General features: G+C 43.2%; 2 protein-coding genes across 6 annotated transcripts; both read left to right on the forward strand.

Annotated features, from left to right (window-relative positions):
• Window positions 1-16817: 16817 nt before the first annotated feature.
• Window positions 16818-26301, forward strand: LOC115193495 (peroxisomal membrane protein PEX13). The gene is made up of 4 exons (XM_029752180.1): window positions 16818-17012; window positions 17505-18268; window positions 18564-18686; window positions 24484-26301. Exons 1-4 carry the CDS (start codon window positions 16936-16938, stop codon window positions 24888-24890), a joined length of 1371 nt encoding a protein of 456 aa, XP_029608040.1. The 5' UTR covers window positions 16818-16935; the 3' UTR covers window positions 24891-26301.
• A 176-nt stretch (window positions 26302-26477) lies between these two features.
• On the forward strand, window positions 26478-50884 carry LOC115193493 (uncharacterized protein KIAA1841). Of its 5 annotated transcripts, none has more exons than XM_029752178.1 (21): window positions 26478-26625; window positions 27438-27589; window positions 28241-28430; window positions 32957-33047; window positions 33257-33498; window positions 33746-33804; window positions 35420-35580; window positions 36409-36495; window positions 36720-36830; window positions 39201-39324; window positions 39844-39996; window positions 40807-40961; window positions 41054-41162; window positions 42227-42259; window positions 42518-42617; window positions 45333-45421; window positions 45503-45531; window positions 45612-45685; window positions 45795-45883; window positions 49810-49901; window positions 50038-50884. In XM_029752178.1, exons 2-21 carry the CDS (start codon window positions 27440-27442, stop codon window positions 50072-50074), a joined length of 2175 nt encoding a protein of 724 aa, XP_029608038.1. In that variant the 5' UTR covers window positions 26478-26625; window positions 27438-27439; the 3' UTR covers window positions 50075-50884. The 5 variants fall into 5 exon arrangements, with proteins under 5 accessions (XP_029608038.1, XP_029608035.1, XP_029608036.1 ...); XM_029752175.1 differs by lacking the exon at window positions 26478-26625 and adding an exon at window positions 26634-27086; XM_029752176.1 differs by lacking the exon at window positions 26478-26625 and adding an exon at window positions 26634-27076.
• The last annotated feature ends 914 nt before the right edge of the window (window positions 50885-51798 follow it).

Here is a 51798-nt window from a genome sequence, read left to right on the forward strand (position 1 = left end):
TACCAGAAACGTTTCCCCCCATTGTTTATCGGTCTGACCTGATATGACTTAACGGTACATTAGTTATAACATCATAACAATGCATTGTATTAGAAAACATGAAAAAACGAAAATACATTTTTTAATCTATTAAAACATAATGAAAATTCTGTTTGATTAACACATCCAGACAATCAGAATAATAATTAGTCAGAGTCCTGGTCCTTGCTGTGACGTTCCATTGAAAGGCATTATGTGATTTGCAACGCAGTCAAACATTTCACTTCCTCTTCTTACGGGCAGGCATACAGGTTCATGTCAACAACACGCCTTGAGTCACACACATACGCGTGCTCACACACACACAAACAAACACACATAGCTCTCTCACACACACACACACACACACACACACACACACACACACACACACACACACACACACACACACACACACACACACACACACACACACACACACACCACACTCTCTCTAACTCACACACATTCAGGGAGTGAGATGGAAAGTACCCATAGAAGCCTCAAGCCGCTCAGATGTGCTGCCCGGCAAATAACATGACGCAACATCACAGGAACACAATCATTTCTCTGGGCAGGAACTGTATAGGAACTGAGTCCCATACAACCTTTAAAAAGAAGAAATATCTCTTGGATGCAGGAACGTGGGAACATTTCCTTTAAATTTCAATGACGTGTTAGCGCAGATCCTCAGCACTCCATATTGAATCTAGGCCTTCACTGTCATTGAGCAATGGTCACACAGGGACAGAGATGGTCACACAGGGACAGAGATGGTCACACAGGGACAGAGATGGTCACACAGAGACAGAGATGGTCACACAGGGACAGAGATGGTCACACAGAGACAGAGATGGTCACACAGGGACAGAGATGGTCACACAGGGACAGAGATGGTCACACAGAGACAGAGATGGTCACACAGAGACAGAGATGGTCACACAGGGACAGAGATGGTCACACAGAGACAGAGATGGTCACACAGGGACAGAGATGGTCACACAGAGACAGAGATGGTCACACAGGGACAGAGATGGTCACACAGAGACAGAGATGGTCACACGGGGACAGAGATGGTCACACAGGGACAGAGATGGTCACACAGGGACAGAGATGGTCACACAGGGACAGAGATGGTCACACGGGGACAGAGATGGTCACACAGAGACAGAGATGGTCACACAGAGACAGAGATGGTCACACAGGGACAGAGATGGTCACACAGAGACAGAGATGGTCACACGGGGACAGAGATGGTCACACAGGGACAGAGATGGTCACACAGGGACAGAGATGGTCACACAGGGACAGAGATGGTCACACAGGGACAGAGATGGTCACACGGGGACAGAGATGGTCACACAGAGACAGAGATGGTCACACAGAGACAGAGATGGTCACACAGGGACAGAGATGGTCACACAGAGACAGAGATGGTCACACAGTCACTGTCACTAGCCGGCCTCCACCCAGTACCCGGCCCTGAACTTAGTCACTGTCACTAGCCGGCCTCCACCCAGTACCCTACCCTGAACTTAGAAACTGTCATTAGCTGGCTACCACCCGGTACTCTACCCTGCACCTTAAGCCGGGTGTACACCACACGACTTTGGCCACGATTTAGCTGTCCCAGACAAGTTTTTGAGATCGGAGACAAAATCCCCCATGTCGGTGCCTACTCGGGGCGCATGGCTGTCACTGATGATGTGAGACGGTCAAAGACACAAACTGAGGGCTTCTGATCTCGTCTTTGAGCAGTCTAGGACGTCCCCAATATTTTCAAACGTTTGATTTTATCGGCACAAAATCTGGAATGCTCTTGAGGTGTGAGATGTGTAACGACACGTTTTGAGAACAGTAATCAGCAACAGCCAATGAGAGCTCGTCAGAGAAGAAGCCAATGAGATGATGATGTTGTTTCACATCAACCAGAATATAGAGCAGGACTAATGACTGCTACTGGTATGAATATATAGACTAGAGCAGGACTAATGACTACTACTGGTATGAATATATAGACTAGAACAGGACTACTGGTATGAATATATAGACTAGAACAGGACTAATGACTACTACTGGTATGAATATATAGACTAGAGCAGGACTAATGACTACTACTGGTATGAATACATAGACTAGAGCAGGACTAATGACTACTACTGGTATGAATATATAGACTAGAGCAGGACTAATGACTACTACTGGTATGAATATATAGACTAGAACAGGACTACTGGTATGAATATATAGACTAGAACAGGACTACTGGTATGAATATATATACTAGAGCAGGACTAATGACTACTACTGGTATGAATATATAGACTAGAACAGGACTAATGACTACTACTGGTATGAATATATAGACTAGAACAGGACTAATGACTACTACTGGTATGAATATATAGACTAGAACAGGACTACTGGTATGAATATATAGACTAGAACAAGACTAATGACTACTACTGGTATGAATATATAGACTAGAGCAGGACTAATGACTACTACTGGTATGAATATATAGACTACAACAGGACTAATGACTACTAGTATGAATATATAGACTAGAACAGGACTAATGACTACTACTGGTATGAATATATAGACTAGAGCAGGACTAATGACTACTACTGGTATGAATATATAGACTAGACCAGGACTAATGACTACTACTGGTATGAATATATAGACTAGAACAGGACTAATGACTACTACTGGTATGAATATATAGACTAGAGCAGGACTAATGACTACTACTGGTATGAATACATAGACTAGAGCAGGACTAATGACTACTACTGGTATGAATATATAGACTAGAGCAGGACTAATGACTACTACTGGTATGAATATATAGACTAGAACAGGACTACTGGTATGAATATATAGACTAGAACAGGACTACTGGTATGAATATATATACTAGAGCAGGACTAATGACTACTACTGGTATGAATATATAGACTAGAACAGGACTAATGACTACTACTGGTATGAATATATAGACTAGAACAGGACTAATGACTACTACTGGTATGAATATATAGACTAGAACAGGACTACTGGTATGAATATATAGACTAGAACAAGACTAATGACTACTACTGGTATGAATATATAGACTAGAGCAGGACTAATGACTACTACTGGTATGAATATATAGACTAGAACAGGACTAATGACTACTAGTATGAATATATAGACTAGAACAGGACTAATGACTACTACTGGTATGAATATATAGACTAGAGCAGGACTAATGACTACTACTGGTATGAATATATAGACTAGACCAGGACTAATGACTACTACTGGTATGAATATATAGACTAGAACAGGACTAATGACTACTACTGGTATGAATATATAGACTAGAACAGGACTAATGACTACTACTGGTATGAATATATAGACTAGAACAGGACTAATGACTACTACTGGTATGAATATATAGACTAGAACAGGACTAATGACTACTACTGGTATGAATATATAGACTAGAGCAGGACTATTGACTACTACTGGTATGAATATATAGACTAGCACAGGACAAATGACTACTACTGGTATGAATATATAGACTAGAGCAGGACTACTGGTATGAATATATAGACTAGAGCAGGACTACTGGTATGAATATATAGACTAGAGCAGGACTAATGACTACTACTGGTATGAATATATAGACTAGAACAGGACTACTGGTATGAATATATAGACTAGAACAGGACTAATGACTACTACTGGTATGAATATATAGACTAGAACAGGACTAATGACTACTACTGGTATTAATACATTGACTAGCACAGGACTAATGACTACTACTGGTATGAATATATAGACTAGAGCAGGACTATTGACTACTACTGGTATGAATATATAGACTAGCACAGGACAAATGACTACTACTGGTATGAATATATAGACTAGAGCAGGACTAATGACTACTACTGGTATGAATATATAGACTAGAGCAGGACTAATGACTACTACTGGTATGAATATATAGACTAGAGCAGGACTACTGGTATGAATATATAGACTAGAGCAGGACTAATGACTACTACTGGTATGAATATATAGACTAGAACAGGACTAATGACTACTACTGGTATGAATATATAGACTAGAACAGGACTAATGACTACTACTGGTATGAATATATAGACTAGAGCAAGACTAATGACTACTACTAGTATGAATATATACACTAGAGCAGGACTAATGAATACTACTGGTATGAATATATAGACTAGAACAGGACTAATGACTACTACTGGTATGAATATATAGACTAGAGCAGGACTAATGACTACTACTGGTATGAATATATAGACTAGAGCAGGACTACTGGTTTGAATATATAGACTAGAACAGGACTAATGACTACTACTGGTATGAATATATAAACTAGAACAGGACTAATGACTACTACTGGTATGAATATATAGACTAGAGCAGGACTAATGACTACTACTGGTATGAATATATAGACTAGAACAGGACTACTGGTATGAATATATAGACTAGAACAGGACTACTGGTATGAATATATAGACTAGAACAGGACTACTAGTATGAATATATAGACTACAACAGGACTAATGACTACTACTGGTATGAATATATAGACTAGAACAGGACTAATGACTACTACTGGTATGAATATATAGACTAGCGCAGGACTAATGACTACTACTGATATGAATATACAGACTAGAGCAGGACTACTAGTATGAATATATAGACTAGAGCAGGACTAATGACTACTACTAGTAGGAATATATAGACTAGAACAGGACTAATGACTACTAATGGTATGAATATATAGACTAGAACAGGACTAATGTCTACTACTGGTATGAATATATAGACTAGAGCAGGACTAATGACTACTAATGGTATGAATATATAGACTAGAACAGGACTAATGTCTACTACTGGTATGAATATATAGACTAGAACAGGACTAATGACTACTACTGGTATGAATATATAGACTAGAACAGGACTAATGACTACTACTGGTATGAATATATAGACTAGAACAGGACTAATGACTAATACTGGTATGAATATATAGACTACAACAGGACTAATGACTACTACTGGTATGAATATATAGACTAGAGCAGGACTAATGACTACTACTGGTATGAATATGTAGACTAGAACAGGACTAATGACTACTACTGGTATGAATATATAGACTAGAGCAGGAGTAATGACTACTACTGGTATGAATATATAGACTAGAACAGGACTAATGACTACTACTGGTATGAATATATAGACTAGAACAGGACTAATGACTACTACTAGTATGAATATATAGACTAGAGCAGGACTAATGACTACTACTGGTATGAATATATAGACTAGAGCAGGACTAATGACTACTACTGGTATGAATATATAGACTAGAACAGGACTAATGACTACTACTGGTATGAATATATAGACTAGAACAGGACTAATGACTACTGCTGGTATGAATATATAGACTAGAGCAGGACTACTGGTATGAATATATAGACTAGAACAGGACTACTAGTATGAATATATAGACTACAACAGGACTAATGACTACTACTGGTATGAATATATAGACTAGAACAGGACTAATGACTACTACTGGTATGAATATATAGACTAGAACAGGACTAATGACTACTGCTGGTATGAATATATAGACTAGAGCAGGACTACTGGTATGAATATATAGACTAGAGCAGGACTAATGACTACTACTGGTATGAATATATAGACTAGAACAGGACTAATGACTACTACTGGTATGAATATATAGACTAGAACAGGACTAATGACTACTACTGGTATGAATATATAGACTAGAGCAGGACTAATGACTACTACTGGTATGAATATGTAGACTAGAGCAGGACTAATGACTACTACTGGTATGAATATATAGACTAGAACAGGACTAATGACTACTACTGGTATGAATATATAGACTAGAGCAGGACTAATGACTACTACTGGTATGAATATATAGACTAGAACAGGACTAATGACTACTACTGGTATGAATATATAGACTAGAACAGGACTAATGACTACTACTGGTATGAATATATAGACTAGAACAGGACTAATGACTACTACTGGTATGAATATATAGACTAGAACAGGACTAATAACTACTACTGGTGTGAATATATAGACTAGAGCAGGACTACTGGTATGTGTTTGTACTTGCCTTTAACCAAAGCTAAAGTGTCAAACCCTTACAGCTCTGAATTTTACAAGCAATGTTTTTTAATTCAAAATTAATTGATATTTCAACTGTTGTCACATGCGTCGTAAAGGACAGACCAAGGCACAGCGGGTAAAGTGCCCATCTTCTTATTTTATTAAAGAAATCACTTAATCAAAATAAACAAACGACAAAAACAGTCCAGTAAGGTGCACAGACTATACTAGAAACAACCACCCACAAACACAAGTGAAAACAAACACAACTAAATATGGCCTCCAATTAGAGACAACAACAACCAGCTGCCTCTAATTGGAGGTCATTGCCAAAACTCACATAGAAATAGAAAAGCTAGATTAAACATAGAAATAGGAAAACTAGAACCTAAACCCACAATACCCAAACACACAAAACAAACACCCCCCTGCCACGCCCTGAACAACTATAATGACAAATAAGCCTTTTTACTGGTCAGGACGTGACATGTGTATGGCAAGCGTGAATGTCTGCAGTGAGCCACAGCTCGTAGGCACGTTACAATCTAATCACAACATTGTTTTTCGCGAGATAGCGTTGTATCAAGAATCATCACATTCAAGTGAAAAATCTTGTAGTATTTGCCCACCATCTGTGTCACATCGGTTAGTGTGCGCACCACTACGTTGGCAACAACACAACAAACTACAGGAAAGACGGTAGTTTAAAGTGAGACGCTCAGTAATGTTAGATTTTTTAAGTTATGTAGTGTCCACCCGGTTTTAGAGACTGCTGCCCTGTGTACATAGCTATTGAACACTGGTCACTTTAATAATGTTTACATACTGTTTTACCCACTTAATATGTATATACTGTATTCTAGTCAAGGCTCATCCAAAACAACTCCTGCTGTACACATTTTCGATTCATATACTGTCTATACACACCATCATCATACATATATATTTAAATTCTGGACTCTGACGTTGCTCTTTCTGATATTTCTTAATTCCTTTCTTTTTATTTTGGGGATTTTTGTGTATTGTTTTGTATTGTTAGGTATTATTGCACTGTTGGAGCTAGAAACACAAGCATTTAGTTAGGTATTATTGCACTGTTGGAGCTAGAAACACAAGCATTTAGTTTGGTATTATTGCACTGTTAGAGCTAGAAACACAAGCATTTAGTTAGGTATTTAGTTAGGTATTATTGCACTGTTGGAGCTAGAAACACAAGCATTTAGTTTGGTATTATTGCACTGTTGGAGCTAGAAACATGCATTTAGTTAGGTATTATTGCACTGTTGGAGCTAGAAACACAAGCATTTAGTTAGGTATTTAGTTGACCAAATATATTGATATGGTAGACCATTCCATTGTTGTGGGCCGGCTAAGGAGTATTGGTGTCTCTGAGGGGTCTTTGGCCTGGTTTGCTAACTACCTCTCTCAAGAGTGCAGTTTATAAAGTTAGAACATCTGCTGTCTCAGCCACTGCCTGTCACCAGGGGAGTATCCCAAGGCTTGATCCTAGGCCCCACACTCTTCTCAATTTACATCAATAACATAGCTCAAGCAGTAGGAAGTTCTCTCATCCATTTATATGCAGATGATACAGTCTCAGCTGGCCCCACCCCGAATTTTATGTTAAACGCTCTACAACAAAGCTTTCTTAGTGTCCAACAAGCTTTCTCTACCCTTAACCTTGTTCTGAACACCTCCAAAACAAAGGTCATGTGGTTTGGTTCCCCCACAGGTGTGATTACTACCTCTGAGGGTTAAGAGCTTGAAGTAGTCACCTCATACAAGTACTTGGGAGTATGGCTAGAAGGTGCACTGTCCATCTCTCAGCACACATCAAAGCTGCAGGCTAAAGTTAAATCTAGACTTGGTTTCCTCTATTGTAATTGCTCCTCTTTCATCACAGCTGTCAAACTAACCCTGATTCAGATGACCATCCTACCCATGCTAGATTACGGAGACGTAATTTATACACAGGTGGGTGCTCTCGAGCGGCTAGATGTTCTTTACTATTCGGCCATCAGATTTCCCACCAATGCTCCTTATAGGACACATCACTGCACTCTATACTCCTCTGTAAACTGGTCATCTCTGTATACCTGTCGCAAGACCCACTGGTTGATGCTTATTTATAAACCCTCTTAGGCCTCACCCGCCCTATCTGAGATATCTACTGCAGCCCTCATCCTCCACATGCAACACCCGTTCTCCCAGTCACATTCTGTTAAAGGTCCCCAAAGCACACACATCCCTGGGTCGCTCCTCTTTTCAGTTCACTGCAGCTAGCGACTGGAACGAGCTGCAACAAACACTCAAACTGGACAGTTTTATCTCAATCTCTTCATTCAAAGACTCAATCATGGACTCTTACTGACAGTTGTGGCTGCTTCGGGTGATGTATTGTTGTCTCTACCTTCTTGCCTTTTGTGCTGTTGTCTGTTCCCAATAATGTTTGTACCATGTTTTGTGGTGCTACCATGTTGTGCTGCCGCAATGTTGCGTTGCTACCATGTTGTTGTCATGTTGTGTTGCTACCTTGCTATGTTGTTGTCTTAGGTCTCTCTTTATGTAGTGTTGTGGTGTCTCTCTTGTCGTGATGTGTATTTTGTCCTATATTTTTTATTTAATTTTTTATCCCAGCCCCCGTCCCCGCAGGAGGCCTTTTGCCTTCTGGTAGGCCGTCATTGTAAATAAGAATTTGTTCTTTTAATTGACTTGCCTAGTTAAATAAAGGTTAAATAAAAAGATAAGCATTTAGCTAGGTATTACTGCCCTGTTGAAGCTAGGAACACAAACATTCTGCTGCACTTGCAATAACATCTGCTAGTATGTGTACGTGACCAATAAAATGTTATTTGATTTTGACATTACACGGCACCTGCTAAAACCACACATGACACATCAACATACGTCTCACTAGGCTGTAGAAGAGCCGTACTTCTTTCTTTGAGGTTACAGCGTCAGTCTCACAATAGTCAAGCAGACATACACCATATACACACTGCATGGCTCACTTCTGCTTTTACTTTTACAGGAGCACTGTTAAAGGGGAACGACTGTACACACGACCATGGCTCTTCTGCACAACTACTAAAACACTTCTCTGGACAGTATTGTCTTGATTTTGCTTACAGAAAACTAAGTAAAATCGCAGTCTGACATTCAGAATACCATAAATAATACAATGATCTGTTTTTTTTTTTTTTAAATAAACCTTGTTTTATAGAAACGTGATGATGGAGATCATTTGACATGAACAATACATCTGCTAAATGTTGATCAAATGTTTTGAATTGGGTAATCGTAGTATTGATTCTGTCAGTAAAATACACCAGTGGTTATTTTTTTTAAGTTGTGTATTTTCTCTCCCAGTTGAAAATAAATTACCCCACCTTTGATACTTTAGTATAATTTCCATCAGCCTCAGGGCGACCTCTACTGGTTGAAATGGAATAATGCAATGGAGCCACATCTTTGATGGATCTGACGTCCTCAACAACAAAAAAGGAAAAAAGATAAATCACTTCTGTGCAATTTTCACGTTGTACATTTTCAGAACTCTAAGGGCAAACATCTAAACAGATGATCACAATGGCTCACATTTCAAAACAAATTCACAATATCACTTCTTCACTGCACCAAAACACTCTTTCAATTTGAATACATATTCAGTATCTGCTATTCAAAATGCAATATCTTTATTTTTTATATGATTTTCTTGTCATTTGTTAACAATACATATAACTATCACTTAATCAAACTGCTCAAAATGGATAAGCTACTGAACCAGGATTATGTAGGGGTGAAAGATGTGTTCAACTCGAATGAATGCACAATCAAAGTATCTGAACATAAGACAGGGGGTATTACTAGTGTTCTCAGTTTAGAGTTTTGTACTTACAGTTTTGAAAATATACTACTTTACATCTGAACAACGCCCCGAAGCGATTTAAAAAAAACTGTTATTGACACCAAAATGCTACAGCCAAAGTTAATGTCAGAGAAGTGAAGCTTGCTCAGCTGGATTACAAATACAATATCCGTGCTTTATTAAAGAATCGCTCTATGGCTTTGAGTAGGGAGATGGATCAACTGAAGTTGAGGATCCCTGGTGTCTGATACACATCGTTTGGTGAGAAGCAGACCCGGTGGCGAGCACGAGACTGAGGAGACCATGTCTATCCTTTTGAATTTTGATTGAGTGTTTGCCTGATAAAGTCATGCTAGGAGATGCTAGTTATCCCATGAGACCGTTTGTTCCGAACCCCATACTGTGTTTCAGGTGCCAATGGTTATGGCCACTCATGTTGCAGCAGTATGTAAGAGGGAGATTCCTAGATGTGAGAAGTGTGCAAGAAGGCATGGGACAAAGGAGTGTGTAATTTCTGAGGAGAAAGTAGTTTGTTGAAATTGTGGGGGGAGACCATTTTGCTGGGGATCAGAAATGTCCTGTGCGAGTGAGACAGGTATTGGCTGCCTATGCCATTAGACAGTGTTACGAACCGGCTCAGAATTCGCAACAAAAGGGAGACAAAGTGGAGACAAGGAACATCAAAATATATATTTATTAAATAAAGTAAACTAAGAACAATGGTGTGTGTAATCAGTAATCAGTAGTGTAAGTGAGTGTTTTGCATGCCTGAATGTAATAATGCAGGGTGTTGAAAGGTGCCAAAGCAAATACCCAAAAAGCCACAAAACTACCACAACAGAAATCAACCAAGGTGTCTACATAGAGAGAGTCTCTCCAATCAATGTGGAAGAGGTCTATTTATCATGGGACACACCCGAGCCCAGGTGTTTACCATGTAGCTGACGACCCTCCCAACTCCGCCCACCTGCATCCTAACAAGGAAACAAGAATAAAGAGAGAGAATACGGCAGACAGAGTGGGAGGGTCGTCACCCCCCCCCCCCCCCCCCCCCATAAAACCGGGGACCAACAAGGACCCCGGAACAACGTACCAGCCTCTGCGTCCCAAATTGACAAGGGGTTACGTGTTCACACTTCCACTTGCCCCAGCCAACCTCCTCCTCCCCAGATCTCAGCAACCTTTGCACACAGCAAGCAACGTTTAAGAGGAAAGAAGAACACAAGACCAGGAGGGAACAGACAGGAAAGATAGAACATGACAAAACCAAACAATGGTCAGTCACATGAACACTCAGGAACAGGGCGCACAAGAGACCGTCAACTACAAGCTCCAACGAAAAGAACATCTCCCAACGGTTCATAGTCACTTCCCGACGGTTCATAGTCACTTCCCGACGGTTCATAGTCACTTCCCAACGGTTCATAGTCACTTCCCAACGGTTCATAGTCACTTCCCAACGGTTCATAGTCACTTCCCAACGGTTCATAGTCACTTCTCAACGATTCATAGTCACTTCTCAACGGTTCATAGTCACTTCTCAACGGTTCATAGTCACTTCCCAACGGTTCATAGTCACTTCCCAACGGTTCATAGTCACTTCTCAACGATTCATAGTCACTTCCCAACGGTTCATAGTCCCTTCTCAACGGTTCATAGTCACTTCCCAACGGTTCATAGTCACTTCTCAACGATTCATAGTCACTTCCCAACGGTTCATAGTCACTTCCCAACGGTTCATAGTCACTTCCCAACGGTTCATAGTCACTTCTCAACGATTCATAGTCACTTCTCAACGGTTCATAGTCACTTCTCAACGGTTCATAGTCACTTCTCAACGATTCATAGTCACTTCCCAACGGTTCATAGTCACTTCCCAACGGTTCATAGTCACTTCTCAACGGTTCATAGTCACTTCCCAACGGTTCATAGTCACTTCCCAACGGTTCATAGTCACTTCCCAACGGTTCATAGTCACTTCCCAACGGTTCATAGTCACTTCCCAACGGTTCATAGTCACTTCCCAACGGTTCATAGTCACTTCCCAACGGTTCATAGTCACTTCCCAACGGTTCATAGTCACTTCCCAACGGTTCATAGTCACTTCCCAACGGTTCATAGTCACTTCCCAACGGTTCATAGTCACTTCCCAACGGTTCATAGTCACTTCTCAACGGTTCATAGTCACTTCCCAACGGTTCATAGTCACTTCCCAACGGTTCATAGTCACTTCCCAACGGTTCATAGTCATTTCCCAACGGTTCATAGTCACTTCCCAACGGTTCATAGTCACTTCTCAACGATTCATAGTCACTTCCCAACGGTTCATAGTCACTTCCCAACGGTTCATAGTCATTTCCCAACGGTTCATAGTCACTTCCCAACGGTTCATAGTCACTTCTCAACGGTTCATAGTCACTTCCCAACGGTTCATAGTCACTTCCCAACGGTTCATAGTCACTTCCCAACGGTTCATAGTCACTTCTCAACGATTCATAGTCACTTCTCAACGGTTCATAGTCACTTCTCAACGGTTCATAGTCATTTCCCAACGGTTCATAGTCACTTCCCAACGGTTCATAGTCACTTCTCAACGGTTCATAGTCACTTCCCAACGGTTCATAGTCACTTCCCAACGGTTCATAGTCACTTCTCAACGGTTCATAGTCACTTCCCAACGGTTCATAGTCACTTCCCAACGGTTCATAGTCACTTCCCAACGGTTCATAGTCACTTCCCAACAGTTCATAGTCACTTCTCAACGATTCATAGTCACTTCTCAACGGTTCATAGTCACTTCTCAACGGTTCATAGTCACTTCCCAACGGTTCATAGTCACTTCCCAACGGTTCATAGTCAGAAGTAAATACTAAAAAATTCTCGCTCAACCCCTCTGCTGAGCACACCAGACCACAAGAAGAGAAATGACAATCACACTGGGCACCACAGAAAAGAGATGAGATATGGAGCTTCCCCAAAACCTACAGTAACTCAACCCTAATCTTTATGCAGATTTGCGGTGGGTAATTATGCACTGTAGCCCGCTGGCAAGGAAGTAACCCCCCAGCACGCTGGCAGATTCCACCAAGCCACGGATGTGCCCCCGAGACAACTGCTCAGTCCACAGACACCACACAAAAATAACAAACATTAACCATGCCCAACATACTCCAAAATGAAACACGTCGCTAAGCCTATCAGGGGAAAAAGGCTATAGCTCCGGGTAGTAAGGTTCACTACCCTATCCAAATCTCGAGGTACACAGCTGATTGTACTCACCTCCTCAGACCAATGTCCCAACAGCGAGTAGAACAAGCGTTTCCAGGCTGGGCAGGGGCCTGGAAACTAACCAATGAACTCTCTCCAACGCAGCACACAAACCAAACAAACAAAAGGCAACCAGTACTGAGCACCAAACTCAAACAAACTAACAAAATATACAAACAAAGCACCTACAGAATTTAACATTAACTCCACGTTTTCTCCCAAACACAATCCGTTCAAAATCCCGGACGAGCCCCCACTTGTTACGAACCGGCTCAGAGTTCACAACAAAAGGGAGACAACGTGGAGACAAGGAATATCAAAATATATATTTATTAAATAAAGTAAGCTAAGAACAATGAACAATGGTGTGTGTAATCAGTAGTGTAAGTGAGTGTTTTGCATGCCTGAATGTAATAATGCAGGGTGTTGAAAGGTGCCAAAGCAAATAACCAAAAAGCCACAAAACTACCACAACAGAAATCAACCAAGGTGTCTGCATGGAGAGAGTCTCTCCAATCAATGTGGAAGAGGTCTATTTACATTTTAGTCATTTAGCAGACACTCTTATCCAGAGCGACTTACAGTAGTGAATGCATACATTTCATATTTTATTTATTTCTTTCTTTCTTTTTCTTTTTTTTCTTTTTTTTTCATACGGGTCCCCCGGGTGTGTCCCTATTTATCTTGGGACACAACCGGGCCCAGGTGTTTACCATGTAGCTGACGACCCTCCCAACTCCGCCCACCGGCATCCTAATAAGGAAACAAGAATAAAGAGAGAGAATACGGCAGACAGAGTGGGAGGGTCGTCACAACAGGTTGAGGTTTCCAGGGTTCGAGCAGCGCAGAACGTGACATGGGTGATGGGCCAAGGGTGAGGGGTCATAAGAGGATATCAGTAAGTAGGCCAGGACTGAGTGACCCGGACAGTTGGTGTTTTAGCAAGGTTGGTTTCTTGGCGTTCATTTCTATGATAATTAACTGTAGCCTACTGCACAGATGTCACAGAAGATAAAAGTAGCTGCAGCAGAAAGGTTATTGGGAGGGAAAGGCTCCAGGCATAAGCGACATAAGTTGTCGCATAGGGCACCCCCCCCCCAAAAAAAATATATACACTGAGTGTACAAAACATTAAAAACACCACTCCCCCCTTTTGCCCTCAGAACAGCCTCAATTCATTGGTGTTGAAAGCATTCCACAAGGCTGCTGGCCCATGGTGACTCCAATGCTTCCCACAGTTGTGTCAAGTTGGCTGGATGTCCTTTGGGTGGTGGATCATTCTTGATACACACAGGAAACTGTTGAGCGTGAAAAACCCCGGCAGCGTTGCAGTTCTTGACACAAACCGGTGTGCCTGCTACCTACGAACACAAAGGCACTTAAATCTTTCGTCTTGCCAATTCACCCTCGATATGGCACACATACACAATCCATGTCTCAATTGTCTCAATACTTAAAAATCCTTATTTAATCTGTTTGTGCATCAGCAGTTTTTATCTTGTTTTGTCAGTCACTGATAATCATTGAACATTTTTAGTTAGTCTAGCTAGTTATGGACCGTGCACACAGAGCACGTGCCCAGGGGCCCTGATATTCAGGGGCCCCCACTAAAATTGCAGGAAATTAGCTTTAAAACTGCAAAATACTTTCTCTGCCCTATTGCAAAATAAGTAAAACTGGATAATTGTTTTATAAAATTGCTGTAATAATTAGCTTTAAAACTAAAAATCTTCTCTCTGCAGTCAAGGGGGGGGGGCACTAAAATGTTTTGCCCGCTTGGAGGGGGGAGGGTCCCCCAACAAAATAATGGTCTGATGCCAACTATGAAACAAGGGTTTACAACTATTATACCTAAACCTGGTAAAGATGATATATAAAGACAATCTGTGCCCTGTGTCTTTAATGTAGATGACTTAATGTAGATGACAAGGGGTGTTTACCTATGTGATTATTAACAGACTGAAAGAGGGCATGACATTATTAATAAGTGATACTCAATCTGACCTATTATATTACAGACATATGATTGATGATGATAGTTTTATTTTTTATTTAATTTATTTTTATAAAGCTTTTGATATGATTGAACACCCATGTATGTTACAAACACTGGAATATGTAGGTTTAGGTGAAAACGGTGTAAAGGTGATTGGAATGTTATATGATGGTAATAATAGTTCAGTATCTCTTCAACATGGAACATCTAAATGATTTGACGTGAAGAGAGGAATTCGCCAAGGATGTCCCAGCTCACCATTACTGTTCATTCTTACGGCTGAGTTATTAGCTATCCTTATAAATGTTAATCTGAAGAACAAATCTTACTGCAGAGCGTTTCCCTTCACCTTTGAAAATGAAATATGTTACAAGACTTCACTAGAAGTTCTATCGTCAGAATAAGAACTAGATCATTTTCCTTAATCACCTAAAGCTAAAGAACTTGATCTCAAAACAATGAATGACATTTACCCATGTAATGATTTCATAAGACAGAGATTCAACTTTGACTTTAACCATTGTTTTGTTAATCAGATATTGAAACGGCAAAATTATTTTTTCCCCATGTCAACCTACTAAAGCCTTTTGGGATGCATTTCAGTACTAAATCACATAATGATCTATTCATACGCACTTTAACATTTATCAGTTTGGTTTTCTAATGGAGGACAGGAAAGGTGAATGTACAGTATGTATAACTTGATCATAATTGGGGTTTTTAACTACCCCATTTTATTGTTTTCTTAAACAAGGTAAAGTGAAATAAACAATCTTTGGAATTGGTTCAATCTAAGCAAGCCATTAATCTTTATCTCTGTAATTTGATTCCTGTTTATTGAAATAAATGTTATTTCTACATGTGAATTCTGTCTGTTTGATTTTTAAAATGTCTAGGAAAACAATACACTTCTCTGGACAGTATTAGTATTGTCTCGATGTTTTGGCATTGTTAACAGCAAAGTAAAATAGCAGTCTACAATTCAGAATATCATAAATAATACAATGATCTATGTTTCAAAAAATAGACCTCGTTTTATATTAAAAAAAAATGTAACGATTGAGATCATTTGACATGGACAATAAATTTGGTAAATGTTGTATTAGTATTGGTTCTGTCAGTCAAATACACCAATGGTGTTGCGTATTTTCGCTCCCAGTTCTCTCAGTTGAAAAAACTGTCCCACCTCACCTTTGGTACTTGAGTGTTATTTCCATCCGCCTCAGGACGACTTGGGACGGAATAATGCAATGGAGCCAAAGCCCTCTAGGCTCTACTAATCAACGCCGAAAAGATACAACAAAGTTGCTGACTTCAGAGACGTTAAACTTGCCCAGCAAGAATGTAAATACAATATAAAATGCGTTATAAAAGAAATCCTCTCTGGCTTTATCCTTTTAAACCAATTATGTATTGTTTACAACGTTTTCTGTATCGCCTTCTTGATTATTTTGGTCTGGCACACAGGAGCCAGCCATGGAGCTAGATAGCTAGCGAATTTGCTGGTTACTACGGGGAAGTGAAGGGAAAACGGTTAAAAACGGTGTAACTTCAGACAATTTGTACGATGGCATCGCAGCCTCCTCCTAAACCGTGGGAAAGGCGGATTCCAGGAGCAGCCATGAGTGCACCAGTTAACTATCGGTTAGCAAGTTATTGCTTACTTGACGAGTTGTTGTCTATGAACTAACTATGTATGAGTTAGCTAGCTAGCGTTAGCTTCTAATTTAGGGCTAGGCCGAGGCCCTAGCTAGGTCGGAGCTTGTTGTTTTGCGTTTGCCTAACGGCCAGAACTAGCTAGATTTCTATATTTGGTAATAGTTTAGTATTGGACTGTTATTGGATAATAACTCAACCACAAGTGCCCACTGGGTTCCAATGTAGTTATAACGTTAGTAGCTAGCTAACGTCGTTACCTGTGACTGGCATGTCCTTTGTTGTGTTACTAGCTAACGTTAGCTAATAGAGACGTAACCCATTGCAACACTCCTAGATTGCTCATACTTCTCTTTAACTACGAAACCAAAGGAAACTAGTTTAGAGGCGTTTTATTTTTAACATTTTGACAACACGAACACGTGATTGAACTGAATGTTCACACTGTTTTATAAGTTCGCCCTCTTTCCCATCCACCAGGTCGACTGACTTTGCCCCACCAGGTCCCTCCACCTCCGGCCTCTCTGGTCCCGCCGGTCCTCCCGTCTTGACTCGCATGGTGCCCCCCGTCCCCCCTCGCCCTGTCCAGTCCATCCAGTCCTACCGTCCCTCCTACGGCTCCTTCCCTGGCTCTTCATACAACCCCTATGGTAGCTCCAGCCTCTACAGCGGAGCATACAGCCCCTACAGCCCCTACAGTGGTGGCTATGGCATGGGAGGGGGGCTCGGTGGGAGCCTGGGCTACAGCCGCTTCGGCCAAACCGGTGGTGAAGACGTGGCGCCCAGTCGGTTTGTCCAACAGGCAGAGGAGAGCAGTCGCGGCGCCTTCCAGTCCATCGAGAGCATCGTCCAGGCCTTCACCTCGGTCAGCATGATGATGGACGCCACCTTTTCGGCCGTCTACAACAGCTTCCGAGCCGTGCTGGATGTAGCCAATCACCTGACACGGTTACGGATGCACTTTACCAAGGTTCTGTCGGCCTTCGCCCTGGTGCGCACCCTGCGCTACCTGTACCGCCGCATACAGAGGATGCTGGGGCTGAGGCGGGACGGTGAGGTGGAGGACCTGTGGGCAGACAGTGAAGGAGCTGTTCTTGCGACCAGAGGGGCTGGAGCTGCAATGGAAGACCCCAGAGCCGGAGCGGTGAAGTCGTGGCCCATCTTCCTTTTTCTGGCCGTGGTCCTAGGAGGGCCCTATCTCATCTGGAAGCTGCTGAGCTCCGCCCAGGGGCCCGAGGAGAGCGGTGAGGCCCCTTAATGTCTGTGTGTGGGCTCTCCTGAATATCCTTTGTCTCTCTGACTGCCTGTCTGTTAACCACAGTTTCGTGACCTCAAACAGATGGGTCAGGGTTAATCTGAACATACACTGCTAATCTGTCTCTGTGTATGCTCATAAGAAATAGAAGTGTGCTACATACATTTTTTGTTTGTTACGTTAGTCAGCACCTTACCAAAAGGATGTCTTTTACATTTTTACTTCATTAATATTCCCTACGGGGACTATATAATTACATTTTGATTGATTACATCCCTATGCAGTCACCAACTGGGCTAGTGGGGAGGATGACCATGTGGTTGCCAGGGCGGAGTATGACTTCACAGCTGCGTCGGAGGAGGAGCTCTCACTGAATGCTGGAGACATGCTCAACCTGGCTCCTAAAGGTAAGAAACTAGGAGGAGAGGGGGGAATCCAACCCACAACCAGCACCATGCTCTAACCCAGTGTTTCTCAACTCCAGGCCTCCAGTACCCCCAACAGTTCACCCTTTTTACATTTTTTGTAGCCCCGGACACCTCATTCAACTTGTTAGCTAGTCATCAAGCCTTCGATGAGTTGAGAAACGGTCGGTGGTTGTATTAGATCAACATTTTATTATAAAGGTAAGGGTTTAAGAATATTCATTTTTGCAGGTATCAACTGTCAGCGACTCGATGTAGTCGGAAATACAGTGGTAATGGCACTTGTCTTGTTTGTGCCTGTGAGATTGAGGGCTGTAGTCCAAACATGGACATTTTACCCCCCTCAGACCTCGCGCTTGCCACTTCCCACGGGGAATCCCTTGTCGAAACCAGATGCAGTTTGATTGCCATCTTAAGTGGAGGTCCAATTCACAAACGTTACCCCCCCCCTTCGGCCATCGATTTAGCTCGAGGGAGAGAGTGAACTACTTTGATCGCTTGTGGGGTTGATATGACCCACAATTCAATGCAAACTGTAGTCACGTGTCAAACTCTGGGGGCCTCGAAGTGTTATTTAGTCAACATAGCTGAGGTACACTTGGATGTGACGATGTAAAATGTAATTCAAAGGCTGAGGGTTTAGGGCCGAGGGCTGTCTGTCTACTTTGTGTTTGGACTCCGATCATAGTCTGACTAGTATCCCTAGCAGTTGAAACTCCAACATAGAATAACCACCTAGCTTGTAAACAAAACCATGTCAATAGCCAAGAAAACACAAGGACCAAGTCTCACTTCGGTCGACTTTCGTTTCAAGTAAATTAAACAAACTTTTATGTCTGTGCGCAACACTTCTAAAAATGAACCTGTCATTCAGCTCTTCATGTGCGCGCAACACCCAGACAGGAAGTGTTGCAGCGCGAGGCAGAAATGCATTTGGTTCAGGTCAGTGAGATGCAACCATATTCTCTAGAATACCATAGGTGACCCCGTTTCAGAAACTAGATGTATGTCAAGGGTCACTACTTCACAGGAGATCATAAACGTAAAAAAAAAAAATAATAATCTAAATGTTTTTTTTGGGCAGAAATGCAGTCTCGAACATGTGAACTCTCATGTGCCTTTTAATAACGAACTTGTATGCCAACTGTAAATACGAATACAATTGTTAAATTAGACAAGGGAAACGACACAGGACGTGTTATTTAATGAAAGGGGTTGCAGTCTGCCGTGAAGTGTTCATCCATGTAGACGGATAAGCATCTAGCTACACTTTCAGATATTATACCTTTCTAATTTTGTCAAAGTTGTTTTCATTGCAAGTTAAAGCTTACTGTTAGCTAGCTAGCTGACGTTAGATGGCTGGTTCGCCAGCTAACATTACGTTTATCATCTGTGTGTAGTAATGTTGCAACCAGTCAGGATATTCTCGATGGTGCAGCTGTAGAACTTTTTGAGGACCCATGACAAATCTTTTCAGTCTCCTGAGGGGGAATAGGTGTTGTCGTGCCCTCTTCACAACTGTCTTGGTGTGTTTGGACCATGTTAGTTTGTTGGTGGTGTGGACACTAAAGTGCTTGACCCGCTCCATTACAGCCCCGTCGATGTGAATGGGGGCGTGTTCGGCCCTCTTTTCCCGTTGTCCATGATCAGCTCCTGAGGGAGACTGGCACTACACTACCAGGACTTTGACCTCCTCCCTATAGGCTCTCACATCATTGTCGGTGATCACACTACCACTGTTGTCGTCAGCAACCCTGATGGTGTTGGAGTCGTTCTTGGCCATGCAGTCGTGGGTGAACAGGGAGTGCAGGAGGGGGCTAAGCACGCGCACCTGAGGGGTCCCGGTGTTGAGGAGCAGCGTGGCAGATGTGGTGTTGCCTACTTTTACCACCTCAGGGCGGCCCGTCAGGAAGTCCAAGATCCAGTTGCAGAGGGAGGTGTTCAGTCCCAGGGTCCTTAGCTTAGTGATGAGTTTTGTGGGCTCTATGGTGTTGAACGCTGAGCTGTAGTCACTGAACAGCATTCTCACGTAGGTGTTCCTTTTGTCCAGGTGGGCAAGGGCAGTGTGGAGTGCAATAGAGATTGCATGATCTGTTGGGGCGGTATGTGAATTGGAACGGGTCTAGGGTTGATGATGGTGTTGATGTGAGCCATGACCAGCCTTTCAAAGCACTTCATGGCTACCGACGTGAGTGTTATGGGGCGATGATCATTTAGGCAGGTTACCATGGCGTTCTTAGGCACAGGGACTGGTCTGCTTGCAACATGTAGGCTTTATATACTTGGTCAGGGAGAGGTTATATACTGGGTCAGGGAGATGTGGAAACACTTTCCAGTTGGTCTGTGCATGCGTTGAGTACACGCCCTAGTAATCTGTCTGCCCCCCCCCGGCCTTGTGAATGTTGACCTGTTTAAAAGTTCTTACTCACATCGGCTACAGAGAGCCTGATCACACAGTTGTCCGGAACAGCTGGTGCTCTCATACATGCTTCAGTGTTGCTTGCCTCGAAGCGAGCACAAAAGGCATTTAGCCTGTCTGGTAGGCTCGCGTCACTGGGCTACTTGCGGCTGGGTTTCTCTTTGTAGTCCGTGGCAAGCCGTGCCACGTCAGACAAGCGTCAGAGCAGGTGTAGTAGGATTCAATCTCAGTCCTGTATTGACGCTTTGCCTGTTTGATTGTCGTCTGAGGGCGTAGTGGAATTTCTTATAAGCGTCCGGATTAGTGTCCCACTCCTTGAGAGCGGCAGCTCTAGCCTTTAGCTTGGTGCGGAAGTTGCCTGTAATCCATGGCTTCTGGTTGGGATATGTACGTACGGTCACTGTGGAGCCAATCTCATCGATGCACTTCTTGATGAAGCCGGTGACTGAGGTGGTATACTCCTCAATACCATTGGATGAATCTCGGAACATATTCCAGTCTGTGCTAACAAAACAGTCCTGTAGCATCCGCGTCATCTGACAACTTCCGTATTGAGCGCGTCACTGGTACTTCCTGTTTTAGTTTTTGCTTGTAATTAGGAATCAGGAGGATATAATTATGGTCAGATTTGCCAAATAGAGGGCGAGTAAAGGTCTAGAGTTAATTTTGTTTTTGTCTGGTTGCACATTTGACATGCTGGTAGAAATGAGGTAGAATGGATTTAAGTTTGCCTGCGTTAAGGTCCCCGGCCAAGTTAGCGAAGTGCAAGAAGTATAAATGCTCTGACTTCTGCAGAGGTCATTTCACCGTGAATGCTGCACGGCCAATGCAGATGTCGGTTTGACCATTATGGTGGAAAATTACAAGATTATGTTATAATACTTTTATTGCATCAAATGGTTGTTTTATTCAACAGAATAGAGTATTCTATATATTGTGTGTGTTCTACTGAGGATGGGCCTCTGGGAGATAACACTGACAGGAGATTCACCATGTCTTCTGGGTATTAAAACCTAAAGATCATTCCAGAGCATGAGTTAATGTTTCTGTTCTATACCGTACCAGGGAGAGATGGTTCCAGTTTGGAGTAGGAGGGCCAGACACTGGTCTCTATACACTGAAAACGGTTGACACAGCTGTCTGCTATGTATTATAGATATCTTTCATACAGATCTTAACCTTGTGACCATTCTATATATCTGTTGTTCATCATGTAGGTTGAAAGGGGTGTATCTTAGCTATAGAAAACTTTGACTTTTGTCTCGGGGCTCTCAATGAATCATCTGAGGGTGATTCGTCAACCAGCCATTGCTATTGCAAAGCTCTCACTAATAAAGATTTAGTTTAAGTATAACTCTGACTTGTGTGTTAAGTTTCTCTCCTCATTTGATAATCCAGAAATGAACCAGCACACCATGCAGCACCTTTAAATGTTCATTCTAATAGGCCTATTTGCCCACCATTGGAATGATATTCTATTATTTCCATAACCTAAATCATTTCTATATGTGATGCCTAGTGAACCATATCATTGTTTGAAACCTGGATGTTTTCCATAGCCCTTGCTTTTTAACAGCCTACAGAAAAAATCTGATCATAGAAAACAAATCTAAGATTTCCTGATATGCCGGTGAAACCAGCATTTCTTCTTCTACTGTCCAAAGGCAGTAAGACACAATCCTATTGTTGCACCTTCAGATATTCCCTCCTTTCTACGTTTCTACCATTAGGCTGAATAGCCACCTCTGTCGCTTTATTAAAAACTGCTGGCATGAGGTGCGCGTTTGAGAACGGTGTTCTCCTGTAATAGAGTTCTGGAACATTGATGTAAATGGGTGAGACGAGTGAACACGTACCTGTGCTTGTAATATAAATGTATTCATAGATCAACTTTGAAGCTACATGTGATATGTTTCATCAGCCTCGTCTTTGTTTTAAACATTTTGACTATGGAACCAGTGAATGCATTTTATATTTTTCTGGCCTATCGTCCCGGCAACTGTCCCAGCGTCTGTTTAGAACCGTCCCAGACATACTTTTTATTGTTCTTGAGACGACAGGACGCCCTTCATTTCAATCCCTGACTGCAGGAACGGGATCCGGCACCTCATTTTGGATGCCTACATTCTGGAACCTACTTGCCAGGTACTTCTCATGACATGAAACACAATTGTCACTGGTTGCAATGTAAAAAGGATATTAAGAGCGATCAAAGAGAAATCAAGTTGACTCCTCGTTAATTATCCTGCCCCCTGCTTTGGCTGGGGCAGGACCATTCTTATAGGGGGGGTGTCTTACAAGACGTCTACCCTTAACACCTCCTCTATGGTCCGTAGTAGCAGAGTGTTTGGGCTCTGACATGGGCCACGTGGGAGGTTCACACACAGCTAGTGCTTAGATGGGGTGGTTAGAAACGTCACAGATTCAACCCACAGACTCTTAGACCTACTCATCCACACACAGAGATATAGGTCTCCCCCCCCCCACACACACATATACACATTAACGGTTTTGACAGCCCAAAAGTGTCACACCCCCACACACACGTACGGTGACCATGTTTCACATCAGCCCACGCTTTCTCTCTTTCTGCCTCTCTCGCTCTGTGTTCTCTCTTCCAATTCAAGGGGCTTTATTGGCATTGGAAACATGTTTAGTTTGGCTTAGCAAGTGAAATAGATAATAAACAAAAGTGAAATAAACAATAGAAAATTAAGTCAACATTATTCTCTGGGTTCTCTCTCTGGGTTCTCTCTCTGGGGTTATCCCTCCTACAGTGTCACCATTGTGATGTCACCGCAGGTGGAAATATCTGTGTGTGTGTGTGTGTGTGTGTGTGTGTGTGTGTAACGCAGACTTGAGAAACGAGATGGGGGAGGGGGGAGAGAGGAGAATTGACGTAGACAGCAGCCCTGGTAAAACCACAATGACGAGATAACAAGGAGGTAGGGTCCACACTTAGAGACGATTACTAGAGTTTGTTTAATTTTGCAGTAGGTCTAGATCAATTATTTACCAAAGACATCTTAAATCGATGGGTTTTTGGGTTTTTCTGCTGTGCGTATACCAGTATGATTTATCTGCTGCATTGTTGGTTACTTATTTTAAAAAATGTCTCATGCGCTCTGGTACCTCGGAGCCCCCTCCTTCTCTCTTGCACTCACTTTTGTTCCGGCACCTTCCGATTTAGAAATGAAGTACTGCGGTTACCACACTATATGTGATCAGGGGGGAAGAGTGCTGGAGGCCTTGGGAGGAAGGAAGCTAGCACTGTAGCAGGCAGGTCAACAGAACGGCATTCAGAATGGGTTACATACTGCTAAATGACCATGTTATATCCTCTCTCTCCCCTGTGTGCAGAGCATCAACCCAGGGTGCGTGGGTGGCTGCTGGCCAGTGTAGACGGCCAGACCACAGGCCTCATACCTGCCAACTACGTCAAGGTCCTGGGGAAGAGGAGAGGCAGGAAGCACGCTGAGCTGGAGAGGCTGGCCCAGGTTCAGGCCCAGCCAGGGAACCCACTGGGCACCACCCTTCAAGCCCCCCAGCCTAACCAGGCTACGGGTCCAGTGCCAACTGTAGCCCCAGGCTTGTTTTCAGGCCTAGGCCCAGCTGAAGCCGTCCCAGTAACTATCCCAGAGGAGCTGCTGGAGTGCGTGTATAGGGAAACACCAGCTGGTTACAGCAGCCTGGGTCTGGGTGGAGTGTCCAGCACCACTCCAGCTTCAAGCACAGTGCTCACCATACCAGAGAAGATTGACCTGTGATGTCTGACTTTGTGTTTTCCCACACATCCGTTGAGGCTGTGTACGTGGTTTGTTGATGAGCTGTTCTGTATAGCTCGGTCACGTCCAGCAGTGGGGAACCACTTGATCTACATCCAGAAGGTGATTCATGTTCACAATTCAGTGGCTTTGGTTTGACATTTCATCTGCCTGGAAGCAATTAGTGAGGTTGGTATATGAGGTATTGAGTACCTGGATAAAGAAAGGGGTTATCTGTCAGACATCTGGATATGAGTGTTTCTAGAACATTATCTGGATATGAGTGTTTCTAGAACATTATCTGGATATGAGTGTTTCTAGAACATTATCTGGATATGAGTGTTTCTAGAACACTGTCTTGGTTTGGATGTCTTGTCAGTGGTTATCCAAACCAACCTATACCGATCCTGTACCAGCCTTGTCAGTACGGTCACACTACATTTTAGCCCAATAATGATGCATATTTAAATGTTTTTGATATAGATTTATTTAATTAACAGTGAATAAGTACATTAAGATCAAATTAAGTACGCTAAGAGATTATGCAAATATTTGGTAGAATATTGCATCGTTTGACGTTGACAGGACAAAGCCATAATATTATGTTTCTGAAATTCACCGTTTTGTTCCGAGTTAATGTCGTTGGTTTGATATTGAAAGATAAATTCATGGGAATAGAACAGGCTTGGAAGCTCTAACCCTGGCAATTTGACTGGTAAACTCATGGGTACACTCACAATGGCTGCCTGATTGTGACTCAATCATTTCCATGGTATTTTGGGATGTTCTATCAACTGCTGGGTTGCCATGGTAATGTAAAACATTTATTCAAATGAGGCTTGCTGATGTGGCTCATGCAATGGAATGTATATATTTTGTAATGTCAACTCAACTGACATCACAGCCCCAATTGAAGGGTACACTTCCTACTTGTCCTTCCTGGCATGGGTCTAGGTTGAAGATGGGAATATTTTAAACCTAGGCATGGGTACACTCAATGTCTACCAGTCCACCTATTATGTTATCATTGACTTGGAGACCCTCTTTCTAGTCTTTCTATGGATAAATTACTATCAAGGTTCAGATTTGGTTCCAATGTAAGGATTGACTTGGTTTTTAATCGGTGTTAATATGGTTGTAAAATGTTTGAAATTCGGGAATGGTCCAACTATATATTAGGTGTCCTGTAAAATGCCCTAAATATTCAAAGTGAAGTTTTGAACTTGGAAAATTGAACCATCCAATATCAAGATGTATTAAATCAAGAAGTTTTGTTGAATGCATTTGTGTAAGAACTGAAATAGCCGCTCCTCATCTTGGTGTTTCAGTGGCAGTTTTAGTCCTCACTCTCCTGAAAAACTGTAATTATGTAAATACAATTATTTTGGAAATAAACATTTTCAAAACCTCAAAAGTGGCCGTTGGCTTTTTCTTACTAAGAAATGAAGAATGTATTATACACTCATCACATGGCAAAAATAAATGGCTAACTTAATGAACCTGTTTAGTTTAATATCGTTGGATGTTAATTGTTTTGTAAATGTAATGCGTCCATTATAACAAGGTTAAACACGTGGTTTCACACCTGCTGGATACAGAATCATTTCCCTTCGTGGAAAAGGGCACTTCTGTCGCTAAGCAACCCCGGGACGCGGAACCGCTGCTGCACTGCGGCACCAGAAAAAACGGAATCAACGCAGCAGGAGAAGAAGATTTGGAGACGTTACAACGACTGGCGGTTCGTTATCTAAACGTCATTACCGAGCGTTTTAGGGTGTTTCCATCCCGTATGCAATGCTGATTGAATGTCTTGTCTGTCCATCAAATCGTTGCCGGGATGATACTGCAGAGAGAGAGTACTTCTAGCTAGCTAGGTAGTAGCATTAGCGTTAGAAGTGGATGACGGCTCCTGTACACCGAACGTCCTATCATCCGGACCGTAGAAGAATCAGGTGTCATCATTGAATCAGTAAGATGCAAGATAACCGTACAGCCAACTAGATACTATAATACAAACGTATCGTATTTAGCTTCTAGTGCAGTGATGTGCACTATAGGTAGCTAGCTTGCTAGAATAAGCGTCTGACAAAAATGCCATTAAATTAGCGTTGGACAGTTCGACTACAGCCAAAGACAAAGGAGCATTCCAAGGGAGGAGAATCCATCCTTGTTGCAAGAAGATCATCGACGTAGCCAAAAGTATGTGTGTGCGCTGTTCACCGCGTATGCTACTGACAGTCAGCTTTTCAATGACAGTGACAATGGTGGGACAAAGTAGGAGTAGCCTATTCCAGAACTTGGTTTAGAGATGCTGTTAGATGTCAAGGCTTTCTATACATGCTCTTGTTATTCTTATGTATCTATGTCAAGTAGACAGTCCCATTTACTATTGATTGAGTGACCTCCACCGTTGTATGATGGTGTCATATCACTGAGTCTACCTTTAACAGAATAATGCTCTGATCTCTCTCACCCTTCCGACGTAATAATGTATGATAATGTCATATCGCTGAGTCAACCTTGACATCTCTCACCCTTACCTGCTGACAGACATGAGTCGTTACTGCACCCTGAACAACAACTTTCCCAATGACAACAACGTGCTGGTCCTGGACATGGTGCTGAGCTCTCTCTGGAGCGTTCCACAGCCCATCAACTGGGACAACGTGGCCATGCTGGTCCCTGGCTTCACACCCAAGGAGGTAAGCTCTACATGCACTGCAAATTGGGACAATAAACATATTGATTGATTTGAAGCTATAGTAGCTAACGGCTACAGTTACAACACCTCTTGTGGATGGCGAACCCGGGTCTCCCAGTCTGTAGGCAAGCTTGCTAACCACTGCTCCCACTAAGGAGAGATCGTAAAAGGCTATTAGCCTGGTCTTAGATCTGTCTGTGTTGTCTTACCAACTCCTTATGGTCACTGTTTGGCGTGGCAGGTAGCCTCGAGGTAAGAGTGTTGAGCCAGTAATCTAAAGTTAGAATCCTAGAGCCGACAAGGTGAAAAATCTGTCGCTGTGCCCTTGAGCAAGGCACTTAACCGCAATTGCTCCAGGGGTGCTGGAAAATGGTGACCCTAGACTTGACCCCACTGTCCACGTCTGTTTCAGGGGGAGGTGGGATATGCCAGAAATATATTTCCATTGCACTTGTACAAGTGTGTCACATGATAAATAGAAGAGTCCACCAATGTCTTATTAGGTCAGCTGTCCTATAGCTTAGTTTAGTTCGGACTGCTGTTGAATGTTGTACAGGGGTTACTGGAACCAAGATGATCTGGTCTGAGGGTTGTTGTTGTCATGGTGTAGTAGTGACATGGTTGCCATGGTGGTTGTCGTGCCTACCTTCAGTGTGCGCAGAGGTTCGAGGAGCTGAAGAGCACGGGAGGGTCCCATCACGTGGACGACCAATGCAACGCGCTGACGGCAGGAGGCTCCTCCCCTGTGGACTCGCTGTCCACCTACATCAAATCCACACTATTGGACACCACGGGAGACGTGGGGGAGACGCGGACCAATCAGAGCTCCATCTCAGTTACGGGTAAGGTTGACTGGTGTTGATGTGCTAGTGCATATGTAGTGGTTTGGGGAACTATGTCTGTGATGACGAGCCTGCCTAACGTAGGAGCTGCTGGGGGTCAGCCTGCCTAACGTAGGAGCTGCTGGCGGTCAGCCTGCCTAACGTAGGAGCTGCTGGGGGCCAGCCTGCCTAACGTAGGAGCTGCTGGGGGTCAGCCTGCCTAACGTAGGAGCTGCTGGGGGTCAGCCTGCCTAACGTAGGAGCTGCTGGGGGTCAGCCTGCCTAACGTAGGAGCTGCTGGGGGTCAGCCTGCCTAACGTAGGAGCTGCTGGGGGTCAGCCTGCCTAACGTAGGAGCTGCTGGGGGTCAGCCTGCCTAACGTAGGAGCTGCTGGGGGTCAGCCTGCCTAACGTAGGAGCTGCTGGGGGTCAGCCTGCCTAACGTAGGAGCTGCTGGGGGTCAGCCTGCCTAACGTAGGAGCTGCTGGGGGTCAGCCTGCCTAACGTAGGAGCTGCTGGGGGTCAGCCTGCCTAACGTAGGAGCTGCTGGGGGTCAGCCTGCCTAACGTAGGAGCTGCTGGGGATCAGCCTGCCAAACTTAGGAGCTGCTGGGGGTCAGCCTGCCTAACGTAGGAGCTGCTGGGGGTCAGCCTGCCTAACGTAGGAGCTGCTGGGGGTCAGCCTGCCTAACGTAGGAGCTGCTGGGGGTCAGCCTGCCTAACGTAGGAGCTGCTGGGGGTCAGCCTGCCTAACGTAGGAGCTGCTGGGGGCCAGCCTGCCTAACGTAGGAGCTGCTGGGGAGTCCCAAATGCAGTAAAAAAATGTACCAGCGTGATCAGAGTGCGAGCCATTTTATCCTGGTGTTCTGGGTTTGAGCCGCGACTGGACATCTTGGAAATAGAAACAGAGTTCCATTTAAATCAATAGGAGCATCTCGCACTAAATGAATAGGAGCGTCTCGCACTAAATGAATAGGAGCATCTCACACTAAATGAATAGGAGCATCTCAACTAAATGAATAGGAGCATCTCGCACTAAATGAATAGGAGCATCTCGCACTAAATGAATAGGAGCATCTCGCACTAAATGAATAGGAGCATCTCGCACTAAATGAATAGGAGCGTCTCAACTAAATGAATAGGAGCGTCTCAACTAAATGAATAGGAGCGTCTCAACTAAATGAATAGGAGCATCTCAACTAAATGAATAGGAGCATCTCAACTAAAAATCTAATCAAATGTAATTTGTCACATGCGCAGAATACAACAGGTGTACACTTCACTGTGAAATGCTTACCTACGAACCCTTTCCCAACAATGCAGAGTTAAAAAGTAAGAATATTAGCAAATAGAAAATAGTAACACAATAAATAACAGAAAATAAGGCTATATACAAGGAGTACCAGTACTCCTGTAGTATTATAATAATGAGGCTATATACAAGGAGTACCAGTACCCCTGTAGTATTATAATAATGAGGTTATATACAAGGAGTACCAGTACCCCTGTAGTATTATAATAATGAGGCTATATACAAGGAGTACCAGTACCCCTGTAGTATTATAATAATGAGGCTATACACAAGGAGTACCAGTACCCCTGTAGTATTATAATAATGAGGCTATATACAAGGAGTACTAGTACCCCTGTAGTATTATAATAATGAGGCTATATACAAGGAGTACCAGTACCCCTGTAGTATTATAATAATGAGGCTATATACAAGGAGTACCAGTACCCCTGTAGTATTATAATAATGAGGCTATACACAAGGAGTACCAGTACCCCTGTAGTATTATAATAATGAGGCTATATACAAGGAGTACTAGTACCCCTGTAGTATTATAATAATGAGGCTATATACAAGGAGTACCAGTACCCCTGTAGTATTATAATAATGAGGCTATATACAAGGAGTACCAGTACCCCTGTAGTATTATAATAATGAGGCTATATACAGTGAGGGAAACAAGTATTTGATCCCCTGCTGATTTTGTACGTTTGCCCACTGACAAAGAAATGATCAGTCTATAATTTTAATGGTAGGTTTATTTGAACAGTGAGAGACAGAATAACAACAAAAAATCTAGAAAAACGCATGTCAAAAATGTTATAAATTGATTTGCATTTTAATGAGGGAAATAAGTATTTGAGCCCCCTCTCAATCAGAAAGATTTCTGGCTCCCAGGTGTCTTTTATACAGGTAACGAGCTGAGATTAGGAGCACACTCTTAAAGGGAGTGCTCCTAATCTCAGTTTGTTACCTGTATAAAAGACACCTGTCCACAGAAGCAATCAATCAATCAGATTCCAGACTCTCCACCATGGCCAAGACCAAAGAGCTCTCCAAGGATGTCAGGGACAAGATTGTAGACCTACACAAGGCTGGAATGGGCTACAAGACCATCGCCAAGCAGCTTGGTGAGAAGGTGACAACAGTTGGTGTGATTATTCGCAAATGGAATAAACACAAAAGAACTGTCAATCTCCCTCAGCCTGGGGCTCCATGCAAGATCTCACCTCGTGGAGTTGCAATGATCATGAGAACGGTGAGGAATCAACCCAGAACTACACGGGAGGATCTTGTCAATGATCTCAAGGCAGCTGGGACCATAGTCACCAAGAAAACAATTGGTAACACACTACGCCGTGAAGGACTGAAATCCGGCAGCGCCAGCAAGGTCCCCCTGCTCACGAAAGCACATATACATGCCCGTCTGAAGTTTGCCAAAGAACATCTGAATGATTCAGAGGACAACTGGGTGAAAGTGTTGTGGTCAGATGAGACCAAAATGGAGCTCTTTGGCATCAACTCAACTCGCCGTGTTTGGAGGAGGAGGAATGCTGCCTATGACCCCAAGAACACCATCCCCACCGTCAAACATGGAGGTTGAAACATTATGCTTTAGGGGTGTTTTTCTGCTAAGGGGACAGGACAACTTCACCGCATCAAAGGGACGATGGATGGGGCCATGTACCGTCAAATCTTGGGTGAGAACCTCCTTCCCTCAGCCAGGGCATTGAAAATGGGTCGTGGATGGGTATTCCAGCATGACAATGACCCAAAACACACGGCCAAGGCAACAAAGGAGTGGCTCAAGAAGAAGCCCATTAAGGTCCTGGAGTGGCATAGCCAGTCTCCAGACCTTTATCCCATAGAAAATCTGTGGAGGGAGCTGAAGGTTCGAGTTGCCAAACGTCAGCCTCAAAACCTTAATGACTTGGAGAAGATCTGCATAGAGGAGTGGGACAAAATCCCTCCTGAGATGTGTGCAAACCTGGTGGCCAACTACAAGAAACGTCTGACTTCTGTGATTGCCAACAAGGGTTTTGCCACCAAGTACTAAGTCATGTTTTGCAGAGGGGTCAAATACTTATTTCTGTCATTAAAATGCAAATCATTTTATAACATTTTTTACATGCATTTTTCTGGATTTTTTGTTGTTGTTATTCTGTCTCTCACTGTTCAAGTAAACCTACCATTAAAATTATAGACTGATCATTTCTTTGTCAGTGGGCAAGCGTACAAAATCAGCAGGGGATCAAATACTTTTTTCCCTCACTGTACAAGGAGTACTAGTACCCCTGTAGTATTATAATAATGAGGCTATATACAAGGAGAACCAGTACTCCTGTAGTATTATAATAATGAGGCTATATACAAGGAGTACCAGTACCCCTGTAGTATTATAATAATGAGACTATATACAAGGAGTACTAGTACCCCTGTAGTATTATAATAATGAGGCTATATACAAGGAGTACCAGTACCCCTGTAGTATTATAATAATGAGGCTATATACAAGGAGTACCAGTACCCCTGTAGTATTATAATAATGAGGTTATATACAAGGAGTACCAGTACCCCTGTAGTATCATAATAATGAGGTTATATACAAGGAGTACCAGTACCCCTGTAGTATTATAATAATGAGGCTATATGCAAGGAGTACCAATACCCCTGTAGTATTATAATAATGAGGCTATTTACAAGGAGTACTGGTACTGAGTCAATGTGCAGGGGTACGAGGTAGTTGAGGTAATATGTACATGTAGGTAGGGGTAAAAGTGACTAGACAATCAGGATAGATAAGTGTCTATATGTGTGTGTGTGGAGTCCAGTGAGTGTGCACAAAGCCAGTGTATAAGGCTCAATGCAAATAGTCCATTTAACCATTTGATTACCTGTTCAGCAGTCTTATGGTTTGGGGATAGAAGCTGTTCAGTTCCCTTTTAGTCCCAGACTTGGTGCTCCGGTACCGCTTGCCGTGCAGTAGCAGAGAGAACAGTCTATGGCTGGGGTATATAGGTCCTGGATGGCAGGGAGCTCAGCCCCAGGGATGTACTGGGCCGTCCGCACCACCCTATGTAGCGTCCTTGTGATCGAGGGCGGTGCAGTTGCCATACCAAGCGGTGATGCAGCCAGTCAAGATGCCACAGTTCTGCGTCCAGTGTATCAGGCAGTAAGACCTGAAGACTCTTCATGTCTGAATATCTAGGCTTTAGTTCAGTGAGCTACACAGTCTTGTTTGGTGTATCCACTCTCCAGGCCTGGCGGTGAACCCTTCAAGAGGTAGCTCGGTGGAGAAAGAGAGCAGGGAGTCTGCAGAGGAGGACGAGAAGCCCCAGGAGGGGAAAGGGTGAGTGCCTGGTCTAACTACCGTCAAACAGAAATACACTGTTAACCAGCCCAGCTCAAGTCAAGGTGATCAAAGAGTTTCATAGAGCAGGATCAAGAACTTAGTCTGCTAACAAATACTCAAATGTACTCTAATACAAAAATCAAGAGTTATTCCTCTCTGTGTGTCTGCCTGCCTGTCTGTATCTCTGTATGTCTCTCCCCACACAGGCCCAATATGGTGATCCACGTGTGTGACGAGGCTAAGAACCTGAAGCAGGACTTCATGTGTCCCCGTGACCTTCTGATCAACGAGATGCGTTACTTTGCTGAGTACCTCTCTGTTGACCCCCAGCGCTGGGAGGAGGTGGACATCTCTGTACACTGTGACGTGCAGATCTTCGACTGGCTCATGAACTACGTCAAGAGGCACAAAATGGCCGTCGATGGCAACAATGACAAACCAAAACTCGGTAAAGAATTGAATATATGCTCTCGCATCATACATACTGTAGCTACATACACTGATGCTTGTACAGTACTATACCATCACTTACCTGGGCCTGGCAAATGATAACCATGGAGACGGCAATGCTGTGGTCACCAATAGTGGTGTGCTTGTTGGTTGACCTGGCAGTGTGTTTGGTCGGTATGTGGTGTTTGTTGGTTGTGTGCTAACATTGGTTGGTTACGTGGTGTTTGTTGGTTGTGTGGTTACAGAGCCCAGCAATGTGATCTCAATCCTCATCTCCTCCGAGTTCTTGAAGATGGACACGTTAGTAAGTGTTGTAATGGAGGGAACTGGGCTTCTATGCCGGTTCCCATGTAGCGTACGTTTCGGGGGCCCTGGTTTTCTGTTGTAGCTGAAGAACCAACGCAAAGTGGCTGGACTGACATTGGGAAAAAGGCTATTTGGGAACCTTTTACAACCCCAAAAAATATTTTGGACCGATTTAAAAAAATAAATAAAATAAAATAAAAATAAAATAAAAAAAAACGTATTTATTTATTTTTTGGGGCGAGGAGTGAAACTTCTCGCTTCGCCTCTTCCTCTCTGCTACAGTAAATGAACCAGCAAGGTTTTGTTGGTCGTTGAATAAAATAGCACTCAAGAAAAAAACTGAAAACCAATAAGCTAATTAGGCAAATAGGCTTCACTCTTCACTTTAGTCTCAAACAGAAAACGAAGGGCCTTTGGAACACTTCACTTCCTGTTGCATGTTTACCATTACAATTGTTTTTAGAATTGTAACATGTTACTTTTATTGTAAGTAAGTGACACATGACTTCCAAGGCATTGAACAAACTCAATGACCTATTTAAGTTGACCTGTCTTTCAGCTGGAGGAGTGTATAGCATTGTACTGTCACATGTTGACCTCTCATAGGTGGAGGAGTGTATAGCACTGTACTGTCACATGTTGACCTCTCATAGGTGGAGGAGTGTATAGCACTGTACTGTCACATGTTGACCTCTCATAGGTGGAGGAGTGTATAGCACTGTACTGTCACATGTTGACCTCTCATAGGTGGAGGAGTGTATAGCACTGTACTGTCACATGTTGACCTCTCATAGGTGGAGGAGTGTATAGCACTGTACTGTCACATGTTGACCTCTCATAGGTGGAGGAGTGTATAGCACTGTACTGTCACATGTTGACCTCTCATAGGTGGAGGAGTGTATAGCACTGTACTGTCACATGTTGACCTCTCATAGGTGGAGGAGTGTATAGCACTGTACTGTCACATGTTGACCTCTCATAGGTGGAGGAGTGTATAGCACTGTACTGTCACATGTTGACCTCTCATAGGTGGAGGAGTGTATAGCACTGTACTGTCACATGTTGACCTCTCATAGGTGGAGGAGTGTATAGCACTGTACTGTCACATGTTGACCTCTCATAGGTGGAGGAGTGTATTCAGTACTGTCACATGTTGACCTCTCATAGGTGGAGGAGTGTATTCAGTACTGTCACATGTTGACCTCTCATAGGTGGAGGAGTGTATAGCACTGTACTGTCACATGTTGACCTCTCATAGGTGGAGGAGTGTATTCAGTACTGTCACATGTTGACCTCTCATAGGTGGAGGAGTGTATTCAGTACTGTCACATGTTGACCTCTCATAGGTGGAGGAGTGTATTCAGTACTGTCACATGTTGACCTCTCATAGGTGGAGGAGTGTATTCAGTACTGTCACATGTTGACCTCTCATAGGTGGAGGAGTGTATTCAGTACTGTCACATGTTGACCTCTCATAGGTGGAGGAGTGTATAGCACTGTACTGTCACATGTTGACCTCTCATAGGTGGAGGAGTGTATTCAGTACTGTCACATGTTGACCTCTCATAGGTGGAGGAGTGTATTCAGTACTGTCACATGTTGACCTCTCATAGGTGGAGGAGTGTATTCAGTACTGTCACAAGCACATGAGTGCCATCGTGGCCACACCCTGCAACATGAACTGCATCAACAGTAACCTGGCAGCGGACATCTCTGACCTCTTCAGCCACAACGAGGCAGACGACATCATGGACAGAAAAGACAAGTTCAAAAGGTAGACGTGATGATGTTGGTAGGCCTGGTAGATGGGGACATCATGGACAGAAAAGACCAGTTCAAAAGGTAGACCTGATGATGTTGGTAGGCCTGGTAGATGGGGACATCATGGACACAAAAGACAAGTTCAAAAGGTAGACCTGATGATGTTGGTAGGCCTGGTAGATGGGGACATCATGGACACAAAAGACAAGTTCAAAAGGTAGACCTGATGATGTTGGTAGGCCTGGTAGATGGGGACATCATGGACACAAAAGACCAGTTCAAAAGGTAGACGTGATGATGTTGGTAGGCCTGGTAGATGGGGACATCATGGACAGAAAAGACCAGTTCAAAAGGTAGACCTGATGATGTTGGTAGGCCTGGTAGATGGGGACATCATGGACAGAAAAGACCAGTTCAAAAGGTAGACCTGATGATGTTGGTAGGCCTGGTAGATGGGGACATCATGGACACAAAAGACCAGTTCAAAAGGTAGACCTGATGATGTTGGTAGGCCTGGTAGATGGGGACATCATGGACAGAAAAGACCAGTTCAAAAGGTAGACGTGATGATGTTGGTAGGCCTGGTAGATGGGGACATCATGGACAGAAAAGACCAGTTCAAAAGGTAGACCTGATGATGTTGGTAGGCCTGGTAGATGGGGACATCATGGACAGAAAAGACCAGTTCAAAAGGTAGACCTGATGATGTTGGTAGGCCTGGTAGATGGGGACATCATGGACAGAAAAGACCAGTTCAAAAGGTAGACCTGATGATGTTGGTAGGCCTGGTAGACAGATCATTCCGCTTCAGCCAACACCTTTCATTTATCCCTTTCCTCAGTAAGTTATTCCAGAAGAAAATTGAGTGTCTCTTCGATCCTGACTATAAGAACCAGGACTCCCCAGGCAATGCATCAACTCTGTACAGGTGTGTGGCAGCTCTGGGATTCATTGCTTTGTCTGTCATTGGTCTTATTCATTTGGGCACACAACAGAAAACATTTTGCATCACAAAACGAAAATGAGCGTTTCTTACTGGACAAGTGTAGGTAGATCCCTACCTGTTTGGTCTGTTTTCTTCTGTTTGGTTCCCAATGAATACGACTCATGTTAACCTCGTCTAACCACTGAACTGCAACTTGTCTTTCCCAGGTGTGGTCTGTGCCTGAAACTGCTGACCAAGGACACCGAGAGGAAGATCTCCTGCATCCCAGGGAAGATCAACATCAACCCTCGAGGAGACCTCACCTACACCCACAGCAGGTCCTGTACCACCCAGTTACACCTTAGTTGTGGGTTCCATGCCCTCTGTGGCCACCCATATGTAAAATGTAAGCGTGCATGACTGTAAAGGGTCTATCAGAGTACCATATTTGGACGCCATACGCACAGCCGTGTTCTAGAATATTGCAACGTTGGCTTTCATACTTTTTGATTTCTCAGCGCAGCTCAAGCAATTTCTCCAACTGTCAACACATTCAAATGAGTAGAGGACGTGTACCGGAGAGTTGTTGGTTGGGATTTGTGGGGAGGTGCACGTTCGGGAGGTGCGTGCCCCGCGGATGATGGTCTCAGAGCTGCGTAGCTATGTCACAATGGGACCAACGCCTCTCAGCGTCTGTGGACTGTGATTTACGGTTAAGTCGCTTTGGATAAAAACTGATGCTATATGGCTTGTAATACTTGTGCTCTATCAAGAGACATCTTCACTGTTCTATGGATGTTTATAGTGATAAATGCTAAAGAAACCATGTCATTATTTGGTAAATATATTAGAGCTACAATTTACCATGTCATTTCAAAGTATATCCCAGGTAGTGTACTTAGCAATAAAGCACAGTAAAACAGGATATCCGGCTCCAAGAACCAGTGAGACCAGTAATCTGTTTCTGTAGCGAGGCAGCGTGGTGTAAAATCAAATGTTATTGGTCACATACACATGGTTAGCAGATGTTAATGCGAGTGTAGTGAAATGCTTGTGCTTCTAGTTCCGACAGTGCAGTAATATCTAACAAGTAATCTAACAAATTCCACAACAACTACCTAATACACACAAATTTATGACAGAGCATCATAGATGAAATGCAATAGATGGTATAAAATACAGTATATACATATGAGATAAGATATGTAAACATCATCATTAAAGTGGCATTAATAAAGTGACTAGTGATCCATTTGTTAAAGTGGCCAATGATTTCAAGTCTGTATGTAGGCAGCAGCCTCTCTGTGTTAGTGATGGCTGTTGAACAGTCTGATGGTCTTGAAATAGAATCTGTTTTTCAGTCTCTCGGTCCCTGCTTTGATGCACCTGTACTGACCTCACCTTCTGGATGATAGCGGGGTGAACAGGCAGTGGCTCGGGTGGTTGTTGTCCTTGATGATCTTTTTGGCCTTCCTGTGACATCGGGTGGTGTAGGTGTCCTGGAGGGCAGGTAGTTTGCCCCCGGTGATGCGTTGTGCAGACCTCACTACCCTCTGGAGAGCCCTGCGGTTGTGGGCGGTGCAGTTGCCGTACCAGGCGGTGATACAGCCCAACAGGATGCTCTCGATTGTGCAGCTAGAAGTTTGTAAGGGTTTTAGGTGACAAGCCTAATTCCTTCAGCCTCACTAATCTGTCTGTGTGGGTGGACCATTTTAAGTTTGTCCGTGATGTGTACGCAGAGGAACCTGAAACGTTCCACCTCCTCCACTGCTGTCCCGTCAATGTGGATAGGGGGCTGCTCCCTCTGCTGTTACACCCCCTGGACAGGACACTAGTCTATCTCCTCAGTACACCCCCTGGACAGGACACTAGTCTATCACCTCAGTACACCCCCTGGACAGGACAGGACACTAGTCTATCTCCTCAGTACACCCCCTGGACAGGACACTAGTCTATCACCTCAGTACACCCCCCGGACAGGACACTAGTCTATCTCCTCAGTACACCCCCTGGACAGGACACTAGTCTATCACCTCAGTACACCCCCTGGATAGGACACTAGTCTATCTCCTCAGTACACCCCCTGGACAGGACACTAGTCTATCTCCTCAGTACACCCCCTGGACAGGACACTAGTCTATCTCCTCAGTACACCCCCTGGACAGGACACTAGTCTATCTCCTCAGTACACCCCCTGGACAGGACACTAGTCTATCTCCTCAGTACACCCCCTGGACAGGACACTAGTCTATCTCCTCAGTACACCCCCTGGACAGGACACTAGTCTATCTCCTCAGTACACCCCCTGGACAGGACACTAGTCTATCACCTCAGTACACCCCCTGGACAGGACACTAGTCTATCACCTCAGTACACCCCCTGGACAGGACACTAGTCTATCTCCTCAGTATACCCCCTGGACAGGACAGGACACTAGTCTATCTCCTCAGTATACCCCCTGGACAGGACACTAGTCCATCTCCTCAGTACACCCCCTGGACAGGACACTAGTCTATCACAGGGCCTTAACCCCAATCTATCTCCTTAATGCTGAGTTCCAAGCAGAACTCCTGACCTTCCAATCTCAGGGTGGACACTGAGTTGGTTCCAAGGACCAGGCTGGACAACATTGTTTTGTGGTGGAGCTGCTTTGAGAAACATGGACAGAATAAAGGAGAGTCATTTCTATCACTACCTGTGGTCTGTAGGCAGAAGAGATGGGAGGTCCATGATTACATGACAGGACTGTATGAGGAGCTGAAGTCCTGGGTGCTGGTCTACTGGAGGATCTGGGGAACCATCAACCATCTCACCTGCTCCCACTGCCAACAGGTAGGGAGGGGGGGGGCTGTCTACCACCTCACCTGCTCCCACTGCCAACAGGTAGGAGGGGGGGGGGGGGGGGGGGCTGTCAACCACCTCACCTGCTCCCACTGCCAACAGGTAGGGAGGGGGGTGGGGGGCTGTCAAACACCCCACCTGCTCCCACTGCCAACAGGTAGGGAGGGGGGGGGGCTGTCAAACACCTCACCTGCTCCCACTGCCAACAGGTAGGGAGAGGGGGGGGGGCTGTCAAACACCTCACCTGCTCCCACTGCCAACAGGTAGGGAGGGGGGGGGGGCTGTCAAACACCTCACCTGCTCCCACTGCCAACAGATAGGGGGGGGGGTCTGTCAACCACCTCACCTGCTCCCACTGCCAACAGGGGGGGGTGGGGGGGGGGGGGGGTCTGTCAACCACCTCACCAGCTCCCACTGCCAACAGGTAGGAGAGCAGGTTTGCGTGTGTTCATGCGTACTCCAGGCATTGTGTAATGCATCCAGACAAAACGTGTGTATTTGTGTCTCCAGACGTTTGTGTGTGCAGAGCTGTCCCACTGTCGGTATCACCCAGAGGTTGTGTTGTACCCGGGCATGGGGACAGAGCAGGGCTGGCACGGGACGGGCATCTACCCCTGCTGCAACCAGAGGACGCTACGCTTTGACCCCACCGGCATTCCCAAGGTAGGAACACACTCTCACACTGACCCCACCGGCATTCCAAGGTAGGAACACACTCTCACACTGACCCCACCGGCATTCCCAAGGTAGGAACACACTCACACACTGACCCCACCGGCATTCCCAAGGTAGGAACACACTCTCACACTGACCCCACCGGCATTCCCAAGGTAGGAACACACTCACACTGACCCCACCGGCATTCCCAAGGTAGGAACACACTCTCACACACTGACCCCACCGGCATCCCAAGGTAGGAACACACTCTCACACTGACCCCACCGGCATTCCCAAGGTAGGAACACACTCACACACTGACCCCAACGGCATTCCCAAGGTAGAAACACACTCACACTGACCCCACCGGCATTCCCAAGGTAGAAACACACTCACACACTGACCCCACCGGCATTCCCAAGGTAGGAACACACTCACACACTGACCCCACCGGCATTCCAAGGTAGGAACACACTCACACACTGACCCCACCGGCATTCCCAAGGTAGGAACACACTCACACACTGACCCCACCGGCATCCCAAGGTAGGAATACACTCACACACTGACCCCACCGGCATTCCCAAGGTAGGAACACACTCACACACTGACCCCACCGGCATCCCCAAGGTAGGAACACACTCACACTGACCCCACCGGCATTCCCAAGGTAGGAACACACTCACACACACTTGGAGTTGTGAGGTGACCATGCTTTGAATAGTTTGCATCTCACACAATACATATTTTACACATTTCACACTTGAATCTTGTCAAAACGGTGTGTGTGTGTGTGTGTGTGTGTGTGTGTCTCAGGGCTGTAAGATGCAGGACCACATAGTGAATGCGTCAGACAGTGGAGACTGTACTGGGGACCACCATGTAAACTCAGCCCAGACCAGACTACTCAACGACCTGCTACTACACAGAGAGACAGTGTGTGTACCCAACACACCCCTACCAGAGACAGGGTAAGAAACAGTTTGTGTGTGTATTTTTGTATCTTATAATAGTTTTTGCGTTTAGTGATCCCCTGTTCTCTCTCTGTGTATCTATGTGCCAGGCCTGTAGACTCCCCCTCCAGTGGTTCAGAGAGGGGGGAGAGAGGGGAGCGGGTACTGGACTGTGACATCCTGGTAGACCCGGGGCTTCAGAGAGTAGAGGGCACCACTGTGAGTTTACAACTATTTATTTATTTATCCAGGCAAGTCAATTGAGATCAAATTCATACTCACAACTAGAATGATACGTTTTAAGAAAGTTTAGTGTGCTTGCTCAAACTTATTTACAACGACAAGCAGACCTCATTGATATACCTATCTGGCTACACATCTGTCTACTAGCTACATTACTGCAGAACATCTGGTTTTAAACCCAACCGTAACCACACTGCTAACCCTAATGCATATAATCAAACAAAACCTTAAATGAAGACCAAAAAGCCCATTTTTGTTTTAAAGAATTTTTACGATATAGACCATTTTGACTTTGCAGCTGGCCCATCTTCAGAAATCACTCAGTTCTGCCTCCAGGGCAATATTGATGACAATAAACGTCGACCTGCGCTTGATTTGTGGAGTCATAGATATGCCTGTAGTCTAACTCAACCTATTTCAAATAGATAGACTATAGTCTAACTAACTCAACCTATTTCAAATAGATAGGTTGAGTTAGACTGTAGTCTATTTCAAATAGATGGACTATAGTCTAACTAACTCAACCTATTTCAAATAGATAGACTAGTCTAACTAACTCAACCTATTTCAAATAGATGGACTATAGTCTAACTAACTCAACCTATTTCAAATAGATGGACTATAGTCTAACTAACTCAACCTATTTCAAATAGATAGACTACAGTCTAACTAACTCAACCTATTTCAAATAGATGGACTATAGTCTAACTAACTCAACCTATTTCAAATAGATAGACTACAGTCTAACTAACTCAACCTATTTCAAATAGATGGACTACAGTCTAACTAACTCAACCTATTTCAAATAGATGGACTATAGTCTAACTAACTCAACCTATTTCAAATAGATGGACTATAGTCTAACTAACTCAACCTATTTCAAATAGATGGACTATAGTCTAACTAACTCAACCTATTTCAAATAGATGGACTATAGTCTAACTAACTCAACCTATTGCAAATAGATAGACTACAGTCTAACTCAACCTATTTCAAATAGATAGACTACAGTCTAACTAACTCAACCTATTGCTTTGCAGTTTTCCCTGTTGAAAAACTGGAGCCGGCAACTGGTATGATCAACGTTTATTGTTTCCAAATGTAATTGTGCTGCAGTGTGTGTGTCCGTGGCTGTATGTTTGTGTGTATATGATGTGGCATAGTATACCTTTGAACCAGCTGAACCAGCAGAAGCCTGAGGGCCAGTCTGTTTGTGCTGTCACGCCAACTCCTCATGCTTAGTTAATGAGCTGTGGTGTTAGGCTAGACACCAAACAGATCTGGGACCAGGCTATCTAAACCCTGATATGCCCTCCTCTGCCCTGTGTCAGAGGCAGCAGACGCTGCTGTCTGAGGATGAGGAGTATACCACGGGGTCAGAGGTCACTGAGGATGAGGTGGGGGATGAAGAGGAGGCCAGCAAGAAACAAGGTAGAGTAATTAGGCTCTCTGATTGGTTTATACTCTAATATGAAAAACTGTATGGCTGAGAGGGGTGAGGCAAAGGGAAAAGCAAATCTGTCTGACAACACAGTATACTGGTAAACATACAGTAAATAGAGAAATCACTAAATTAAAAGAAGAAACTATACTATGAAAAAAAAGAAGCTCTGGAGTACATTTAATGAAATTCTAGACAAAAAAAGCAAAGTCATCTGTCATTGAGGCAGATGGCTTGTTCATAACCAAACCCTTTAATATTACCAACCACTTGAATATTTGTTTGTTGACAAGATTAGAAAATGTAGGCATGACATACATACATAATGGGCCAAATAATGAAAGACAAGCACTGTAGTTTTTAGTTCCACAAAGTGGGTGTGGAAGAGGTGAACAAAATGGCTGCTAATCTATAAATAAGGACAAACCACCTGGTACCGACAACCTGGATGGTAAATTGCTAAGATTGGTGGTGGAATACATTGTGACTCCTGTTGGCCACATCTTCAGTTTAAGCCTAGAAGATGGTATGCCCTCAGACATGGAGGGGGGCAAAGGTCATTCAGCTACCCAAGATTAGCAGAGCACCCTTTTAAGGATTCAAACAGCCAATCAATCAGTCTGTTACAAGTGCTTAGCAAACCTTTGGAAAAAAATTGTGTTTGATCAAATACAAAGTTATTTTACAGAAAACTAATTAACAACAGACTTTCAGCATGCTTTTAAGGAAGGGCACTCAACATGCTTGGCACTGACACAAATTACTGATGCTTGGCTAAAATAAATTGATAGAAGATTGTGCGAGCTGCTCTGTTAGACTTCAGTGCAGCTTTTGATGTCATTGATCGTAACCTATTGCTGAAAAAAACATGGGTGTTATGGATTTGCTTCCTCTGCCTTATTATGGATTGAGAGTTACCTATCTAATAGAACACAGAGGGTTTTCGTAAATGGAAGCCTCTCTCATGCAAATTCAGTTGAGTGTGGTGTTCCGCAGGGCAGCCGACTAGGGCCATTATTGTTTTCTATTTTTACTAATGACCTTCCACTGACTTTGAATAAAGCCTGTGTGTCTATGTACGCTGACGACTCAACCGTGTAGATGTCGGCTGCAACAGTAAAATAAATAACAGACACCCTTAACATAGAGCTCCAGTCAGTTTTAGAATGGATAACTGGCAATAGGCTGGTGCTAAATATAAAAAAATATGTAAAGCATCATTTTTGGGACACATCACTCTCTCAACGCTAAACCTCATTTAGATCTGTTATTGAATAATGTGGCGATTTAGCAAGTTAAGGACACTAAACTGCTGGGTGTCACTCTAGATAGCAAGCTGTCATCAAAACATATAGACTCAATGGTTGCTAAAATGGGAAGAGGTCTGTCCGTGATAGGGCGTTGCTCTGCCTTGACATCTCAGTCGACCAGACAGGTTCTACAGGACCTAGTTTTGTGGCACCTGGACTACTGCCCAGCTGTGTGGTCATGTGCGGCAAAGAAGGACGTAGGTAAATTGCAGTTGGTCCAGAACAAAACTGCAAGTATTGCACTTCGATGTACACGGAGGGCAAGTGTCAGTAACATGCATGTCAATCTCTCCTGGCTCAAAGTTGAGGAGAGATTGACTGCATCACTATTGGTCTTTGTGTTGATGTGTTGAAGGTACAGAACTGTCTGTTCAAGCAGTTGGCACACAGTTCAGACACTCATCAGTACAACACAAGACATTCAGCCAGAGATCTCTTCAACAGTCTGCAGGTCCAGAACAGATACACACAGTTCAGACACTCATCAGTACAACACAAGACATGCAGCCAGAGATCTCTTCAACAGTCTGCAGGTCCAGAACAGATACACACAGTTCAGACACTCATCAGTACAACACAAGACATGCAGCCAGAGGTCTCTTCACAGTACCCAGGTCCAGAACAGATACACACAGTTCAGACACTCATCTGTACAACACAAGACATGCAGCCAGAGATCTCTTCAACAGTCTCCAGGTCCAGATCAGAGGCTGGGAAACACACAGTATTAAATAGAACCATGACTACATGGAACTCTCTGGTAACCCAGGTAACTCAACCTAGCAATAAAACCAGATGAAGAACACCTTACATCACAAAGGGGCCTGTGAAGAGACACAGCCATTTCATATATCTTGTATTGTAAATTGCACTGTACTATGTATTAGACCTAGATATTGTGTGTATGTATTGATATGTGGGCTGTGTGTGGCCTTTAAAATGTAGTTCAGTCCTTGACTGATAATGTTCTGTATTATTTCATGTGGACCCCAGGAAGAGTAGCAGATGCTTTGGCAGTGGCTAATGGGGATCCTAATAAATGCCAATTACCAAAGAGGCTTTGAAATGTGTGTGGGGGGGATGATTGGATGAGAAGGTCAGAGGGGAGGGACCTCTGACCTCATCTAATGGGTTTTGAGGAGGAGGCGAGGAAACAAATCGAGATTCTCCCTATGTCATAAGACCAGTGTATGTTATGATGAATCCCCACTATAGCCAGCAGATGGCAGTACCTTATTGGTGCATGGGCTGCTCATTTTGAAATTGCATTGGGTTTGTATACATTTTGATATCTGTCTGCAGCTATGAGCTATCGGTTGTAATTGAATCATGAATGTATGTGTACACTGCTTATGGTTGTAACAACATATGGGTTTTCTATGTGTTCATTGTTAGCTGCTAAGAAGGCCAGGAAGTTGAGCAAACCTCTGAAGAGGCAGATGTCTTCACCTAATTTCCATCGCAAAGACAAAGCAGTGGACAAAGTGAGTGTACTTCACTCGTTTACCTGAGACTTAAATAATTGCAATTTTCTTACTTTTCCAAATTCTGCTGGTTGTTTACAGACCCCTTCGAGGGACAACACTCCATTCAGGTGAGCTCAACTTCATCAACTACATGCTTCTTCATCTATTTCACCACTGTATCTATGTTTGAAATTGTCTGTGTTTCCAGAGTGAGTGCCCAGAAGAGTAAATGGGACAGCTCTCGCTCCATTCGCTACAACCAAGATGCCCAAAGAGAGGAAGGTAACGCAGGCCTCAGTTAACTTTGTGTGTGCGTGTGTTACGATAGATGTGTGCATTCTAATTGTCCTCTCTCTCCCCTCCCTCCCTCTTTCTCTCTCCCTGTCCCCAGACCAGCGCCGTATGGTGGAGATCATTGGCCATCTGACGAAGATTAGGTTTGGAGATCAGGAACAGAGAAAGTCCAAGGACACTAAAGAGGTGTGTTTTACTGAGTCGATTACACCTTTGTCGATTACACCTTTGTCGATTACACCTTTGTCGATTACACCTTTATTTATTACACCTTTGTTTATTACACCTTTGTTTATTACACCTTTTTTTTGTAGGGGATAAAACACTAGAAAGTTGAAACATGAAACTGTCTTCATTTACATTGTGTGTGTATAGTGTAGTTGTCACTGGTGTACCCCCCCCACCCCCTGTCGTGGTTGTATAATGTGTGGTTGTATAATGTGTGGTTGTATAATGTGTGGTTGTGGTTGTATAATGTGTGGTTGTATAATGTGTGGTTGTATAATGTGTGGTTGTATAATGTGTGGTTGTATAATGTGTAGTTGTGGTTGTATAATGTGTGGTTGTATAATGTGTGGTTGTATAATGTGTGGTCATGGTTGTATAATGTGTGGTTGTGGATGTATAATGTGTGGTTGTATAATGTGTGGTTGTATAATGTGTAGTTGTATAATGTGTGGTTGTATAATGTGTGGTTGTGGTTGTATAATGTGTGGTTGTATAATGTGTGGTTGTGGTTGTATAATGTGTGGTTGTATAATGTGTAGTTGTATAATGTGTGGTTGTATAATGTGTAGTTGTGGTTGTATAATGTGTGGATGTATAATGTGTGGTTGTGGTTGTATAATGTGTGGTTGTATAATGTGTGGTTGTATAATGTGTGGTTGTGGTTGTATAATGTGTGGTTGTATAATGTGTAGTTGTATAATGTGTGGTTGTATAATGTGTAGTTGTGGTTGTATAATGTGTGGATGTATAATGTGTGGTTGTGGTTGTATAATGTGTGGTTGTATAATGTGTGGTTGTATAATGTGTGGTTGTGGTTGTATAATGTGTGGTTGTATAATGTGTAGTTGTATAATGTGTGGTTGTATAATGTGTAGTTGTGGTTGTATAATGTGTGGATGTATAATGTGTGGTTGTGGTTGTATAATGTGTGGTTGTATAATGTGTGGTTGTATAATGTGTAGTTGTGGTTGTATAATGTGTGGATGTATAATGTGTGGTTGTGGTTGTATAATGTGTGGTTGTATAATGTGTGGTTGTATAATGTGTGGTTGTATAATGTGTGGTTGTATAATGTGTGGTGTGGTTGTATAATGTGTGGTTGTATAATGTGTGGTTGTATGTGGTTGTATAATGTGTGGTTGTATAATGTGTGGTTGTATAATGTTTGGTCGTGGTTGTATAATGTGTGGTTGTGGATGTATAATGTGTGGTTGTGGTTGTATAATGTGTGGTTGTGGTTGTATAATGTGTGGTCGTGGTTGTATAATGTGTGGTTGTATAATGTGTAGTTGTGGTTGTATAATGTGTGGTTGTATAATGTGTGGTTGTGGTTGTATAATGTGTGGTTGTATAATGTGTGGTTGTATAATGTGTGGTTGTGGTTGTATAATGTGTGGTTGTATAATGTGTGGTTGTATAATGTGTAGTTGTATAATGTGTGGTTGTATAATGTGTGGTTGTGGTTGTATAATGTGTGGTCGTGGTTGTATTATGTGTGGTTGTATAATTTGTGGTTGTGTAATGTGTGGTTGTATAATGTGTGGTTGTGGTTGTTTAATGTGTGGTTGTATAATGTGTGGTTGTGGTTGTATAATGTGTGGTTGTATAATGTGTAGTTGTGGTTGTATAATGTGTGGTTGTATAATGTGTGGTTGTGGTTGTATAATGTGTGGTTGTATAATGTTTGGTCGTGGTTGTATAATGTGTGGTTGTGGATGTATAATGTGTGGTTGTGGTTGTATAATGTGTGGTTGTGGTTGTATAATGTGTGGTTGTGGTTGTATAATGTGTGGTTGTATAATGTGTGGTTGTATAATGTGTGGTTGTATAATGTGTGGTTGCATAATGTGTGGTCATGGTTGTATAATGTGTGCTTGTGGATGTATAATGTGTGGTTGTATAATGTGTAGTTGTATAATGTGTGGTTGTATAATGTGTGGATGTATAATGTGTGGTTGTGGTTGTATAATGTGTGGTTGTATAATGTGTGGTTGTGGATGTATAATGTGTGGTTGTATAATGTGTAGTTGTATAATGTGTGGTTGTATAATGTGTGGTCGTGGTTGTATTATGTGTAGTTGTATAATGTGTGGTTGTGGATGTATAATGTGTGGTTGTATAATGTGTGGATGTATAATGTGTGGTTGTATAATGTGTGGTTGTGGTTGTATAATGTGTGGTTGTATAATGTGTGGTTGTGGTTGTATAATGTGTGGTTGTATAATGTGTGGTTGTATAATGTGTGGTTGTGGTTGTATAATGTGTGGTTGTATAATGTGTGGTTGTATAATGTGTGGTTGTATAATGTGTGGTTGTATAATGTGTAGTTGTATAATGTGTGGTTGTATAATGTGTGGTCGTGGTTGTATTATGTGTAGTTGTATAATGTGTGGTTGTGGATGTATAATGTGTGGTTGTATAATGTGTGGATGTATAATGTGTGGTTGTATAATGTGTGGTTGTGGTTGTATAATGTGTGGTTGTTTAATGTGTGGTTGTGGTTGTATAATGTGTGGTTGTATAATGTGTGGTTGTGGTTGTATAATGTGTGGTTGTATAATGTGTGGTTGTATAATGTGTAGTTGTGGTTGTATAATGTGTGGTTGTATAATGTGTGGTTGTATTATGTGTAGTTGTATAATGTGTAGTTGTGGTTGTATAATGTGTGGTTGTATAATTTGTGGTTGTATAATGTGTGGTTGTGGTTGTATAATGTGTGGTTGTATAATGTGTGGTTGTGGTTGTATAATGTGTGGTTGTGGTTGTATAATGTGTAGTTGTGGTTGTATAATGTGTAGTTGTGGTTGTATAATGTGTGGTTGTATAATGTGTGGTTGTGGTTGTATAATGTGTGGTTGTATAATGTGTGGTTGTATAATTTGTGGTTGTATAATGTGTGGTTGTATAATGTGTGGTTGCATAATGTGTGGTTGTATAATGTGTGGTTGTATAATGTGTGGTCATGGTTGTATAATGTGTGGTTGTGGATGTATAATGTGTGGTTGTATAATGTGTGGTTGTATAATGTGTGGTTGTGGATGTATAATGTGTGGATGTATAATGTGTGGTTGTATAATGTGTAGTTGTGGTTGTATAATGTGTGGTTGTGGATGTATAATGTGTGATTGTGGATGTATAATGTGTGGATGTATAATGTGTGGTTGTATAATGTGTAGTTGTGGTTGTATAATGTGTGGTTGTGGTTGTATAATGTGTGGTTGTATAATGTGTAGTTGTATAATGTGTGGTTGTATAATGTGTGGTTGTGGTTGTATAATGTGTGGTTGTATAATGTGTGGTTGTATAATTTGTGGTTGTATAATGTGTGGTTGTATAATTTGTGGTTGTATAATGTGTGGTTGTATAATGTGTGGTTGCATAATGTGTGGTTGTATAATGTGTGGTCATGGTTGTATAATGTGTGGTTGTGGATGTATAATGTGTGGTTGTATAATGTGTGGTTGTATAATGTGTGGTTGTGGATGTATAATGTGTGGATGTATAATGTGTGGTTGTATAATGTGTAGTTGTGGTTGTATAATGTGTGGTTGTATAATGTGTGGTTGTGGATGTATAATGTGTGATTGTGGATGTATAATGTGTGGTTGTATAATGTGTAGTTGTGGTTGTATAATGTGTGGTTGTGGTTGTATAATGTGTGGTTGTATAATGTGTAGTTGTATAATGTGTGGTTGTATAATTTGTGGTTGTGTGATCGTGGTTGTATAATGTGTAGTTGTATAATGTGTGGTTGTATAATTTGTGGTTGTGTGATCGTGGTTGTATAATGTGTGTTTGTATAATGTGTGGTTGTATAATTTGTGGTTGTGTGATCGTGGTTGTATAATGTGTGGTTGTATAATGTGTGGTTGTGTTTGTTCCAGCGTGCAGCAGGGATCTACTCCAGGCTGGAGGCCCAGTTCAAGTCCTCCTCCCAGACCAGCGGACGACAGAGTGGCCCTGAGAAAACCCTCAGGTACACACACACACACACACACACACACACACACACACACACACACACACACACACAGGCACATTGTCTACCCCTACCCTCCTCTCTGTCTCCCCCTTTTCTGAATTAGTTGTCCCCCCTTTCTGTCTTCTTTTAGAGTGAAGCCACGCGTCAGTCAAGCTCGGACCACATAGATATTGGAAAGAGGAGATGGGAGAAGAGAAGGAAGACAGACAGGGAGAAGAGGAGGAGGAGGGAGAAAGAAGAGGAAGGAGGGAGAGGAAGAGAGCAGAGGAGGAGAGAGAAGAGGAGGAAGACAGACAGGGAGAAGAGGAGGAGGAGGGAGAAAGTAGAGGAAGGAGGGAGAGGAAGAGAGCTCCTCATGTGAGAACTCAGTGGAGCAAACTGACCCAAATGTGTACTGGCAACAGCTAACCCTCGCAACCCCACCTTGCTCCTGTTAATATTTGTGCCTGTATTCATAAAGAGCCTAAGAGTAGTGCTGAGTGCTGATCTAGGATCAGTTTGTCTTTTTAGAATATACTGAATGGACAGGGGAGACCTGATCCTAGATCAGCCCTCCTACTCTGAGACACTTGATAAATACAGGCCCTGGTCCTGCATTGGTCGTCTTTAGTTCAGAGGCCTGGTTTTGCCGTAGGGCTTTCTAGCCCACTTAGAACCCAGTCCAGCCGGTCAGCCTGACTCAGGTAACTTTGTAACGATCACATCTCCTCCTACCTCCCATTAACTGTATATTACAATGCAATAGGTCACCTAGCTCTAAACCTGTATGCCATAGAATATAATCGACTTTAACATAGAAGCTACCTTGTGGTGAGTAATAGGAATGGTTAGCAGCAGGTAGATGATGGTGAATGAAATACCTGTTGCTGCTGTTTCTATTTCTATATCTGTCTGTGTTGGCCGTATCTCACACTACTGGGACTAAGAGGACATGGGTGGACTAGCCAGTCAGAAATTAAAGTTACATTCCCACCATTTATCTGTGCCTGAGCTTCTTTTCTGTGTCTTGCATGAGGGTGCAGGTACATGTGGGGCATTTTGTTCTGTTCAACTACTCTCCATTACATGTCATAATATCACAGAAGAAAATCAATCAGTTATTCTTTGTTTGTGGTAAGTTCTGTACACAGGTAATTATAGTGGGTTCCCGAGTGACGCAGCGGTCTGAGGCACTGCATCTCAGTGCTAGAGGCGTCACTACAGACCCTGGTTCGATTCCAGGCTGTATCACAACCGACCGTGATTGGGAGTCCCATAGGGCGGCGCACAATTGACCCAGCGTCGTCTGGGTTAGGGTTTGGCCGGGGTAGGCCGTCAGTTATTTGTTCGTGGTAAGTTCTGTGCGCTGGTTATTATATTGTAATACAAGCTTTACTCATTCAACTCTAATAGAATCTAAAAATGCCATCATTGTCCATTAGATGGCAGCATTGTCTTTCACATTGACTACAGAACAGTTTCTGCCTGTCAAATCCACTTTACCCCACAGACCCCACCAAGGACACCACCTCACCTAGATTGCATGACATTGTTTTACTATTGGATGTGCGGTTCATTCTGGCTGTCTTCCCCTCGGAGAAAGAAAATGATACCTTCGAGACAAAGGGAGAATATGTGCTTTTGATAAGAAGGGTAACGCATATTATTAAAACCCTTAGGTCTTTTATTTAACTAGGCAAGTCAAGGTCTAAGCCCTTAAATCGCAATATCTACTAAGCGAACATATGGAATTGTTTTAAGATGGTCATAAAATGGATCATTTAGCCATTTGATTTGGAATTTTAGGATATATATATAAAAATGTTTTATTAAACATTGAATTTAGCCTTTACTGCTATAGCCAATAGAAACGCAATGAATAACACATTTGTACATGGCAAAAGAGACAGTC

The sequence above is a fragment of the Salmo trutta genome, chromosome 5 (assembly GCF_901001165.1).
Source record: "Salmo trutta chromosome 5, fSalTru1.1, whole genome shotgun sequence".
Classification (NCBI taxonomy): Eukaryota; Metazoa; Chordata; class Actinopteri; order Salmoniformes; family Salmonidae; genus Salmo; species Salmo trutta.

Coding starts and splice junctions, on each gene's coding strand:
- LOC115193495 (XM_029752180.1), top strand. CDS start 16,936: ATGGCATCGCAGCCTCCTCCTAAACCGTGGGAAAGGCGGATTCCAGGA. Junction 17,013..17,504: donor AGTGCACCAGTTAACTATCG/GTTAGCAAGTTA, acceptor CCCATCCACCAG/GTCGACTGACTTTGCCCCAC. Junction 18,269..18,563: donor CCAGGGGCCCGAGGAGAGCG/GTGAGGCCCCTT, acceptor ATCCCTATGCAG/TCACCAACTGGGCTAGTGGG.
- LOC115193493 (XM_029752178.1), top strand. CDS start 27,440: ATGAGTCGTTACTGCACCCTGAACAACAACTTTCCCAATGACAACAAC. Junction 45,422..45,502: donor AAGACAAAGCAGTGGACAAA/GTGAGTGTACTT, acceptor GGTTGTTTACAG/ACCCCTTCGAGGGACAACAC. Junction 49,902..50,037: donor GGCCCTGAGAAAACCCTCAG/GTACACACACAC, acceptor GTCTTCTTTTAG/AGTGAAGCCACGCGTCAGTC.